Raw genomic sequence first — 71547 nt, 5'->3', positions numbered from 1 at the left:
CGTATCAGAATGCGATGCATGCGCTGAACTATCGAGAGCTTGTTTCTGCGTAATCATAGAGCGCTGCTACGTACGTGGACGAATGTTACATCGCTGGGAGAGCGGTTATGCTTCAAAGAACAGTCTTGCCGCATGATATTCGGAAAAACGGGAAGAATATATTTTGCGCCGTCGCCGCTTCATAACCCGAGCCAAGCTGCAGCATCGCCGGGCATGCACGGTTTATAGGAAGCTCTCCATTGCGCTTGCGTCTACATAAACGTTACGGCTGCTGGCTGATTAAGTCTAGCGAGATCAAAATATGCGCCATGCTGAGGGAAATAAACTCAAATTTTCTCAAATTACCACAATAGCTGTTTGAGCGTAAACAAAAAGTACTATAAGGTCGGACGAACCAATCACAATATTCTATTCAAGTGACGTGTTTGGCCCGACACTGCTGGCGGCGTCCGGCTCCCGAATGCAAAAGAAAACGGCCGCCCGACACAGACTCGCGTGTCGGACCGACAAGTCGGACCCGACATGTTGGATCCGACTTGTCGGACTCAAAAGAAAACGGGCTTAAGGGTTTTATAGTGTGGAGTTTGTTGTCCCCTTGAGTATCCCACTGCTTCTGCCAGTGTTTTCGAAGTGCCTTTTGAATGAGCAGCTTCCAGTCAAGATAGGGCAGATGTGCAACATCGATGCCACCGTGGAGTGCTGCCATCGTATGTGCATGCCTGTACACAACAGGCTATTTCTTGAACAACGTAATAGAAGTTAGGATCTCTTCCACCAATAAACCTAAATGCTATCAATTTTATACTTTGTGGGGTTCATTAACGTGCACCAAAAATGTTTAATCTCGAGCTCTAGTAATTAGGCAGAAAGGTTAATGCATTGAACTTATCAAGGCTTATTATTGTAGCTGTTTAAATTTATTTTTGCGTTCTCTAAAAAGAAAAAAAAATTTTGGGCAAATTCGCAGGCCCATTTTAATGATGGAAATGAAATGTTTTCTCATTTTTTCAGGTGAACGATATATTGTTTCACCCCCTCCCTCTGCCACCTGTGTCACAAGGCCAGCCACAAAAAAACCGGCTTGAGTGAGAGATCCACAAGGTTAGGTATCGTATAAGTGTTCCGACGCTAAAGAGGAGAGGACTGACGGAAATTGGTGCACACTGTACAAGATGAATATTAGTACTTTGCTGTCACGATTCCCACCAAATTACGCAGAAAAATACCGTCGTCTCCCGCTTGATTTCCAGCAAATTCAAGTCAGTGCTGTAAAGATTTTAAGGAGGATGAAAGTTTGAGTTTTGTGAGCAGACCTCACGTTGTACAATCATTTATTAAACAGCCCCATACTGCGTGCCACATGCCGGGCTTGTAGTGCAGACAAAGAAAGAGAAGGTACCCCCAAGAAGCCCAGCTCCCACATACCTTGGTGTCCACGTAGAAGCAGCCTGGCTGGTTCACCCGGCATTTCCGCGAGCAGCGACGTCATAATGCTCTGCCACCCACGGTCACTCCACTGCCTGCGCAAAGTGTGACGTCAACAAAACCCCGACAGGTTTGCGGAAGACTCTCTCAGGAGGTGAAACAAGGTTTCTTCGTCTCGTGTCTGTTGCACCTCTTTCAAGCATGTGCAGCCAGAGATAAGAGGACCGAACTGCATTCTATCCCACAAAGCCTCATTTCATCAGTGGAGAACATAGAAGGCGTATTTCGTAGGACACTGTCGTACGTGAACATTCGGAATCTGTAATACAGTCGAATCCCGCTACAACGAAATTGACGGGACGCGCGAAAAATTTCGTTGAAGCGAAAATTCGTTGAGGCGAAATCCGCTCCAACACACCACGAAAAGGCCCGAAAAATAGCCCCGTATGTTTCCGCATCATTGGCAGCAAAAAAACGATGTTTAGAAAAAGGAGTGACGCGCAATAACGTCATGTTTATTCGGATAGCACACATACCAATGGTTATCTGTGTTCACTGCACACAAAGAACGCGTTACGGAGGGGGGTGAAGAAATGCAGGCGCAAAACGTATTGCTGCACAACAAGGCGTGCCCACCGAGCTGATTACTTGCAGATAGCTGCTAGGCCGTTGGAAGCCCCCTCTCGCTTGTAGCAGGAGCAGTGCCGTTATCTTATCCTCTGACAGGGCTCGGCAGCTACTGACCTTGGCAGGCAAGACGCGCGCGCTTGCATTAAACATGACCGCGCGCTCGCGACTAAGATAGGATGACTTGGCTTCAAGACCAAACACGCAAACATGATTTTTGCTCTTGGCTATGAAGAATGGTAGAAGGAAAATGGCAAGGACAGCTGCTCACGAGTCACAACGCATACATGACGGCGCCGCGCCAGCAGCGGAGCACATTCGTGCGATTTCAATTGGATGCAGATTGGCTGCAGCTCCGGCGGCTCCGGCTTGGCGAACCGGGCCTGCACCTCATGTAAAGACGGCCAGCCACATCGTTATCACCATCAAACAATGGCGTCCGCCTATGAGTTTTTTTTTTTTGTTTGTTTAGTTTTGGGTGGCGGTGTGGGCGCACCGCGCATGTTTTCGGTGAAACTAAGCGTCCTGAATGTTTAAAAAGTTAGATAGCTGGCGCTATGCTTATTTGATTGTAAAATAATTGTTCAAACCCAGCCCAATTCATCGAAAATTTCGTTGAAGCGAAAGCAAGCCAGACAAATGGTTCGTTGTGGCGAGGACTTTGTTGCATTGACTTCTATGGCTAGCTGACGGGGAATTGGAAATATTTCGTTGAAGCAGAAATTTCGTTGAAGTGGACTTCGTTGTAGCGGGATTAGACTGTACCTCAAGTACGCTGCGTTTGCTGTTTCTTCAAGAGTGCGCTGCATTCTCGGCATTTGCAGCACTGTAGATCTTCAGACATTCGGAAGTTTTAAATGATGGTCACTCAAACTTAGCAATGCACACAAGCAAATACCTTGACATCTTCAAGGCCACATGTTCGCCTTCTCTTTGTCCACAACTAGCTGTCTAGTTACAATGCTAACGCTGACATGAAGAACCCTGCTTAGTACCAGTTATGTATTGATGTTTTGTCTCAAATATGCATAACACTTTCTTTTTACTCAACAATGTTGGATCTAGAAGTCCCCAACCCCCATGTATGTGCTCATGTTTGCCAGCATTTGTGGTCACTGAGGTTCTTGGAGACATCCCCAGAAAACCATGCAATTACTAAAAGGGGCATGCATTCTTCCCAAATTAGTCTTGCAAAAGTGCCAAGGGAAAAGAAATATGGCACTAGAATATTCAATGAACGCTGCAGCAATTTTTTTTCCAAACTCTCATTTCTGACTGCATCATCGTGTATATCAACAGACATAACCACCCCTTGCAGTCATCAGTGTGCAAAGAAGAAAAGGACATGTGCCATTTGCAGCTGTCACACAGACTGCCGCAGTGATGCCACACCAAATTCACTAATAGCACTTTGATGCCACCTCTGCATCCAAAATAGTCATGTTCCCTTAATTATTCCTTAATAACAGACCAAATTATTCACACAGCTTGCTCATACGAACAATGCTGGCACAATTAAAGGCCGACCTGCCACAACTACTACACGTGCATGCATACACAGAGCTCTACAACCAGAAATAGTTGATAGAATTATTGCTACGGTTGAGGCACGGTTTTTTACACTCGTCCTCCATTCATTCACCAAGTGGCGTTCGTGCTATTGGCATTTATTTAGAACTTCTGTCTGGCTTTCGTAACTGTTTTCCTTTTTCTTTGGTTTCCACAGTATCGTGCTTCCTACGGGAAAGTCGTACTACGCAGTTGGAAATTTTGTGCGCTGTTCACTTTATTATTCTTCTTCTTTTGTGACCTTTCTTCCCTTCTAGATGCCACATTTTGTTGCGGCATCTATTCACAAAAAGCAAACTTTGGTTACTGTGAGTGACAGTATTTGTTTTGAATTGTGTGCCATGCTTTCAATTGCTTTAAAGCCTGACAAGCAGCTTCTATCTGAGGAGTCATCCTGTTAAATTGAAACACTTGTTTAGTGCCCAAATTTCCATTCATTCGGCACCACATACAAACTTCATTCGCATGTCAAAAAATGATTTCATTTGCCCATGCACTGCAACTTTATATGCATTTCACTAAAGGTACTAAATCGTCGGCTAAGCTTACAAGGTCTTCAACCCGAGGCAAAGAAACCCCATTGGATGCACCTGAAATGTTTGCAGTTGGGAAGATGGGGAATGCCATGTGCCAAGCACAAAGCTAACGAAGCAGTCTTGACACAGACAGACAGGCTTGCACCATTCAGATACGTTTGCACAACATACGCCTCACAGAAAGCTGTGTGCTATGCCAGTAGCCATTCCCCAGGGCCCCTTTAATGAGTGAGGAACCATCGCAGGCTGTTCACGTACCCCACCAGGACGACAGCAGCAGACTGGAGCAGCAACATGGCCGCAGACCCCAGCATCGTCTTCGATGCCGGCTCACCAGGCTCCTCCAGAGCCTGAATGGCTGGCAGCTGTTGCAGGATGTGGGACAGCCTGGCCTGCCAGCCGTGCCCAGCCCTGCCCGCTCTGTCCCTCTGGGCTCCAGGAAGAGTGGTGCGACTGGAGCGGGAGCCACAGTGGTTCTTTTCTTCGCTGTCCTTGCGCTTCTGCAAAAGAGAGGTTTCCTCTTCATTTCAGGCCACTGAGGTTGTCCTCAGACGGGTCGCATTACACCAACCCTAACGAAGGAATTCCAACCCACAACCTGCAGCAGCCACCCGGGGAGTGCATTTCTACTTGAAGACTCCCAAGCTCTTTCTAGGCTGGTACAGGGTGGGAGAAGCCGTACATTTCGCCAACATATCAAGCAAACTAACAATCTTTTGCATCCGGCAACTACCAAGCCAGTGATTGGAGTTATTCTGAAGCCCTGGCTGTGCATTTTAGGGGACATCATGGCTTACCCGGCAGAAGGGGCCAGCTCGAAGGCCACTGTCAAGGGGTAGGGTCGGACGTGAAGGTGGAGCAGCGGTGTCAGAGGGGGAGTAGTAGTGGCACTCCCGGCCCGCATAGTAGAGGAAGGAGTGGCCCCACTCGGGCGCCTGGTGCCAGCCCAGCTGCTGCACAGGGCAGCAGGCCACCAGGTAGCTGCCCAGGGCACCAAAGCACCAGGCGGCCAGGACTGGGCCCCTCCCCGTCGTTCTCCTCCCCAGAGCGTGGGGCCCCCACCACTGTTCCACAAGCCAGACAGCACGCCTGTGGTGGCAGGGCATCGCGAGTGTTAGTTGTTGACTGTGCCTTGTGATGTGTTCCAAGGGAGAATTTAGAGCCCTGCTCCTGCTACGAAGGCGGAAGACCAATGAAGCTCTATTGGTGGACAACTACGTGAAATTTTGTACGGTGACCTGCCATATTCATTGAAAAAAGACACATCCTTACAATGAATTCTGAATTATATCTCACATAATTTCTTTTGGATAGTTCTGATAAAACAAGAACTACAGCCTTTTTTTCTGCAACATACTCCCCCTGTAGACGGTCAATGTATCGGCAGCACGTTTATAGCTACACTGTACACCAAGAGCACAAGTAAATGAAACTGTGCATAATTAGGGTTGTTCGTTTTTGGGTAAAACCCGATTTTACCTGATTTTCACGCCCTGAACATGATTGAGGATGATCGGTTTAAACCTGATTTCTCCCCTTCGAAGTAGCGATCTGCACAATTGTGGGCAGATGGTCCGCCATTCTCAACCAGTACTTACTGCAAGCAGGCCCCACAAACAGAGCTTTTGAATTCATTGAGCTCGCTACCACAGGCTGGCAAAGCAGCATTGACATTGTTGTGCTATAGGGACCGGGCGGCCGTTGTATGGCACCACCGTCACTTCAGCCCGTGGCGAACCGCTCGTCAGTGGCGGATTCCAGTCTGGAAGGTTGGCATCTGCTCACAAGGCCTAATTTGAGATAACCTGTGGCTGACAATGCGTGGCCAGATTAGTCTGCACTATCCTTTCTCACTTTCTTTGCAGAGCAAGGCATAGGCAAGCAAAATCCCGATTTTGTGGCTCGACATGCTGTGAAGCATTGCTTTACAACACTGAATGATTTACATCGTTCCTCACCACCAGTGGAGAGTCTGAAGCCGTGGTGGCAAGAAATGCGAGAAAGGACAGTGAAGATGAAGATGTGCATGTGCACACCATCTGAAACTGACCGTCATCAGCAGATGTGGCCCCTGCTATCTTAACCGCATCGTTCCAGGTCAAATCAACAAGCATCCCAGGTGAAAATGGACTGCATATTCATGCTGAAAATGAGGATTTCCAGCCGCATTTCCAGTGTAATTTTCCAGCGCCAGCTGTGAATATCAATTTCCCATTTGAAACATAACCTTCCCAGTGAGAAATATTGAATGAATTCGAGCCAGAACACATTTTTTTTCTCACGGGAAATTTGTGACCCGTCCAAAAAAGATTTCCAGCCGGAGATAGAATTCCTAATGCTGGATGGAAAAGATACTTCCAGCCACAGCCGGAGGTGCTCCTGGAAATAAACATTGTAGCACTTTGAGCTTTTAAAATGCATAACATAAAAAAGTGTGCTAATCACTTTACATCATAAATAAAACACTTCAACAATAAACGATCCCAAACTAGAAAGCAACAACCTCTTCAAAATTGTTTTAATTGTGCACAGACTACATTTTTGTGCGCCTGTGCCTGGTGCCATTTCACACATTTAAAACGTGTTCGAACGCTCTCGTTGGCATACGTGGCTGTAGCACTTTTTATGTCCTCTTTTGGACTAAACTTTTGACACTGTATTCAATTCTTTTCTCTACAGCAGTTCTGTGTGCTTGTGCTGTTTGTGGAGGACGTTGACAGGATTGCTTTCGCATTATTCGCGTCGCTTGTCGATAACAAAGTGAAATGCCCGGAAAAAGATGTGGTTGCAACAATGGACTGACTACTGTTCAAATGCACTGATACTACCAAATATAGGTCAAATCTATGAGCTTTGTAGCTTTCTTCAGTGTTGGGCATTTGGGGGAAGCGGAATCAAAATGCATGCACGCTTACAGCCCTAACGCAGTCTTGATCATTGCAGCAACTTAGCACCAGGTGTGGCATTCTCGTAAAAACAGTGCATTGTGCCTGGATAAAGTTCGACAGGGTCATTGGTTATTATATTCCGGTGGCCCGTGCACATATAGAGAGAGTGGCTGTTAAAGGTCTTAGTGCGGTCCAGAAATTGGCGTCTATTTTAATAAACACGACCTAATTAATGCATGAGCCGTGCGGCGCCGTCAACAATTGAAGTTCAGCAGGCACATGTGATATGTTACAAGGTGAACCAATTTATAATAAATTAATTCTCTTCTGTTTTTTTCCAGCCCCTGTGAGGCAACGCCTACATGGCAGAATGTGGTACAAGAGGCTTGCAACCCAGAAGACTGCCACTGGAAGGACCAAAAAGTGGCACTGAGAACTCTGGTAAGCACATAAAAAGATGGAAACGGTTTGATTTGCAGTTTTGCAAAGCTCACAAAATCACTTGACATCGTGGTTTTTCATCATGCCTTATTTTTCATAGGCTACCTGAATCACTGGGAGGACTATTATTCCAAAGAAGGTGGAGATTCCGGCCCCTGCGGATGTTCTAGGTACACAAGTGACAAGGCTGAAAATATGTAATATATGGCACGACAATATAGTTTTAAATTTTTAACCTGGCCTCTGTGTTGCTGCTTCAGGGCACAAAAACCCACACAGAAGAGTTTTTATTCACAAATGCTGATGGAGTTTTGGTGTCTGCTACGAATGACTTCAGGTCAGAATGTTGTACATAAAAATTAAATTTGGTAAAGTGCGCTACTGCAAAACTTAGCAAAATAAAATAGATTTCTGGCTGGGAATGGAGAATAATCCGCCATGAAAGAAGTGATTTCTCGCTTGAAAGTGAAGCAGAATCCAGCAAAAAAAATTAAAAAAATTCTGGCTGGGAAGTGGTGCACAATCCAGCAAGAAAATTTCCAGCCAGAAAGAGTTGTAGAACCAGCAAGTATAGTATAAAGCAATTTCCAGCTAGTAAGCTACACCATTCTGGTTGGAAATAATGGTATTTTCAGAAAGAAAACGGCGACTTCCAGTTAGAAGTGGGCATTTTCCCAGCTGGGAATGGTGCGATAGACGTGTCATTTCTCGCCGGAGACAAGCCTGAAAATTGAGATTTTCAGCCAGTGGTTCCGGCTGTTTCATAATACAGTCGGGACTGGAAATCATCTCCATCTGGGATCGTAGTCGGTGAAACAGCAAAATAGATGCGCGGTGACTAACATCAGCTAATGCAGAAGGCTTTGAAACCCAATACGATGGCAAGCAATCGGCAACAGGAGACTCTCGCAGAAAAATTGACGACTATATAAAGGGGCTGCCCGACACTTGCGCAGGTATTCCGCGATGTGACGTGCCCCGTACCTGTTTTAGTATTGTTTCCGCCGTTGAGACGTACTGTTCACTGGGCTTCAAATATTCCAAGCATACGATTCGCCGAGCAGATATGGCGAGCATTGTTGCGGTGAGAGCAAGCTGCCGCATACTCACGAAAGGGAGCTGTTACAGCCGCCGCTGGACGAGCCGAATGACAACTTAGGCGCGGGTCTGGTCTTCCCATGGGTCTTCCCGTCTCGCATGGCGACCACCGCTGACGTGGCAGCGTGCATCAGCGGGCTCGAGGGCTGCAAGACAATGCGGAACTATGCAAAAAAAGAAAGTACACACACAGAGGCTACCAGACGTTGTAAGCAAATGGCAACTGGGAAATACGCGCTAACGACCTTCTTGCTCAGATGGCCGGCATCTCAACAAGAAGACGGAAGACAAGTGCGTGCCAAGCCCAATTTTGACAGCAATCTGAAGTTTTCGTTGTTGAACGAAAAATAACCTCGACATATCAAGAAACGGGGCATCGGGCGCCGGGTGACTCACTCGAGTGGACAGAGTCTCCACAGCAAGAAACACGGGCGACGCAGACTGCAGACGCAAACGTGAGGCAACCGCGTTCAGGGTCGTAATGGGTGGCACTACCAACCTCCTGCTGGACAGAATCGATGGAACCTTCCCGCACGAGAAATTGTAGAACGCGACTACGACGAGACGTTCGTGCACTCCTCGTGCTCCTCAAAGCTGCCGGGCCGCTGCTGGGCCAGTGCTGCTGGCCAATCACAATGCGCCGTGTGCATGGCCGTGTGGTAGTGTTGATGCTTGGTAGCACCAATTTTTGGCAAGCTTTTGCAAACCGTTCTCGTTTTTATTAAAAAAAATCCATACATACGTTTCTACTGTTAAGAACTATCGTTATTGTTTGATAAGAGATAAAATTGGCAGTAAATACAATTAGCACGTAGTTTCGGTTTCGGTTTTAGTACTATAGTGATGCATTGTTACATATTTTATACATGCATTAACTTCAAAAAATTGTTTCCATTCGTATGTTGGATGATTCTCTCTCTGTTATACCTGATACACAATAGTCTAACGGTATAACCAAAGCGTTTTCTTGACGGTAACTGTCTCATTTTGATGTAACTGTCTCATAAAGCTTAGCATGTTTCGCGTGGCAGGTTTAATTTATTTCACATGTCTCTCTACATAAACCAAATAAAAACACAGCATGTATTGTCAGCTGTTATATTTTAGTGTTTTATAAAAAATAGGTTCATGATGTTACAAAATACAATGTGCAAGTAGTTTCGCTTTCGGTTTTTAAGAGACAAATGATGCACTGATGCACACTCTGTATTCGTCGACGATGCTTTTCTGTTACGCTTGGTCCACAGTAACATAAAGCGTATTGTCAACAGTAACTCTTAGGCAATTTTGATTATTCTGAAGCTCCTTTAACTTTGACAGCGCAGACTTATTAGCAGGTCCGTGTCGGCGATTGGGCTGCAGAGGTACGCAGTGCACGGTACGGCTGGATGCGTGGAGAATATCACTACATGTCCTCCGATCTAAAAGATACTCTTGCAAAAGGTACAAATAAATGAGTCTGTACTTTTAATCGGACCCTGCAATCGTCATTGAGCAGCGGATCAGTTTTGTCCCTTCTTTTACCCCATTTTTGAAAGATTTAATGATTTATTTTGAAGTTATAATTGGCTAAAGATGAGTTAAGTTGCTGTTTCTTGGGTCAGTATGTGTACAGTACACAACCAGTACACAGTACACACCACCTCCTGCGGGCTGCTGGTGGCCAACACGGGCAGCCCCGTCCTGGTCCCAGTGGCACCGCTCAGCTCACGCATATTTATGTGACCCAGTGCACCTACTCCTGGAAAACCGCTACCAACACCTGTGGGCCTGACCACTTTCTCATTCTGGTCACTCCCAGGAATGGCCAGAGGCGCGCTGACACCAGGACCTACGTGGTCACCAACTGGGCTGACTTCTAAAAGGAGATGGCGCAGTGTGCGGAGCAGGGCCGTAGCCAGAAATATTTTTCGGGGGGGGGGGGGGGGGGGGTTATGGATTTTGGGAAGGGGGTAGTTTTGCTGAAAGCAACAGTAAGTATTGCTTACGGGCTGCCTGGAAAAGGTTTCGGGAGGGGTTCGAACCCCCAAACCCCCCCTATGGGTACGGCCCTGGTGCGGAGGATCCATAGGACGACTTCCGGGAAGTGGTCGTAATCAGCGCTGCCAAGGCTACGGATCGGGGCGAAGCACCACTGGGCACGGCGCTGCCAGACCTGGAGCTGCTGCAACTGCGGGCCAGGAGGAACCAAGTGCAGCGGCGGGCCATATCCGAAGCAGGCGTCCGGAGGACTGGATGGCATACCGCCGGGCGGACAGAAAGTGCAGGAGGAGGGCCAGCACCATCGGAGGGAGAGCTAAGAGTCCCTCTGAGCCTCTTTGGACTCTCGCCGAGACCCAGTCAAGGTCTGGCGAGTCTTCCGTGCCCTTCTTCAACCCGCCACCACCACCCGAAGACCACTGCTAACAGCCGCCGTATCCCATGGTCATCTCTGAGGCCCGGCGGAGCTACTCACCGATCAATTTGCCCGGGGCCCGCCTGCAGTAGCCGCTGCAGCACTCCCAAACGTAATGCCGGCACCCACACATGACGAACGGGTCTTCGCCCTTTGCACAGCGTACATCATGCCACGGGATCTCCAGGCCGTGCTGGACCACTGCCCCAAGCGTCGGAGCGCTCCCGGCATCGACGGGATGACGTACCAGATGCTGCGAAACCTGGACGTCACCCAGCGGAAGCCACTCCTGCGCGTCTTCAACCGAGTATGGAGGATGGGTGTCCTGCCGGCATCCTGGCTGGTGGGGCTGGTATCAAACATCCTGAAGGTGGGTAGGAACGCATGGAGCCAGCATCCTACCGGCCAGTGTCTCTCACGTCGGCGGCTGGCAAGCTCAGTGAAAGCCCCGTCCTGGCCCGCATTCAGTGGCTAGCTGACCATTGACGTCTTCCCGGAGCAGCATAGTGGCTTCAGGCGGCATCGCTGCACTGCTCACTCACTGGGGGACGTCGTCTTCATACTGGAGCAGGCGCGCCACGACAAGGCGGTGGCCTACCTCGTCTTCCTTGACATCAGCTCGGCGTTCGACCGGCACCACCACCCTGGAATCCTTGGATGGCATGGGCGTTGTGGGGCACCTCAGAAGCTATGTACAGGCATTTCTGGCTGGCCGGACTCTTCGGGTAAAGGTCGGCCGGCCGACCAGTAGCCCACGAGACATCCGCTCTGGGGTGCCCCAGGGGAGCGTGCTGAGCCCGTTCCTGCTCGATGTGGTGCTCGCTCCCCTGCAAGACTGCATTCCCGCTGGGCTCCGGTATCCAGTGGGAATGGCGGTCTACGCGGACGACGTCGCATACGGGACACACGGGCCAACAAGACATGCTGTCCAAGGTGGAGGCGTGCCTCCAGGAGGTGCTGGGGGCGGTTGCAGACTTCCTGAGTAGCCGTGGCCCGCAGCTGTCCGAGGCCAAGACAAAGGCTATGATGTGGCTACCAGGCACGCAGGACAGCACCCGCCCACTCTGAGCGGTCAGCCGCTCCCGTTGTGCCGGCTGACCTGGATACCAGCGGGGAGGGCACTCCAGCAGCGCACGCTGCGAGTCCAGCGGGGCGTGCGGAGGCTGCTGGCACGAGGTCAGGGCTGCTCGCACTTTGTGCCCATGGCCTTGCGAGTGTTCCATGGAATGGCGTCCTCGGCCGTCCTGTATGCTCTGCCACTGGTACACCTGCAGCCACTGAGGTGGAGGAGGTGGAGATGGACCAGCGCCGGGCCATACGCTTCTGCCTGGGCCTCCCGAGCACGTCCGCGGCTGCGGCTACCTACACAGAGGCCGGCACGTGGACCATACAGATTCGGGCCCTGCAGACGAGGCTGCACTACATCCACCGGCTCCATAGCACACCAGATGGGGCAGCCCTTCTGCAACGCTACCGCAGCCGCCCCTACTCGCAGGTGGCCATGCTGGCGTCTATCTACGAGGGTCACATTGAGCTGCCGCAGCGTACCCCATCGAGACACCACCACCTGGCACTGGGCGGGCTCTTCGCATCAGCATCACGAAGCCGGGGATTCGCAGCAAACGGTCAACACCAACCCAGGCTATCCATCAGGACGTTGCTGCCCTGCTGCAGGACGAGGCAGCCGGCCTCCTGCAGCTCTACACAGACGGCTCTGTGCAACCATCTGTCCATGGGCAGAGCTGGAGCCGCCTGCACGGCAATGGAGCTTGGCACCAGTTGTGTACTGCCTGCCCTTCCCACCCTCCTCTACCCATGCAGAGCTGGCCGGGCTGCACCTTGCTGCAGATCTGCTCCTGGAGAAGGGCTACCGGATTCAGGGGCCGTCATCTTTACCGACTCCCGGCCCGCTCTCTTGCGACTGCGAGTGGCGGATCAGCCATCGAGCTCCAGCGGAAACGTGTAGCGGTCGCTGCTTCACCTGGTGGAGTCCCGTGGTTGTGACCTGCGGCTTCACTGGTTGCCATCTCATGTCGGAATCACCGGCAGTGAGGTGGCTGATGCCCTGGCCAGAGGTGCTGCTACCGCGACGTGAGGCCCATCGAAGCCGCACAACCCACCCTGGCGCGGGATATGGACCCCGCAGTCATCAGCGGCCAAGTTCCACAGGTCCTGCCTTGACGCATAAGCAGGGACGCCCGCTCCATACTCCTCCTCATGCGGTTCGATTGCTGCAACATGGCAGCCCGCTTGCACCGACAAGGCCGCCGGTCGTCGCCCACATGCGCTGACTGCCCAGAGCCCGAGAGCTGCTCTGCTCCTTCCGCCAGCACGATGCCCCGGGAGCAAAGCTTCGGTCCGCACTCCAGCGTCTCGGGCTGCCCAGCCACACCCTGATGGACCTCATTTTCCCGACGCGCCCCCAGCTCCATCCGGCGGAAATCATTCCGACTTGTCCCGGCCTTCTTCGAGGAGACCAACCTCATACAACGGCTGTAGCCCAACGCCTGCCGGCCAGCCATACGCATTACTTATCTCTTTCTTTCTCTCCCTCTTACTCTGTCCTCATTTGTTCTCACCTATCCCCTTTCATTCCCCCTCTTCCCTTCCCCCGGACTGGCTTGTATGATGGTGAACTCCCAAATGAGAAAAAATATCCCATGTTTAAGTCTTTTTCACTTTCTATATCAATAAAGCCCTCACTCACGGTCCACGTTTTATGTGCGCAGGTGGTTGCCCCTAGCAACGCGGTGCGAGTGACGTCAGGAGCAGACGACTGTCGTCTCGTCGGCGACGCTGTTTGCTCAAACCCTGACTGGCACGTGCGCTGAGTGAGAGATAAAACGTTTATTGAAATAACGTGGACGGGCTAGGGAAGAAAAAGAGTTAGGAGCTGTGGGTGGCCACCAGTCCGTTAGGCCGCGTGCCGCGGCTGCCATCCTCGCCCGAGAGATCAGGGCCTCCTGGTCTTCGAGCTGGCAGCTCTGCAACGCGCACTCCTACTGCTCAAGGGTAGGGGATCTGGGTGGTGGATGGTTGGTGGGGCACGTCCAGACGAGATGAACTGTGGTGTTAGGCTCATCGCATTGGGGGCAGTTGAGTGGGTAGTTAGTAGAAGATATGTGGTGGAGATTGAGGTGATTGTAATACGTGTTGGTTTGAAGTCGGTGCCAAATGCGGGCGTCTAGAAAAAGAAGGACGGGGAGGGGGATAGGTGCGTCGGGTTGCTCTTAATGGTGGAGGACATCACTGTAGGTTTTGAAGAGGGGCGTAGGGGAGATTGCAATACTGGCTGCTTTGTTGGGCTATTCTGGGAATGCCCCGTGAAGGAGAGCTCGGCCGGTGGCGTGTGCCACCTCGTTTCCAGGGAGGACAGTGTGGCTGGGTGTCCACTCAATGCGGGCATGAGGGAGGGTGGGGCATTGAGAAAGGATTTCCACGGTAAGAGCTGACTCGCTCGAGTGCAAAACGACGGCAGGCAGCTTGTGAGTCAAACAGAATTGTTATGCTGGGACCTGTGCCTTGGGTCATTGCGAGGGCAATGGCTGTTTATTAGGCCGTGGTATAGTAGAGGTTGGGCGCACAGTTGCCGAGGTGAGGAAGGCATTATCGAAGCGGGCAACAGTAGCGACGTGAGCGGGTCGTTGAGGGTACGGAGGCGTCCGTATAGAGGGTGTCGGGTCGCTGCCGTATTTTCTGATGAGGAGGCGTCTACGATGCCGACGACGGCCAGCGTTCCCAGATAATTAACGCAAAACAAACCTGGGTAAATCCTCAGGATGTCCGGCTCTGGACATTTCAGCATTCTCAGGTTGTCCATATCTTATCCTCAGCCAGTCCAATCGGGGTCCGTTTGTCCGTCCAGCGTACATCCTCAGAACGTCGTCAAAATGATGCTGCTGGACAATTTTCGTACACTTCCAGGATACAAACTAATGTTCTTTTTTCTCGGTCTTTTTTTCACAAGCTAATGCAACAGGCCTCACTACAGAAATCCGGCACGTCCTAAATGATTACACTAGAACCTGGGGAGGAGGAGGAGGAGGAGAAACACTTTATTTGCAAACTGGGTCTAGGGGAGAGGGGTGGCGGAGGATGCGATGTTCTCCGCGACCTGGGCGGCCCGGTCGGTTAGTGCCAACTGCACTTCCGGGTCGGAGCTCTCCAGGGCCTGCTCCCAGTGTAAGGGGGAAGGAAAAGGGGGAAATAGGTCGTGGGGACACTCGCTAAGGGAATGGTAGCGGGTATCCGGCTGGAGACATTGAGGGCAAAGAGGCGAAGGGTAGAGATTGGGGTTGATGCGGTGTAGGAGAGTTCGGCAGGGGGTTGTGTGGGTTTGTAGTAGCCGCCAGTGGCGAGCGGCTTCGTGGGTGAGGGAAGGGTGTGGGGGAGGATATATCCTGCGGAAGAGGCGGAAGTGCTGGGTAATGTCCCGGTACGAGACTAGAGCGTCCCGGAAGCTGGGGGTGCCGTGGGTAGAGCCAATAGAAGGGCCTGCTCGGGTGACAAGAGCTCGAGCTGTACGGTGGGCCGCTTCATTGGCGTCTGTTCCCGTGTGGGCCGGGGTCCACAGCAGAGCCACGGGGTGGGATGGTGTTCTGCGGGAGAGGATTAGACCCTATGCGAAATTGCTTGGTGATCTAGCAACACTGATGTAAACGAGACCGTCGGCCATATTGGTACGGGCGCCGATCGGGAAGTCTCGTATTGTTTACTGTGGAAGAGTAGGTGACGGTAACGCGGTATGGCTCAAACTGGACGGTGTTTTCCGGCTCTTGACCGCGGATTGTGGACGAAGGACTTGCCTGCGCTGCCGACTGTGTCTGAAGACTCATACCACTCGGGGTGCCGCGCCAAAGACCCATCCGAGTGGCAGCCTAGCCACCGAGGCAGGCATTGCTCGCCTTCATCGGTGCGGATAAACACGTGCGACTCGCAGTAAGTAAATCCTTCTTTGTTTTTATTTGACACGAGTTAACCGGTATGAGCATTTGTAGAGCACTTTGTTCACCGTTGTTTACCACGCAAATGCGTAGCGGCGACCCTGTTGCAGTAACCCTGACAGAGGAGAGCGACAATCGCCAGACCGTAGCGCTAGTGGGTGGATTAGGTATTTTCAAATGCTGCACATGGAATTTACGGGATGATTTTTGGCGAAGATGTTTACGGAAAGGTTGCGGCCGTTTTCCGTGACGGTCGTCCGCCCGCGCGTTTGCCGCAAAGCAATCGTGCTGTGCGGCGAAGTCAACTACTAAAGCGCACATACGCCTTGAATTTTATTTTTTTGTGTGTTTTCATTATTTATTGCGCATGTTCTGCGCAAAAATCTGTTTGTGTGTCTTTCTTCTCCTTTTTTGGCGGTGGGGTGGTTGTGATTGTTTCTAAAGCGCATGTTTTTGGTGTGCACGAATAGATAATACAGTAAAACCTCGTTAGCTCGAACTCACTGAACTAGATTTTTTTTTTAATTCGATGGGTCATCGGTATAACCCGAATGTTTATCTGTTTATCTCCAAAGATTCTGGAAGTGAGTTCCAGAGAATCATATTATTGTTTGCTTAAGTTATGACGAACACGATTATGCGGGTACTGGTATCATTACCCGCGCTGAGGTTTTTAAATGTTAAACTTCCTTCTCTTGAAAAATGCATTAACAAAGCATGCATAGATACTTGCACGCTCAAACTTGACAAACAAATTTGACATTGCTGTTTGAGGTGTAGATTATTGCCCTTGCAACAGTGTTAAGGAAGACACAAAATCTGGTCATTTTGAGTTTGTTCCTTGCGGCCACTTCTTCCTGCTCTGTCCCTTTACCATAAACTGTAGCGGACTAGTCCTGTTCTTCCCTGAGTGTTATTTACTGATACTCTCTCTGTTCTTGCAGGTTGGGCCTCATCCATGTGCTCAGCAGTTGCTTTCGCTCCCAGAAGAAAAGTGGCCGGCCCTATGTTGTGTGCCTCACCTTTGAGACGGACAGTGGGGCGATTGGGGAGGCATCGTGCGAGTGCCCGGCGGGTTGCAGTGGAGCATGGAGTCACATCCTGGCTGCTGTGCACCTACTCGCCCTCTTGCAAGCCGAAGGTTTTAAGAGGCGCCACCAAAGCTTGCGTGCACTGAGCTGCCACAACAGTGGGGACGTCCGAGACAGCAGGGCATCAAGCCAGCGAGTGTCCAAAACATTGACTGGAGAAGCCCGCGATAAAATGGCCCCTCCCTTCCCTTGCCAATGCGTCTGTTCGATGCACGTCGAGTACAGGAGCAATGTGAGCAGCAACAAAGTGCCGTGCAGGCGCTTGGGAGAAAACTTGGTAGCCTTGGGAATGAGTTTTTTTGCCCCAGTTGTGCTGGCCTCCCGCTCCTCCTCCTCCCTCCCCTCCCCCGCTAGTGACAGAAACAAGGACTGGCATGGCACCTGAAGGGTCACCTATGAGCTACCAGCAAGCATTCAGGAGCACGCAGAGCACGCAGAGGCTGGGCAACGTCGTGTTTACTATACCGCGACATGCAGGGGTGCGCGAATGCTTCTTTTTGTTCCATTTATATCCACAGTTTGCTATACTGCACGCGCTATAAATCAGCGAAGTAGTTTAATTTACTGGGATTTTCACTGTGGATACAAAAAACGCAAAAGCTCTCAAGCTGATGCGCGGCAGCCTGATGCAACTGTGGCCGTTTTCTTTTTGAATAAAACTTGAAAATTGTCTCAGCTACCTACATCAATGGCCACTATCATTACGTCGGAAGCATGCATGCAGCATGTGACAAACTAGAGGAGTGAGTGTGTATTTTAGTTGCAAAATATTCGACAGTAAATACATCGTTGCTGGAATGACAACGGGCACAAAGTTAACTTGACGTAACAACAAACCTTTCAGCCCGGAAAATCGGGAATCAAGTGCAAAAGCTCACATTTTCCACCGTTAGATCATCATAAAACAGCGTTCGCCACTTCTGCAACGACATGCGGCTAAATGCAACGTAAAGAAACCAACAACACACATATACCGTGCGTGCCCGCCACAGAGGAAATTTTCAACCGCGCCGTGACGGCGTAGTGCGGCAAGAAAAGTTTGTTTACAGCCCTAGGTAAGATAAAGGCTCGTGTAGGGGCTAAGCGGTACCATTTAACAATGAAATGAAGCGGGCGCAGAGCCACAGGGACGAGTAAAGAAACAGCCTAATTTTGGCAACGTGTGGTACTGTTTTCCCGGTCGAGCGCCGCTGTCAGTCGCGTGAATAGGCGGCGCACGCTCAGGCTTCATTTAGAGTACAAAGGCTGGACAAGAGAACTCCAACGCAGCTGTATTTTTCATACGGACAGCGACTACGGAACCCCGAGCTTAGCAAACTAACGACAAATTCGCTCCAAGCGCACCGCGCCCAGCGTGTCACAAAGGTTGCTCGCGCCGGCACAGTTCGCGTCACAAAGTTCGTTCAAAAGCGTGGAACTTCACGTACCTTTTCTCCATTTGAACCGGTATTTCCGCATTGCGTGCTCTGCGGCACGAAGCAATGCTCCGGCATTGTAGTCCATCACCAAGAGCGGTCAATGCCCGCCTTCTATGTTTTGCTAATTGGTTTCGGTTTCAAACGACCGTACCAAAATGGCGGACCTAGTTACCGGAGTCGACGTGAGATGGCAGGGCGCATTTTGCATAGGGTCTTTTGGAGGGCGAGTGGGGATATTAGCCCTGCAGAGAAGTTGCGAATTGCCGACTGAGAATCCGAAAGGACAACTCTGGGTGTGGGAGACTGTACTAGGGCGAGGGAGATAGCCGCCTCCTCCGCAGCGGTAGCTGATGTTGTATGTATCGTGACTCCGTGAGTGCGTCCAAGGGAGGGCTGTCGAGCGATGAAATGACGGTTGTGGCGAAAGCCGGCTTATCGTGGTAGCTAGCTGCGTCGACGTATAAACGGTATAAATGATACTGGGAGGGAGGGAATGTGCGCTGCAGATGTCTAGCCCTGGCCAGTCGGCGGTCGGCGTGGTGGTGGGGGTGCATATTGCGAGGCAGTGGGCGTACATGCAAGAGTTGGCGTAACGTAGTGGGAATAAGGGAGGCCATAGGTGAGGGGAAATGGGAAATCAGGTGGGCCGCTGCGAGAAGGGCGCGGCCGGGATGCGTGCGCGATAGTCTGGCTATCTGGGCTGTGCGGTGGGCTTCGATGATTTCATCGACGGTGTTGTGAATGCCCAGGGCTAATAGACGGCTGGTGGGGGCGCTGGGAGGTATTAGAAGAGCAACTCGGTATATGCGTTGTAGTAGGCAATCTAGTTTTGTTTTGTCAGAGGCATTGAGTTTGCAGTACGGGAGGTAAAACGTAAAGCGAGAGAGTACGAAGGAATGAAGAAGTTGCAAGCGTGCAGGTTCGGAAATGCCGTGACGCCGTGTGGTGATTCTTCTTAGGAGGTTGAGTGTTTGAAGTACGTGCGATCGGAGTTTAGTTAAGGTGGTCGCGTTGCCCCGGTTGGCCTGAATGGTGAGACCTAGCACGCGGAGGGAGGAGACATGAGTGACGATATGGTTGTCGACGTAAACTGTGATGGGGGGTTCCGTGGGGGGTTGCTTGCAAGGGGGGTGCAAAAGAAGTAGCTCGGATTTGTGCGAGGAGCACTGGAGGCCTAACTGAGACGCATTTGCTTGGACAATGTCTGCGCCTTGCTGGAGTGTGTGTTCGATTAGAGCATCGCTACCTGATTTAACCCATAACGTAATATCGTCTGCATAGATAGAGGTGTGGAGATTTGTGATGGAGGACAAGGCAGTGGCCATGGGGATCATCGCCAGATTGAATAGAAGAGGAGATATGACCGAACCCTGAGGTGTGCCTATTGCGGGGAATGGGAAGTTCGAGCTTTGGAGGGGTCCGAATCGTAGAGTGGCCGAGCAGTCCCGAAGAAAGGAGGAGATGTAAGAGTAGGTACACGCACCAAGTCCAAGCGAGTTTATAGAGTTAAGAATGGCAACGTGAGAGACGTTGTCGAATGCTTTGTGGAGATCAAGTGCCAGAATGGCCGAGGTGTCCGCCTTGGAAGGGTTAGCTATAATGTCATGATAGAGCCGGAGGTGCGCATCCTGTACAGACAGCCCTTGGCGAAAACCAGTGAGGGTGTGTGGGAGCAGGTGATGGATTTCGAGGTAGGTTGTGATCCGCGTGTTGATGATATGCTCGAGCAGTTTTCCAAGACAAGAGGTGAGTGATATCGGACGGAGGTGCTCCAATGTAATAGCTTTGTGTGCTTTAGGAATTAATGAGATGTCAGCATGCCGCCACGTTGATGGGAGCGTGCCTCGAGACCAGTGGTGATTGAAAAGGGCTGTGAGGGAATCTATCGCATGGTCGGTAAGTTGTCGCAAGATCTTATTGGTGACCTTGTCGGAGCCTGGAGCGGTTTGTCGACGTAGTTGGGATATAGCGTGCCTGACCTCAGCGACAGTGATGTCCTGATCGAGGGAAACATTCGGAGGTCCGGAGTAATGGGGAAGGGAAGGGTTCTGCGATGGGGAAGTAGGAATGTACATGGATCGAAGCTTGTCTAGAAGCTCAGCGGACGTGCCTGGGTAATTGTTTATGAGCGAGTGCAGGCGAGTACTTGTGATGGTTTTGGACGAAGTAGGGTCAAGGAGGTGGCGGAGGAGGGCCCAGGTCTTTTTCATGGAAAGGCCGCCGCGCATGTCGTTACAGATCTGATACCAGTGAGTCCGAGCGAGTGTGGTGGCATGAGCATGCATGGAGACTTGTAGGCGAGCAAGTTTGCGTTTGAGCGCCCTTGGGCGTTTGCGGGAGCGCCAGCGCTTTTCGATACTCCGGTAGGCTTCAAACAGATGGAGGAGGTGGGAATCCGCATAGGGGCTGGGAAGCTCTGGGTCAACTGGCTTGTCGTGACTGTGTTTTATTTCCATGATATCACGAATCCATGGCTCGAGCGCGCCTTAATCGAAGTGAGTGAGGGCAGGTAGCGTAGCACAGTCAGTACGGAACGCGTCCCAATCATTCATGTGTTGGGGTGGTGGGGTGTGGGTAAAATGATGGGAAAGATGGAGTGTGGTCTGAATGATGTAATTATCACTATCCAGGCCAGGGTGTCTGGAAGGGTTTGCCAGGACACTTTTGGCACTCGATACGAGAAGGTTAGGTTGGGGGGTGGTGTCCCGTTGAACACTGTTGCCTATGCGGGTAGGGGTTTGGGGGTCTGTTTCTAAGGTGAGGCGGAGGTTGTGTGAAACTTCCCAAAGTAGACGGCCCTTGCGCGTGGTACGAGTGTAACCCCACGCTAAGTGTGGAGCGCTAAAATCGCCAACAATAATTAAGGGGTTGCAGCCGGCAGTGCGAATAGCGTGCATGAGGAGGGTGTGGAAGTTGTGATGTTGTTTGGGTGTACTGTAAATATTTAGGATGTGTATTGAAGGTTGTTGGGTTTGCAGGGAAAGATGGTGACTGAGAGGTGCGGTATGGTGGTGACGGGGAGGGATGTGACGCCAGCCCGCAAGTTGCGTTGTACCAGGGTGGCTACAGTGGGAAAGCGGGGGTCTTGGAAGGACTGATACCCGCAGAGTTTGGTGGCGGGGCGTGTTTCCTGCAGTGCAATGACAGCTGGGAGTGTAGGAATAGTGGTGATGTATGCCTGGAGGGTAGCGCGTTTGGATTGGAAACCCCTGCAGTTCCATTGCCATAGTACGAAAGATTTAGAGGCCGGCATCAGGTTCGGGTTCCATAGGTAAGGGTACATTGGAGGGCGCAGAAGACGCGAGAAACGGGTAGTTGGATGGGAGCAGTTCCTTGATACAAGAGAGAAGCTCATTGTGTAGGCCTGTAATGGGGACCTGCATGGCTGTTTGTGAGGCCATGAGGGAGTTGTGAAGGTTTAGGTATTCTTACCTCTGCGCGTGGAGGGCTTCCGCTAGGACAGGGTGAAGGGGTGTCGGGGTAGTGGGACGGTCGTCTTGGGGGGCCTTGCGCTTGGTGGGAGGCGCATAGGCGTGCGCAGAGTTCTCAATTTGGGGGGGCAAAGTCTTACCGCTGCGCCCCCCCCCCCCCCCCCCCCAGAGCAACTCCCGACCTCTTCTCACTGAAGGCCTTGCGGTGCGAACGCAGTGCAAAGAGGGATGGTTATAAAATTTTTATTTCAATGTGATGGAATTGCAACACACACAAAATATTTCTGAGCAGAAATTTTACTTTCATGTGTTACATCGGCAAGGCAGGCATGGGGCAAATTTGGCGCCCCCTTCAGATGATTAGGGGGGGCGGCGGCCCCCCCTGCCCCCCCTGTGCGCACGCCTATGGGGAGGCGGTAGGTGCGCGTTGCTGTCCGTAGATGTCATGTGAGTGTCTGGGGAAGAAGGTTTTCCGAGGGTAAGCTCTTGATTTTGTCGCCGGAGAGTCTCATTTTCTTGGCGAAGCCTGAGTACTTCCGCGCGAAGATTGCGTATTTCAGCTAAAAGGGGTGCGTATGTAAGGGGGACGTTAGGCTGGGAGGGGGGTGTAGTAACGGGGGCAGTGGGCGCCTGTGGGAGCCGGCCCTGGGAGCTCACCTGTACATTGGATATCGATGATGTAGTGTCTCGAGGCTGTCGGGCGGCATGGCTGTAGGTCTTGCCGCCAGCAGAAGAAGCAGAGGAGGAAAGTGGCTCGCTGTCGGTAGTGCGAACAGGAGTTTTTGAAAGTTCAATTTGCGCGTCGTGAAGCAGGGTGGGTGGCTTCTGCTGGTGGCGCGGTTGAAATAGTTTGGTGCATCCAGCAGCTCCTGTGAGACATAGGTCGGCGTACTCACTCGTGAGTACACTCATTTGTACTCATTTGTACTCAAACTCACGAGTGAGTATGATGATGAGTGATCACACACCCAGAAAAAAACAGTGAGTACGATGACGAGTGAGTACAGGGTTAAGTCCACTACTCGTGAGTACAGTACTCATGAGTACACCACTCATGAGTATGAGTACTCTTGAGTACAGTATTCATGAGTATGAGTACTCATGAGTACACAGTACTCATGAGTACAATACTCATGAATATTGTTTTTGCGAGTGCTCTTGAGTATAGTAGTGCTAACAGTAGTGCAAACAAGAAAACGGACGGCAAAAGCTGCCACCCGAAGACACGCAGAAAAACGCAGTTTACGGCCACGGCTGCACCGTTAAGCCCCGAGCTCCCCTGAGCCCGACCCGGCCTGAGAACAAGAGGAGACGCCAGACGCAACGCGAGTGCTTACGTTCCGTTTCGCTTTCTCACATGTACTTGCCTTCGTGCAGTAAGTTCCCCAACGACAGTGCACCGCGTCAGACGTTTTCTTCCTCTGTCCTGATTTTATGTAACCTGTGGTTTTCTAATCAATTAAACAATATATTTTTCTACTTAGTTTTTCATTCGAGCTACGACCTAGCTAACAGTGCAGATAAGTTGATTATTCGTAATACAAATTGAGTACTCATGAGTACAGATTGAGTACTCATGAGTGCAGAATGAGTAGTACTCATGAGTACAGATTGAGTACTCATGAGTACAGATTCAGTACTCATGAGTACAGATTGAGTACGAATACTCGTGAGGACAAATGAGTTTGAGTACAAGTGAGTACGATTACAAATGAGTATTTGATGAGTGAGTACGAGTGATTTTGTGAACAGACGAACTTTTTGAGTCTGAGTTTGATTGAGTACAGCGTGAATGAAAAAAATTGTGATTGAGTTTGAGTGAGTTCTTTCTGTTTTGCCGACCTATGCTGTGAGATGATTCTCGACGCATAAGACGCACGTGGGGGTGCATGGGTGCTGGTCCGTAGGGGGGACGGTGCCGCAGGTGGTGCAGCGGGGCGTTGGCGGAAGGTGTGGACATACATCCTTGCGATGGCCGGGTGTCCAGCAGTTGAAGCAGGCTTCTGTCTTGCGCTTGAACGGGTAGCAGCGAAGAAGGGCGGCCCGGTATCGAACCCAAAAGGGGACGACGGTGCCGCTGAACAGGACTTGTACTAAGGTGGAGTTGGGGCGACGCTTAGCGTCGAGGATTTGGAGAGCTGGGTTGTATTCGATGAGGCTGCGCAGGATGTTGTCGGCGGAGTCCATGGGAGGGATGTCGAAGATTACCCCAGTGCTGCTGCTCGATGGAGGCGGAATGTGGTTGGCTAGCGGGAATACGGTGCCATTGAACGCAAGAGACGTCAGCGAGAGGTATTGTTGAGCACGGTTTTCGGAGGGAGTGCTGACGATAACGAAGTTGGAGCGGTAGTGGATGCGAATTTGATCCTCGACGGTGGTTGGGATATTGGCCTGAGACTCAATCGCATCGGCGAGCTGGGCAGTTGACACGCTGTAGAGCGCTAGGCCACCTTGCGGGCGCAGAATTACCTTGATGTCATCGTCGGGCAGGGGGTCTCCAATGGGGTGAGCTTTGCGGTTAGGACGCTTGGGCCTATTGCGCTTCTTGGTCGGTGGCCGTCGCGGGGTGTTCGCCGGAGGGGGCGGCGTGGTTGACGCGTTGGTGGACTGCTGGCGATGCTTGCGGCGTACGCAGAGCCAGCCGGGTTCGTCGAGTTCTTCGGGAGTGGCGGCGCGGCCTTCTACGGCGCACTCCATGTTGGCGAATGAACGTCGGTGCACGTGCCGTTAAGGCGCGTGGCCAGGCGACGCTGTTGGGGCGCGTGGCGAAGTGAGGGGGACGCGGCGTAGCTTGCGAGGAATGCCGCACAGCTAGTGATGGGCCGGCGTTAGGGTTAGCGTGGAGCGGTAGCGTGGTCTTCGAAGAATGGGTTGTCGCTCAGGGAAATCTTGATTCCAGCTCACCTTGGGTGGTATCCGAAGAAAGCGGGTGACGAGCTGAATCGATAGGCGGTAATTCTTGGTGGCTGCAGCGTCGCAGAAAGCTCATCAGGCTACAAAAAGCCGGAACGAAGCGGGGAGCGACCGATCTGCTCGGCCACCTGGTGGCGAGTCCGAACCTGGGGAAGCCGTGCCTGGCAAGGAGGCAAAAACACTGCATTCGAAAAGACGGCACGGGTAACCCAAGAAAACTAAAGAGGATGCGGAGGGTCTTGACGGTGGGGATTGCTTGCCCGTTGAGAGTGAGTGAGCGGTCGGGGGTAGGGTTTGCTGGGCGGCCCCAGATTCGTGCTCGGAGGACGAGTAAGGCTGATTTTGATGGGGCGCAGCATAGACCACATGTTTGGAGATATTGGAGCGTAGTGTCGATTGCCTGTTGAAGACTATATTGCTGTTGTCCGGGAGATCATCTGTTGAATTATATGGTGAGGTCGTCTGCATATAAGGCGTGCGACACGTGGTGGATTTGGCCATGTACTGACGGGAGTCCCATGAGCGCTATATCGAAAAGTATTTTTTAGACAACCGAGCCTTGGGGAGTACCCGTTGCCGGGTGTGAAAGGTCTCTGTTTGGTGTGGGACAGTGGGGAGAGTGGCACTTCGATTTGTCAAAAAGGCTCTCACATAGTTATATGTAGCAGATCCGCAGCCCATGGTTGGAAGTTTGATAGCTATGTGAGTAACGTTATCAAAGGCGCCTTGTATATCGAGAGCAAGGACGGAACTGGGTGTACTTTGCTGAGGCAGTCGAGAACCCGTTTTTTGAGTTGGAGACCCTCTGCCTCAATTAAATTTTTCTCTTAGTATTACCCGCTTCCGTTTCCCTTAATATTCCCATCCCCTCCCCCTTGGGCGTGATAAGGTGGCGGCACCCCACGCCAGACAGTTTCGGGCCCTTCTCCTTCCCTCTTCTCCTGCCCCCTCAAAACCTCATCGCATCGCATCGTGGACGTCTTGCGCCGAGAGGTGAGTACGGAACCCAAACATGGTGTGAAATAACCGGTTGGTGTCTTCAAGGAAGTCCGTTAGACGGCGAGTGACCAGATGTTCAAAAAGTTTGCGCACACCGGATGTGAGGGAGATCGGTCGTAAGTTGTCAAAAGTGATGGGTTTGTGAGGCTTGGGAAGTAAAGTGACATCTGCGTGGCCAGCGTGGCCCCACTGGGTCGGTACTGTGCCGTTATTCCAGTGTAGGTTGTATTAGGCAAGGAGATATTCTAAGTGGTCGTCGTTAAGGTTATGAAGTAGCTTGTAATAGCGCTTTCCATTGGGTGAACAGGAGCACTTCTAACTGCACCCAAAGTGCTCTCGCGAGTTCTGGCGTCTTCCAGTGGTAGGGCAGGAGCAGGGGCGTTGTGTTTCATTGGTCGAGGAGGAGCACTTCCGAGAGCAGTCGAGAGCAGTTCTCGGTGCTCCGTAGCCAGCGGCGGAGTAACAGTTCCGAGGAGGTCACACGACCTCTTTTACGTCATTTCTGGTTTTATTCCCGGGTGGCTGAGGAAAAATGGTGGAATAGCCGCGATAGTCGCTCAGTGCGTACGGCAGCAGCTAAGCGCGGCCGTCTGGACGATGCTGCTACTTTTAGATGATGAAAGCACCACAGATTCAAGCGCAAACTCATCATCGGACAGCAGCAGCAGCAGCGACAACGACGACGATTTGACATTGCATGAGTTTATGTTCGAGCACCTGTTCACCCCGCCGTAGCAGCGACCGAAGGTAGAGTCGTATCTGGAAAAGACGGCAGATGGTGTTATCGTTCGCAGCTAATTTTAGGGAGATACGATGGTGACCCTATCATGGACATGAACATCCACTCGGCTTCTTCATTCGTCGCCATGCGGAAGGCAGACACAAAACCACCGGCACGTATCTGGCAAAACTGGCGAGGAACAGCGTGCGGACAACACGAGCGCGCGAAATGCTCCGGGAAGCGAGAGCGGGAAAAGTTTGGTCACATGACTCTTGACATCACGCCCTACCCCTCTTTTCACTGCTCCAGGAGCAGCGCGAATGTTCCATTCGCGGAACGAAAGCACACGTCCCCGTTACTCCCGCGTGCTGCTCTGGCTGCTCGCTCCACTTACTCCTGTTCTCCCAATGGAATATTAAATCGTACCCGGGTGCTGTTGTGTGGGTTAGCCGGATGAGTGCTTGCGTGAGATCCTCCTTAGTAAAAGGGCCGTCGAGCTGAGGCTTGGGGGTGCCGGCGTAGTCCGGGTGCGAGGGAGTTGTCAGAGATGATGCGGGTCCGAATAACTTGTGACGGATCTGGGAGAGCAGTTGATCAGGCGGTTGAGAGTGGTTGTGGATAAGTCGGGCTTTGTTTCGCTAAGTGGCAATTTTGGTAGGAGTGTTTCATAGTAGGTGGCGTAGGATGTGCCAAGCTTTCTTGGTTGTGAGAGTGCCATTCATTTGTTCACAGAAGCCGCGCCAGTTTTGGGCTTGCAGTTGTTTGGCGTATTTGAGAGCCTCTTCTTTTATCGGCGCAATACGACGTTTAGGCTTGCGATTGTGTTTATTTCGGCGCCATCGGTTGAGTAGGCAACGCCGTGCCGTCCATAGATGGTCGAGATGGTTGTCTAGTGCCGGTAGATCCTGTGTGAGCGTGATTTTCTTAGTGTGAGAATTTTGTAGATCAATGAGTTGTTGCGTCCACTGTTCTAGGTTATCGGTCGGCAGTATGGTTGGAAGTGGAGCTTCGCGGAAGGCTTGCCAGTCAGTGAGCTGCGCTGTGCCCGTCTTGCGACGGATATTCGTGAGTGGAACGGTGAGCGCAATGATATAGTTGTCACTGCCTAAAGTATCTGGTCGCAGATCCCGTATACAAGGTCGGTAGTGTTGTGGCTAAATGTCAAATCCGTTGTGGTGTCTCGGGTCACGCTTCTGCCTAGACGTATTGACTGGGTCAAATCGTTCTGCAGGGTGAAGTGGTGGGGCGGTGTTGCTTTTAGATGCAGAGCATCTGATTCACTCGCCTTGTCCCTCCGGCGTCGTCGTCGTCGTCGTCGTCGTCGTCGGCGTTGTCCACCCCTCCCCCATTCTCCTCGCCGCGCCAGCTGCGCTCTCCGCCGCTCACCCCCTCTCCTCTCCGATAGCGAACACTCTCTCGCGAGGGGCATTGGATTGAATTCGATTGGATTGCCTTGGATTGGATTGGACTGGCTTGGATTGGATTGGATTAAAGTGGATTGTGTTGCGTCATAGCCGCGGCAGACGCGCTGGGGCCGGCGCATGTGCAGTACTCTCTCTTCCGTGGTTTCCTCTTCTTCGGGCGCGCTGCGCATATAATCGGTGTGCCGTTCTCCGGCGAAGCAACATCCACGCTTGGCTCAAACACCTAGAGTTCACGCCGCTTTACAAGTACGCCAACGTCGTCATCGGCTGGGACCGGCTTACGCAGTCCCCTCAACGTTATGCGCGCTATAAAACGCGGTCCCTTCGCCGCTCCGCCTATGCGTCGCATCTACACAGGGGTTCCCACGAGGGGAGGTGGGAGTGAATTTTTAGCAGAGCCGTGCCTTTTATGGAGGTGTGGGGATAGCCCCATGTAACGTGAGGTGCGTTGAAATTGCCCAGGAGTAAGCATGGGTTGTTGCGAATGTGCCGCACCGCCGCGCTAAGGAGGGCTTCGATTGCGGGTAGGCGTTATGTGGGAGGGCTATAGACTTTCAGTGTGTAGAGGCTTGGTGCTTGCGGCTTATGAGGAAGGATTTCAACGAGGATGTGGTCGATGCGCGACGTAATTGGTATTACCAGAGTCCTTCATTGAAGGACTCTGGCTGTCCTTCAGTCGATTGGTATTACCTTGGCTGTCAACGACAAGGCGATGACGATGGCCGTGCGCTGGTGAGGGCGAGTGCTGTAAGTATCATAACCGCAAAGGCTGGGGCCTGGGGTGTCAGTTTCTTGCAATAGAATGACATCCGGCAGGTTTGGGGAAATGTATGGTTCGAGGGCTGCTTTTTTGCTTTTAAGCGATCGACAATTCCATTGGTAGATGGTCAGCGGCACTTGCGTTGCGGGTCTATTGGTCATCAGGTTTAGTCCTCTTGGCTTGAGGTGGGTGTTTCGGGAGTAGGGCGTGTTCAAGCAAGGAAATGCATTCTGAAAGGAGATCGAAGATACATTTAACGTAGTCGGTTATCATTTTGCTTAGGTATTCTGTAGACTTACCTGCTGCTGAACTTGTGGGATGCGCTGCTGGCCGTAAATTGGACGTCGATGATTTCCTCTACATCGGATTGTGTGAGGGGAGGGGTAACCACGGGGACGGGCGGGGGTGGTTGAGACTGGGGTGCTCGCTCTGCTTCAAGGGCTTCTACCCGGCGTAGAAGGTCGGAATTTCGTTGCGGGTTTTTGATCAGGCCGAGGAGTGCCGGGGGGATGGTGGTGGGGACTGGCGTGAGTGGAGATAGCGGGGGATAATTTCGTGTGTCGCGTTGGGAAGGGAGTTGAGCAGTGGGAGCTCGAGAGTCAAGAGCAGACCAGCTTAGCTTGACGGAGGCATGTGTGGACGTATTGCTGGTGGGAATGAATGAATGAATTTGAATTTTATTGGTGCAGCAGCCAAGTTCGGCTATAATGCGCCAGACACAAGGTAATATATTAAATTTGAACTCACTACGGTAGGCTATTTGGGGATGAAGCGGCGTGGGCAATCTTCAACCGCCGTGGTATGTATGGGCTTGGGAGCACAATCGACATTTATGGGTCCACACAAGGTCTCTTGGCGTATTTAAAAAAAGTCTTGTCCGAGAAATTAGAGGGCATTAAATGTGATGTAATAGGGCTTAGCGAGGTTAGGAGGACAGGTGAAGCCTTTACAGTGCTGAAAAAGGGACACGTCCTGTGTTACTGTGGTCTAGTCTACAAAAGAGAGTTTGGAGTGGGATTTCTAGTCAATAAAAGCGTAGCTGGCAACATAGACGAATACTGTAGCATTAACGAAAGGGCAGCCGGGCTTGTAATTAGGCTTAATATGAGATACAAGCTGAAGGTGGTACAGGGCTACGCGCCCACATCCAGCCCCGATGACCAGCTAGTTGAAAGCTTCTATGAAGAAATCAGCAATGGCTAAAGTAAAAAACATACCGTAGTTATATAAAAACATACCGTAGTAAAGTATGCCGTAGTTATGGGAGACTTCAACGCTAAAGCAGGCAAGAAACAGGCTGGAGACAAGGCAGTTGGGAGCTATGCATGGTCTGGGTTGTAGAAATAACAGAGGGGACTTCCTAGTCGAGTTTGCAGAGCGGAATAATCTACGCATAATTAATACCTTCTTCTGCAAACGGGAGCGCCGGAAGTGGACGAGGAGGAGCCCGACTGGGGAGCGTAAAAACGAAATAGACCACGTACTGTGCGATAACCCTGGCGTCGTGCAGGATGTGGAAGTGCTCGGAAGGGTGAGGTGTAGTGAACACCGTATGGTAAGATCTCGAATTAGGCTAGATTTAAGGAGGAACCGTAACAAAAAAGAAGCCGATCAATGAGCTAACCGTAAGACGGCAAGTTGAAGAATTCGGGATCGCGGCGCAGAACCGACATTTAGCTGTAATCGAGAAAGCAGAGTTTACGACACAGGAAGCCAGAAATAATCTTACACGCATTATCACGGAGTGTGCAGTAGAAGTAGGAGGTACGATAGCCAGACAAGATACCGGTAAACTTTCCCAGGAGACGACAGATCTAATCAAGAAACGGCAAGCATGACAATCTCCACCCCAGCTAACAGAACAGAACAGAACAGGTGTAGTGACCACCGTATGGTAATATCTCGAATTAGGCTAGATTTAAGGAGGAACCGTAACAATTAAGCTAGTATGAAAGAAGCCGATCAATGAGCTAACCGTGAGACGGAAAGTTGAAGAATTCAGGATCGCGGTGCAGAACCGACATTCAGCTGTAACCGAGGAGCAGAGTTTACGACACAGGAAGCCAGAAATAATCTAACACGCATTATCACAGAGTGTGCAGTAGAAGTAGGAGGTAAGATAGCCAGACAAGATACTGATAAACTTTCCCAGGAGACGACAGATCTAATCAAGAAACGGCAAAGCATGACAATCTCCACCCCAGCTAACAGAACAGAACAAGCGGAGCTTTCGAAGTTAATCAATAAGCGTAAGACAGCTGACATACGGAAGTATAATATGGAGTGGAACGGAAGTAGCCTGAAAGCAGCCAAGAGGCGTCTAGGCGTGGGGAAAAATCAGATGTATGCACTTAAAGACAAGCAAGGAAATGTCATCACAAATACGTATAAAATAGTCATAGTAGCCGAGCAGTTCTAAAGAGATCTGTACAGTAGCTGGGACATCCAGGATAATGCCGAACGAGAAAGCAGTTCAGAAAAGATAGACATCCCACCAGTAACGACCGAAGAAGTAAGAAAAGCTTCGAAAGAAATGAAAGGGGGCAAAGTACCTGGTGAGGATCAGATAACAGCAGACCTCTTGAAGGATGGCGGAAAAATCGTGTTTGAAAAAAAAACTGGCAAACCTGTATGCGCAATGCCTAATGACCGCAAGTGTACCGGAATCTTGGAAGAACGCCAACATCATCCTAATCCATAAGAAATGTGACATGAAGGACTTGAAAAATTACAGGCCGATCAGTTTACTGTCAGTCGTCTACATGGTGCTTACCAAGGTAATCGCTAACAGAATTTCTGAAACCTTAGATTTCAGTCAACCTAATGAACAAGCCGGGTTTCGTAAAGGCTATTCAACAATGGAACATATTCACACGATCAGTCAGGTTATACAGAAATGCGCGGAGTATACTCAACACTTATACATAGCCTTCATTGATTATATAAAAGCATTTGACTCGGTCGAAACCTCAGCAGTCGATCAGGTATTGCGGCATCAGGGGTTAGACCAGCATTACGTTAGAGTGCTAGATGATATCTACAATGGGTTCGCCGCTACCATCGTCCTCCATAAGGAGAGCAGTAAAATACCTGGGCGTCAGACAAGGAGACACAATTGCTCCAATGTTATTCACAGCATGTTTACAAGAAGTATTCAGAACGTTGGATTGGGAACAGGTGGGAGTAAGGGTTAATGGAGAATACCTTAGTAACCTCAGATTTGCGGATGACGGCGCCTTGCGTAGTAACTCTAGGGACGAATTGCAAAGCATGCTTTCCGCACTGGGCGAACAGAGTAGAACCGTGGGCCTGAAAATTAATTTTCAGAAAATATAGTAATGCTCAATAACCTCGGGAGAGCACAGCGGTTTGAGATAGGTGGCGAGGCACTGGAAGTGGTAAGCGAATATGCCTACTTAGGCGAAGTTGTGATCCCGGATCCCAGACATGAGACAGAAATTATAAGGATAAGAATGGGGTGAAGTGCATTCCGCAGGCATTCTCATATAATGAATGGCAGCCTACCAATTGTCCCTGAAGAAGAAAGTGTATGACAGCTTCATCTTACGGGTACTCACTTACGGGGCAGACTCTAGGAGGCTCACTAAAAGGGCTCAACTTAAATTGAGGACGACTCAGCGAGCAATGGAACGGAAGAAAATAGGTGTAACATTAAAGGGAAGCGGAAGCGCTTTCCAAAAAAATTGAGTTAGATTAACAGTTATATAGTTTCTTGCGCGCTGATTCCGAATATCACATTGAAAGTTATCGTACATGAGTCCAAGTGGCATTTATCTTGCAAAAAGCGCGGCCCCGTTTGAAAGACGCGCGCTTTTCGTCTTTTGACGCCCCTGATTGGTTGCGCCCGTCATGACGTCAAAGGAGGACACCCTTCAGGCCCGCGGGTTGTCGGAAGCATTGCGAACGATCGCACGGTTGCCTTTGCGGCAATTTAGCTTGCAGTTTAATTTTCGCACATGACTGGAAGTTTGTTTTATAATTTCCCGTGCTTTTGGTTCAATTATCTTGGAGCTTAAATTTGCTTTACACGACAGAGAACCCCAAAGCAGTGACTGTGACGTCGACTAGTGGGTTCCATCAAAATATTTTTCAATTAGGCAACCAGCATAGGGGGATTTTATACCTTGTGTTAATATTAGGTACTGCCTTAACTGTCTCTTATTATACACAAAACCATTTATGCCGAAGATTAATGGGCGTTTTATAAACAATCTACCAGCGAAAAGCACGTACGTGCACTGGGCGAAAAAATAGCGTTCATGCGCTGTAAATGTATATGCGAGACACATCTTGCCGGTACACGCATAAACCAACAAGCAGACTCTGCTTCCGCATTTTCTTTGTTCGTTGTCGCCCACCCCAGCCCAGTTACTCATCCCCGTACACAGACCCACACGCGCGCGCCATTTCGGCAGCGGCGCTACGGCGCCTCCCCGATTGCTAGCTGCACTTCGATGAGTGGCGTCTTACTGCTTCACATGCATTTATTCTGAAAACACTGCAGCATACTAGTGCCTGCTCAGCATTATTGGCTGTAGTAGGGCTTGATTTTCGCTTGCGCGTTGCCAATTCTGCTACAATATTACGGCCACCTCGTTATAATTAACAGACCAGTCGGACAAGGCAGTTACGTTGTAGTTACGTTACTTTAGGTAACAATCACCAAACGTTTGTGATAATGAATCGTTGGCCTGTTTCAGCATTTCTAGATTGAATCATTTACCGCGCTAGTCGGACAGAGGCCGTATATTTACTCTTCGCTCCTAATTTTTTTAGTATCATTATATATATCACCGACTACCACTGGAGCACACTTGTAGTAGTAGTAGTGCCACTTTATTTTACACTGGGTTCAGGGTAGGGGGGTGGCGGAGGCCCAAAGGGCCCCCGCGACGTCCAGGGCTCTGTCCGTGACGGCTTCTTGCGTTGCGAGGTCAGAGCTCCCCAGAGCCTGCTCCCAGTGAGAAGGGGAAGGGAAAGGGGGGAAGGGGTCGCGCGGACACTCACAGAGCGAGTGAAAGAGAGTGTCCAGTGCGCCACATGAGGGGCAGTGAGGGGAGGTGAATTGGTGTGGGTGAGTGTGCACAAGGAGAGTGCGGTGTGGGAAAGTGTGGGTTTGTAAGAGCCGCCACATGTGCGCTGCCGGCGGAGTAAGTGAAGGGTGCGGGGGAGGTAGGTTCCTGCGGAGGAGGCGGTAATGTTGAGTTATGTCCCTGTACGTAAGTAGGTACGCGTGGGACATTTCGGGGATGCCGTGTGTAGGCGTAAAAGAAACGGGAGCCCGGGATATCAAAGCTCGGGCGTGTTGGTGTGCCGTCTCATTACAACCTACGCCGGTGTGGGCCGGAGTCCACAGCAGCATCACGGGGTGGGCAGGGGGATTCTGAAGAAGAATTTTGAGGGCAGCTGTGGAAATGACGCCCTTTGTGTAATTTCGTATGCCGTATGGCAGTTTGGGAGTCAGATAAAATGATCTTGAGGTTCAGTGACAGCAAGTGCTTGCCAGGTTATAATATGCAGCCACACGGAATCTTGGGCAAAAAATTAGGTCCCCGCAGTCGACACAAATTATGGCACGGTGGTGGTTCGGAGTGGTGTTTTTTTTTAAATTCCAGACAAACATTACCGTATCGTGACATGTATACTTGCAAAATAAGTAATCTGGTTGTCTTGGTTTTTTTCTTTGTAGGACTACTGTTTACCTCTTAGCCGGGAGAGAACTTCTATCAGGATTGGCCCCTTGTTTTAGTTTCGCCAAAAAATTGTTTTTTTGAACACTGTCCTGAGACCATAGGGAAAGAAAACCGACGCGTTTAACGAAACAAGTATTTCCTGAACAAATGTGACTTGGTTTCTGGAATGGAACGAAACATCCCCGGCCAGTACAGCAGTATTCCCCATCCTTCCTAAATCTAGAATCTAATGTGAACATTCACGTCCGTCGCATTAAAAAAAAACCGCATTGGAGCAGTTTACAAAGTATTTAACGTAGTGTAGTATATTCTCTGCCGTCAAGCACAGCCACCTCGGCTGTCACTTCCGTATGTTATCAAGGAATACGTTATCAAGGAACTCTGCTTAGGAATACGGCATAACGTATGCCTCGTTTGGCGTTCGTGCACACTTTTTGAACACGAAAATTGTACAAATGAGTGCTATCAACCACAACAACAAGTATCATTCACAAGGAAACATGGCGAAAAGAGCATGGCCGAGGCGGCCGATCCGGCCGGAAGTCCAGGTATGACGTTTTTCAGCCGGTTTTCGCCCGCGCTCTTCGGTCTTCCGGCATCGCGCGGCGAGATGGGGGCGGGGCATCGGGCCACTTTTGTTTGCGCATTGCGCCGCTTCTATTGCATATATTGCGAAAATATTTCGTACACATGAACTATTCAATGTGTACTTGGTGCTAGTCAACTTTTCTTTTAATTCTAAAACCGCTTCACCTTCCCTTTAAGGGACAAGAAGAGAGCGGAGTGGGTCAGGGAACAAACGTGTGTTAAGAACATATTAGTAAAATTAAGAAAAAGAAATGGACGTGGGCAGGGCATGTAATGCGAAGGCAAGATAACCGTTGGTCATTAAGGGTAACAGAGTGGATCCCTAGAGCAGGAAAGCGTGTCAAGGGGCGGCAGAAAGTTAGATCGGCAGATGAGGTCAAGAAGTTTGCGGAAATAAATTGGCCACAGTTAGCACAGGACCGGGATAATTGGATATAAATGGGAGAGGCCTTTGCCCTGCAGTGGGCGTAGATATGATGATAATAATAATAATGATGATGATGACGTGATCTGTTAACGGAGTCGGTTGTCCACAGTGGAGGCATTTTAAGCTGTGAGGGTTGGGGCACACATCCATGCGGCGCCCAAATTCACCGCACGCGCGACAAACTTGCACGGAGCGGCGAAAAGGTTGGCAGCGGAGAAGCATACTGCCCCCGTTCACGTAGAACGGCACGCGAGTCCTTTGGAATGTGAGAAGCGCGGAGCGGGTGTTGTCCATGATGCGCACGTGGAGGAGGATCGAGTAGTTGCCGTGGAGTAGTTGCACCTAAGTTGTCCTTGTTTATGAGAGAGTCAGGGCCATGGATGACCCCGCGACAGGTTCCCGGTGGTGCCTTCATATACGTAGAAAACTCGTAGGTCGAAGTTTAAACTTGTAGTTTGTTGTATCTCGCTAAGCCGCCTTAGGCCAGCCCGGGATCCGCGGTGATTGCGGCGAGTACGTTGGGAGTAAGTTGTAGCAACCGAGTGACGGCTCGGTAGAAAGTCTGAAGCGGATGCTCACACTTGGTTGACAGAGCTTCGGTCAGTGCAGTGGTGGTCAGGGTAGCAACGCTGAGACCGGCGGAAGACCTCCGTGTAGTTGGTAGGCGGTAGACGTGGCGGTGGCTCCCGGTTTCGAGGGCTTGGCAGTCGGCGCTTCGTGTGCCTGGGCTTGGCAGGTGGCTTGGCTTGACGCCGTGGTGGTAGCAGTGGTCTTCTTGGCGCATTTCTTAAGAACCGCATTGTCTGGCGGGAGGGCTCGCCGGCTGCCAGGGTCAGTACCCATGTCGGTGCTTGGTGATGCGTGTGGAAAAAGCCCGTCGTCCATCTCAGGCCCGAGGCACCGGCGCTGGCTCGAAACGATGTGGCTAGACCTACAATGTACGCCTAGCGGAGTCGGCGTGGTCGCAAATCTTGGTCGGTGATAATTTGGGCAGCAGGGATCAAATGCGGCTTACCGAAGTGTCGAGTGGTTCTTTTCGTCGTGGTACAGACGCTGGAGACAGTGTTTGGGCCGTAGTGTTGTTGATCCGCAGTTTGGTAGCATAAATTCGGAGCCGAAGCAAGGCGCGGGCGTCTGCGTCCGACCCCTGGTGGCGGATCTCCTGCGCTGAGTATTTTTTCTTTTCTTTTTGCGAGCTTCTCACACGGTGCAAACGCACGAGCAAGCCTGGACGACGCCGCGCGCTCCTCACGAGACGCATGCTCACGTGTGCTCGGTATTTTCTGGGTACATCTTTCTGTTTCTGGACGGCGCAACCAAGAGCTTAAACAGCTTTGGTGTAAAAACGACTTTTGAGGGCGGCCTCCCCATTTTAAAAGCTAGTGGCTAAGTTTTCAAATAAGGCAATTTAGTCCACCTCGATCCCCCCCCCCTCCCCCCCCTCTGCACCAAAGCATTCCGCATCGTTTCAGGCCACGCGCTTTGTAGAATGGGAGAAATGTAAATGTTGCAGAATAGTGCGTGCCTCGTGCTAGAAGAGGAAGAAACGGAAACGAAAGAAGAGGCAGAACATCGTGTAGCAAAAAAAGAGAAGCTAGTCGAAGTAATTCGCACAAAAAAAAGAAAGAAAACGAAAGCGAAGAAATAGATACAAATACAATGTAGCAGTGAAGAAGTTAATAAATATAGCTTGGCTTCCGCTTTCAAAGCCCGTAAGTGGACATAAGCGCCCTGAGGAATTTTTACTGCGCACCGCTTAAGACGTTGCGTACACTTCGTGTAAGGTGTAGCAAAGCTAAAGCACCGATTGTATTCATACGGGTGGACGTCTTGCGGAGGTGAACCTTGCCTGAATGGCTTTCGCGGTCATACGTTTCCCATTAGAGGCGCCTTGGCGGCGCCATTCGGGCTATCCCCATTTGACAAGAGTAGTCGCTTGGGAGCGTTTCTTTTTTATATTTCCTTCTTCCGCCACGCGTCGGGGTTGGCGTCATTGAGCGTCTACGTCCTTCCATTTGGCGGACGCCGACGAGACGGTAGAAGCAGGGATGCCGCCTTGTTTCTCGTGACTTCAGTGTCAGCCGCACTCATCTCGTAATATGGAAGCGACGAAGTGGCATACATCGCTGCGATGCGCCCTCCTAGCCGGTAAGAGCAGCATCGATCGCTTCAAGAGGTCGAATTTTGTTAACTGTACCATCTTGTACGGAAAGCGTAGCTTGTGGCACTCAATGACGGCGAAGTCGAGCCGGGCCAAGCAGAAGGCTGGCTCACGCGGGCACCATTTTTTAGGGGGGCGAAGTTCCTTAGAGGCTAGGGCTGTTGGCGTCTCCTGTCGTCGTCGACGTAATCGTCGTCTCATGTAGTCACGGTACAAAAACCCGGGACGCTCGTTTACGCTTCACGCTAGAGAGTTTCGGGCTTCAAATTCAAGCGACTTCTCCAACAGCTGTATACCTCTACCCCCCAACGGTTTCACCTCCGTTGGCCAAAACACAAAGGCGTCAAGAATAGACTTATACACGGCAAGTTCCGCCCATCCCCAGGTTTCACGTTAGTGGAGATTTTGCCTAGGATTTTTTTCCCTAATTTTTGTCCTTGTTTCAATGTCATCAACGCATCATGCCGTTTTTTTGTTGTAATTGCGTCAAATAGTGCTTCGCAATGTTTGTGCTGCACACCGATCTCTTCGTTCCGTGGTCTAGCTGAACGGCTGTGATTCTCGTTTTTGTGCTTTCACGCTGGATGTTTGTCAAGCCACATACAGGCACGTAGAAACGGCAGTATTGGTATGAAAGATTTCAACTTCATATATGTAGATGAGCCAAGCGGGGAAGTACAGTAATATATATGAAGTTGGTACATTCGTATTGCGGGACTACGTTATTAACTTTGATTATTTGTTTTTACAACCTCTAGTTTTGGACATCCATCTTTCTATTTTGTTCTGTTTATGCATGCACCCCGCAGTAGTTTAGGAAGTGCACATACGTTTCCAGGGTTACTGGGGCCAAGAAACAACTGGCCGCGCACGGACGGGTGCTTTGTGTACTTGTTCAATTGTGAACTGTGATTATTGTGCATCAGTGAATGATGTATTAGTTATTTTTTAGCGTTGCTCGTGGGTCTAGTCTAAATCTTGATACAATGACAGGTACTTCCAGATTTCTTCTCTTTTCTTTAAGCCACAAAGCATCTTCCTCTATTTAGACTTCTGGCGCTTTCGTAGGGACGCCTCGTGTCTCACAATCCCAGCCCCCCATCTCGCACTCGTCGTGGTACAGCGTTTGTCATTTTAATGATTTGGCATTTAAGGACTGAAAAACGCTTCATCCTAATTTTCCTTATGCACGCGTTTCGCTCTTCGAAACGTGATTTTATAACCTCGCGGAGTCAACAAGCATTCTTACTTCTCAAAGAATATTGCGCTGAAATTGCACTATTGTATTCCTGCGGTTCTAATGAAGGCATAACGTTTTTCGCTATACCGGTGCGAATAATTAAAGCTGTCTTTTTTTCTTCAGCATTAACTATATTGCTGGGGTATGGTTCTGGGTAGCCTTCGCATAGGGACTTAGCGAGTAACAAATTCGTTTATCCCGAAATACAAAGGGGCGGAGGGAAGATAAAGGGAGGCGGGGCATGTCTCGAGCCGCTACTCTCTCGGCCTAGTTTATGATCTTGTACTAGAGGTCAGGCAGCCTCCCAGTGCTACTTGCAATTCGTACTGAGGGATTTGGGCGGGATATGTCAAACACAGCCCCACATAATAAGGGCGAAGTCAACTCTAGACAGGCAGAAATTACAAGCTTCGCTTTAAAATCTAGAGCTATTATACTCTGAGCAGGTGGGTGACCAGTGCAACTTTCTAGCACAACACATATAGGTGACAGATATTTAAGTTGAAAGGTATGAGCATATTTTAGGTATCTCAAGCGTTGACGGTGGTCGTCACTAAGGAATACACGCACACACACACACAACTTTATTAAGACGGTACTTATCTTGAAAATTGGTCCCGTTTATAACTAATCTCTCTCAAAATGCATATAACGGTAGGTATGAGCTTGAGGTACAATTCATGTTTTGATCTTGCAGATGGTGCCTGTTATTAGCAAATCTATTCAAGGTGCATATCCAAGTGATGAAGCGCACAAGCTTGAGGTCCAAATTATCTTTGAACGATGCCGAAAGATTCTGGCGGTGACCGTGTGTTCATAGCACACCCCTAGACGTTCATTTTCTGACGTCTTGCGCAACGAAACGCTTTACACTTCAAAGACAAGTGGCGCCTTGGGAGTTCTTGCTCTCGAACCTGAAAATTGCGTGAAACTCTAGCTACGCTTAAAAGAAATATTCTAAGGCGAAAGTCTCACGTGTCTCATCAAATACGAACGCTGACCGCATTCGTGGTCTTCGCCAGTGTCAACACAAGTGGTACCACAATGGCCGCCGCTGTAAAGAGAAAATAACTTAGGTTCGGGTGGGATTTGTACCCGGGTCGCCAGAGCGACCGCCATTGGGTAGTAGTGACAGCGCTAACCAGGCAACCTAACAAAACGAAACCAGAACTATACTCGGGTACCGCAACGCAAGTTGCCGCTGTGCCTCATCACTGCAGCCGGATGTTACTCCGCGCGGAGCAAGTGGTGCGTTATTGGGAACATTTTAAACATGGAAAGAGCCATTTTCGCGATTTTTTGGTATTAATATGCTTACAAACTACTGCAGCGACGACAAAAAAAAATTTCTCCCACCTCCCCTCGCGGGAACCCCTGTGTAGATGCGACGCATAGGGGGTTCCGTTGTTGTTTCCGTTAGATTGATTCTCCCATCGCGTGAAACGTGCCGTTAACCCCTGCCGCGGCTATGACGCAACGTGGCGAGGCTATGACGCAACACAATCCACTTTAATCCAATCCAAATCCAATCCAATCCAAATCCAATCAAATCCAATCCAATCCAATCCAATCCAATCCAATCCAATCCAAGCCAAGCCAATCGAATCCAATCCAATGCCCCTCGCGAGAGAGTGTTCGCTATCTGAGAGGAGAGGGGGTGAGCGGCGGAGAGCGCAGCTCGCGCGGCGAGGAGAATGGGGGAGGGGTGTGGAGGGACAACGACAACGCCGTATAGGGACCGGGCAGCTGGACGGGTGGCGCCACCACTCGGCGCTCCCCTCGTCAGTGGAATGAGCCGGTGCATTGGACTACACAGCCTCCCGTTGTTTTTGTCGTGTTTGCTTCGGTGCTTTGTATGTTTTGGTGGCGTTGTGAGCAGACATGTGAGATGAAACGAAGTCTAGACAGATGTGTTGGGTTCTTAGATGCAGTAATGACTACGTAAACTTGTCGACGGACGCGTCTAAATTTGGGTATCGGCTGCAATGGCATGAGCGCTTTTTGCAGCGATCTGCGCTTGGCTTCACCCGTTCTGAGTACGAATAAAACTACTATTATTAGTATTATTTTCTCCTTAAATGCACTAACAGCTACGCAAACTTATTGGGTGCTTGTAAGGTTGGGGAAGGGCTACATTGACACGAGCGCTTTTTGCAGCGCTCTGCGCCTGGCTCCGCGCGATCGGAGTAGGAATAAAACTATTAGCAATATTATAATTCATTTTTACCACTTTAAATTATCTTCACTGGTTTCAATGACTACGGTTTCCACGCCAGCCTTAGCACTGGGATACCTCGATACGTGTGCTTTAAATAAAAAGGCACCTGCATACGAGATGGTTTACCGATTACCGTGTAACCGTAGAAATGTTGCGGTAGTTTACACTTTCTGTAACCGTGAGCTTTGTACCTTCGGTTTTGGTGAGCGACACTGTAACAGCATGGGAGCCTAAAAGCCGAAGTGGAAATCCCACGTTTGTGGTGGTCATTTTATCAAGAGCCAAAGTTATTCACCAACTCAACAGCCCAAGCTACAAACCATCCCTCCTCCCCTTCCCGTTTTACCCCCTGCGTAGAATAAAGGCTGGCACCGATAGTTAAAAAATGTGGCAGTGTTAACGTCAGCCGGAGTTTTTTAATGCTTAACCCTTTCAGTCACGAATTATTATATTCACCGCAGAAAAATTCCACACTTGGAGGTTTAGCAGTGCCATGTATCTAGAGGAAAGAAAAAAAAAGTTGTCTCTCCAGAATACTTATTACGCAAATGGCGTCGTGTCCTAATACGGAGACACCATTACTCAATCCTGCTTTTCCCTATAAAAATAATAAATATCCTGATGCAGTTTACAAACAAGGAGGTGAAATAATAATTTCTGCACATGAAAGAGGTGTTTTTAACCTTTATAAATGATTTACGCTGCAGTAAAAGAGAACTCAGGACGGCAACACACCGGAGCTCCCACAAAACTTGGTGGCGTCCATTTTGAAACGATGTTTATGGGCGCGGTTCCGCCATTCCACATCACATGATGCTGCTACCTTTCACTTCCGTAGGTTTCGAACATCAGCCGCACCGCTCTGCAGCATGAACACTATTCGTTTTCACGAGGAAAACGACGAAGAAAGTCGCGTCTCCATATGGAGACACGGTGACTGAAAGGGTTAAGTATTCTTTACAGAGTACCTGAAAATATCGTGTAATGCCTGGTGAAGACACCAAAAACACGCGATTAGTTGCCTCAGATATGAGTGCATGAGCCCGAGTCCTCCACCACAGGCACATTTCCGACTCGCTGGAAGAAGTTTAGATTTGGAGAGGGGGTATCGAAGTTCAAAATTAAACAGCAAAATCATCTAGCCCTCCGTCTAATGATTATGATGATTGAACACAAAGCTTAAATTTCTTCGTGCGAAATCGAATGGGCAATGGTCAAAGTCAAAGACACTGCGATCAAAAGACCAAACTGCGTGCTGGGCAAATTCGACGCTTAACTAGTCAAAGTTTAAATCCAGAAGGCAACCAAGGAAACCCATACGATAGAGCTTTGCGATAAACCATCATCGTCGTTAGACGGAGGTGTGCATCATTTTTCAAGCGTAGGTGGCAGCTTGTAAACCGACCGCAGCATTCAGTTGTGAAGCTGAGTACAGGTTTCGGGCACCCTCTTGTCTTTCGTCCTTCAGCCACGCAGGAATTGGTTTTTGAAAAACCATTTACCAACTAGCCAGCAACCATTACAATTCTTGTAAAGCAATGCTTCTGCACGACAAGCAATAACGTTCTACTATCATGCGGTATTTATTCTATCAACGATTCCCGATGACTGTAGTAGGAGCATTTCTGTGAAATTAAGCACGTTTCAGCCGTAGGTAATGAAGTTACGGAAGCGTCGTCCGTCACAATTTCTGTTTAGAGGTAAATCTTCGAAGACACAGCCCAACTTTGTCTTTCGCTTGTGCACGACGTCGACGCCGTATCGTCATCAACTGCCAAAGGCCAGCGCCGCAGCATTCCTAGATCGGTTGCACACACCGGCTTTGTGGGAACATTTAGCGGCAATATACTCCTCGATTCGCGAAACTGCATGCAGGCATGAAAAAATTGCACGAAGCAACGAACTTTCACTTCCAGCTTGACTTCCCGTTTGGCGCATTGAGCGTCGTCTGCTATTTGTAAATACCGAGTATGGGCGTAAATAACAAACATGGCATGCCTCGTAAACGTCACATCCGCGCTTAAGATTTACTGATCTGAAAAATACACGTGGAGTTACGTACGTATTGCAAGCTGCACCGCAGAAAAACGACAGAAAGCCATGCACAGCTACGCTGCGCTGACCGCCACCGGCATTCCACTGACGAGCGGTTCGCCACGGGCGGCGCTGTTCGCTGAAACGACGGTGGTGCCATACAACGGCCGCCCGGTCCCTATGGAGGGACAAGGCGAGTGAATGAGATGCCGTCGCATCTAAAAACTGCGTGTGAAAAGCAGACGATATCACGCATTCATAGCATCTTTCAAAACGCGCTCGCCCGTTTACATCCGGGTCCGTCACTTAGGCGGAGTGATACCGTACATCAGCTAGTGCCATCCTTAATTTGTTTAGCCTGATGCGTGTGTCGTGACAGGTGCACGTGGCGGCACGTACGTAGAACGGGTACACGCGGAGGATAGCTCTGACTGGGCGAAGCTTCAGCCTTAAGTGCGGCCAGTCTGCATTTCGCAGTAGTTTGCGGAAAAAGACGAAAACAACAACAACAAGAATTAGAATTAGAATCTAAGAATTAGAATTAGAATTAGAATCTAAGTGCAATTAGAAAAAGTCCCACACTACAAATATCTAGGCGTCTACTTTACCAGTAATTTGTCATGGTCCAAACATATCGATTTCATCACTACCAAAGCACAAAGAAAACTTGACTACCTGAAACGTACACTGCCTCAGGTCCCTCAAGACACAAAATTATTAATGTATAACACAATAATACGTCCGATATTGGAATATGCCTCCATCGTATGGAATCCACACAAACAATGGGACATCAACCGCATTGAGGCAGTGCAAAAGAACGCCGTCCGGTTTATCTGTCGCAGATACCATCGCAACTTTTCCCCAACCGCTGCCCTACCGTCGCTTAGCCTAAAAACGCTGTCTGCGCGCCGAAAAATTGATTCACTAAATTTTTTTTCACCACGTCGTTCATTGTACGCATCGTTTATCCACTTACGAGTATATCACCCTGACCAAGCCTTCGACAACAAGAAGCAGTAACCCCCTGAACATTTCCCCTTATCACCCACGCATCAACACGTTTAAGTTTAGTTTCTTTCACGGCACCATAGAAGCATGGAATTCATTGCCTGGCAGCGTCCGTTCCCTTCAATCACAGAAATTTTTGGAAGCACTTGAAAATGACTAATCTATGCCTTGTTGATAATTTTTTTTTTGTGTGTTTTGTTTCGTTTGCAAACTTTTTGTATTAGTGCATAGGTATAACACGTGTTATCCGTAGGGAATGTTGATGTGCCCACAGTATACTTGTGTTTCGTATGTTATGCATACTCTCTCAATATGTACACATGTGACCTTACCATTATAAGTTTTCTTTACTGTCGCGTTCATTCCGCATCCTGAACTGCCAGTGTGGCAAATAGTCTGTATACATTTTATTCATGTATGGCTGTATCCTGGTTTTCCTATAATTCAATATTTTGTACCTACCCCCACTCCGGCAATAGCCCCAGAAGGGCTGCACTATGGTTAAATAAATAAATAAATAAATAAATAAATAAATAAATAAATAAATAAATAAATAAATAAATAAATAAATAAATAAATAAATAAATAAATAAATAAAAATAAATAAATAAATAAACGAACAAATAAATAAATAAATAAATACATAAATAAATAAAGAGCCGCAACTACGATACAGTAGTAAAGAAGTGCTTGGTAATTGCTAGGCTTTCGCCATGAAGCCGCGTAAGCAGAATTGAGCACCTCAGGGATTCTTTATGCAGGCGATCGCTCTCTAGTGAGAGCTCCTTCAGATTTTCAATGTGGTTTGACGCAGGACTGCTGATGGCTTTCACATCAGGATCTTGTGGCGTGTCCGTCCTAAAGTGGACGAGATGGAGCTATGTTTGGTAAAGCAAGGCACGAAGCAGGACTCACAGGGAATCCCAAACGAAAAGTATAACCCTATTTCACAAATTACCTCGCTTAAATGGGAGTTTCGACAGGTCCACCTTGCTAAGCTATCCGCACAGTAGTCAAGGGGGTGGGGGGTTGGGGAATGTGGTTCGAGAAGTCCAACAAGCCATGACACACCCCGCCGCAGTTCATCCTCCTGGCCCTATCGTAAATCCCTGACAGGAAGCCCCCCCATCGCACGGCGCTCTGTGAAGGCCACCTTAGCACCTACATATCAGCACCTCTTCTCGAGAAATACCTACTTCTGAAGATCTCCCGGTCGCCTCCAGCTCTGCTACCACTGCGCATGGTTTCTCTACGGGTGCAAAACATCCGCTGCCTGGCCCGCGACATAACTTCGTCGATGAGTGCCCATTCTGACCAAGCGAAGTACAGCTCGATTCCCCGTTTTCCATCACCCCACCCCACTTGTACCACTGAACAGACCCAAAAATGTTGGCAGCCCAACCCACGTAGAGTAGACTAAAAACAGCAGCTTCTGGAAGTAAGGTTAATTTTTCGCCGCGAAATAACGCTAACTCCATATGGCCAACGACAACCCCACCCCCCTATGCACCACCAGCGCTACGTCCAAGGGTAGGGCTGGCGGTATATGCGCAAGCGCGATCAATGACGGTACAACACTCCGACGCAAATATCTCACCAGGCGTACCCCAGAATTCACAGCCCAAAGACGCTGAGCACTAGAGCACGCATACCTGAAGCATCGGTCTTACGACACCCAGACGCACCCGGAACAAGAACACTACCGCCGTGCAACGGCCAATAACCATCAGGAGCCGCGACATTGTGGGACGAATACAGAACCTCATTATGCAGTTATGAGTGTGACATTAGTGTCGAAGGTGAAAAAAGTTACAGTTTACGACGCCGTGCGCGCGCGTACAACTCAAGGGCCTACCGACCTACCTTCACTCCAAGTGGGAGGAGCCTGTCGCGTGTTAGTATTACTGCAACACGCACCGCGCTTTTTTATCCCGCACAACTGCTACTGCTACATAATTTCTTGAATGAACTTTTCAAAGTTTCAAAGTTTATTTCAAAAAAATGCAATAATGTGCGATTACATAATGTAAGTATACAAGGGGAGGTCCCAAGGTAAGAAGCCGTGGGCGGGACTTTTGTGCGGAAACTGCGCAATAACTGATTTACCAAGGCCAAGTCTTTCGGCTTCTCTGTTGTCCCCACCTTTACGCAGAAACAAGGCCCCGAACGATCTGCGCTGTAACGATCCGCGGTACTCTCAAGGTCGAAGGTGGCGTAAAGGCGTTCGCCTGAGTACGTTGCCCTAACGCTATCTGCGACCTCGAGAGCGTCGTGCAGGGCAATCACAGGCTGCTACTGACCGTGAAGTCTTACAGGAAGAGTTATTGAATGTTTACCGCAAAGGGAAACGGAAATTCCTGTCAGAAATGTCTCTGGGAAATAGCAGCACCTTTTAACAGGGCCACGTCCACAGTGGCGCACCGTCGCCTCCGAGGTCCGTCGGCCCAAACCTCCTCCTCAGGCCTATTCCACCGAACCGAAACCGAAGTTCACCGTGCGAAGTGTGTTGTCTCGGAAGCTTTTATTATTGGACATCCGTAGCTAAATCTCGAAGAAGACGATTGTTTGACCGGTATTAAAAAACCAAAGAAGAAAACAAGAGCACGAGCTGCACTTTTAAGACTGTGCGGACAAATCTGCGTCTAACTTGAAGCAGGTTAAGAAAATGAAAGAAAAAATTTTGGTGACTCAAAATGGGTCCGTGGGTAGGAAATTTATGGATGCTTAAGAATCCCTGGGGGGTCTAAATTATTCTGTATCCCCATCCCTATGGCACGCCACCCGCAATTATTAGCACAATTTCTGGAGGGCTACATTAACCACTTTCTGAACTTTTGTGCGCAACTTCTGTCATGAGATTTGAATCATTCGTCGTCTTCTAGAAAAAAAAAAAGGACGCTGAAATTACCCATAAGTTGGGACTCCGTATCATCGAGCTTGCCTTCTGGCCTCAATTCAAGTCTAATAGATCGAATTTATTTTCTTTCATTTGTTTTTTCTTCAATATTAAGCACAGTACGAGCTTACAGCCCTCCCCCTCCCGTTGAATAATATTAAAAAAAAAAAAAACGTTCGGTTTTTTTTTATTTATACGTACCGTCTGAGTTTCTAAAATTATACTGAGGAAAGTGGCAATGTTTCGTGCGCAGTTAGGAAAACCAGTGAACACGGATAACGATGATGTAGTGTTGAATACTCTTTCAGAAATACGGTTTAATTTGACTGCTCAGCACAAATTGCGCCAAGGCACACGAACAGATCTCGTTCACTTGCAGATAGATCAAACGTGAGTAAACATCGCATTCAGACGTATTTCAAGTTTGGGCTCCACCATTGTTCCTCGAAACTGGCTTCGCCGTGCAAACCATGTTTTGCCGTTGGTAGACAGGTGAACAGCCTTTTTTGTATCTGACATAGCAACTAATAATCGTTGCGAAGCCCGCGTTGCGTTCGCTGTCTTTCCCTGTTGTTGAGAACTGCTTCGGCAGTCAAGGTGACCGTCTTACTAAGAAACGCGTGTAGCCTGTGTTTGCTCGCCGACCGGCCGGAAGACGCGGCTATTACGGGGTGAGGAGACCGTCCTGGCCGGGTGTCGTAAGGGCTCAGGTTTCCGCGTTGTAGAAGATTCCGCAGCCCCTGTGGTGTTCGCTCCAGGCTCTGAGCCCTCTCTACTTCCAGCGGCCGTTCCTGTTTTTTCACTCTTTATAGCACTGTTTTGTCTCAACTATTTCATCTCCGTCAATAATTCTTTCGCCGAAGCGCGCGTTTTAGGGTTCAAACTTTGTGTCTGTTAGTTTTTGGTTCCTTTCTTTTTGGCGGGGACGCGGCTCTGATTGATGTTAAGAAGCGTCTCCCACATTGGTTGCGGAAAATAGGTCCAGAATGCGCTTTTCTTATCAATGGCCGGTCGAAAAAAACCAAAGTCCTGCCCGCAGGGTTCACGGGGAGCAGCAGCCAGCGCCAGGCTCTGACTTCAGAAACTCTGCCGCCCGTCGTTGGTCCCTTAAATGAGCCATGAGGACAAAACACAAGTTCGGTGCATTCGAAAGATTGCTTCGATAAAATCATACTGACACCACCGTTGACGCACACTTCGCTCAAATAAGCTGCATAACTAGGAAAAAACGGAATGATCATGCGACCCACTAGCTCACTTCCCGCAACAGAACCTATGATGTCACATGAGCTCAGCTGTGCGATTGACTAAGGACGGAAAAAGTAAACGCACATTAGGCACGGCTTTCCGAACGAACTATTTGCGCTTAAGTGTAATGCATATTCATTTTACAGCAGTAAGAATGGTGCGGTAAACAATGAAAGTTACAAAAACGCACGTAAGCATAAAAGTACCGATGCGCACTGCTGTTGGTACTGGGCGCACTATGCTCGTTTTAGCTGCACAGCACTCCACCGCATTTAAGTTGATTTACAGGACACTGGCCGATTGGCGTAAGCGGCGTTGTCTAACGTGACCCTGTTTGTCGAGGATACCCCAAGTTTCATGAGACGATCACTTTTTACAGTAACAAAAACAAGCCAGGTGCAAATACGCTCAAAATCAAAGCAACGGCGGACAATGGTTCGTGGATGACGCAGCGCCATCTGGGAGGTCTGACGGACAGCAAGGCCGCAAACCCGAATGACGCAGTGGAATTTCGCTTGAATACACGCGCTTCTGAGGTCATTTGTGACTAAGAAAACCTACGATTTGGCGGGAAAATCAAAATTTTAACCTAAATTGATCAATTTCTCAGTGAATGCGGCATCATTTGCTGCCGGACAAGCGCTGGGGGCGCTATAAAACGCGAAATCTTTCGAATAAAACAAACTTGTACTCTGTCTTCATGGCTCCTTTAATTCTCCGGGACACCTTCACCATCAGCTATGTTCCGTTTAGTACTCTTGCTCTTTTGACTATTTTCTTATTTCATGCAACAAGTGAGTTGTTTGGAATTTATATGTGATAAAGGTCTGCCAATGTTATTAGTAAATTAGACCAGTTAACCTTACAAATACTGAAACTTTTCGACTGCTTCACTGCCGACCACCACACTATTGTAGCGGTAGAGAAGGGACAGTTTTCGTTTTTACTAACAGTCAACTGTACCACAAGGTTGTTCTCTCTGCATTTTTCCAAAAATAAAGGTCACGAGGAGACTGCACGTCCTTTACGCTTTGCTTGACTTCATCAGTGAAGAAGGCATTCAGGAATGCTTTAGTTGTATTTCCTCCCCACCCTAATCTCCCATCATCCATTCCTTCCCACTGTACTTACAAACTAGGGTCCGAGGCTTCGGGCAATAGCAAAAGGCTTCGCGTGTCCTTTTGTTGTTATTTAAAGGTGTACCCATTATTACATTCCCCCTGCAGGCCAATTGTGTAGGATACGGGGGCTGATTTGACGCTTAATTTTTACGCGTGAAAAATAAGAAAAATTCGACAACTACTCTTATATAGTTTTATAAACTTTGTTCTTTATGTTTATTTATTTATATTCATTTGTATTATTTACATTTGTCTTTATATTCGTTATTTTATATTTTTGTATTTATATATTATTATATTTTACATTTTCGTCAACATTTCAACACCCCCCCCCCCCCCCCTCCCCGACAAAAATCCTGGGTGCGCTACTGCACGTCCATCACATTCGCTGGTGCGATCAACGCGGCACGTGATGCTGTCCTCGTCTACTAACAAACCGAACTGCACGACGTTACCGAAATCACCCATTCAGTTGACGTCAACCGGTTGCTTTCACATCAAAAACAGGATAAATGTCGGGCTTTTATTCCTCGTAACCGTGTTTACTTGTGGTCGACGCCACCACGATGCTCCAGAAGATGGAACGTGACTTCGCCGGCTATCATCATATCGGATGTCTCCAAGCGAGCGGGAAGCTATTTGGAACAAAGTGAAAGACACGGCCAACGATGGCTTGACACACCCATTGAAGAGCGTCTGGGCTTCCCTTGATGGTTCGTTAAGAAGAAGTGCGCGGCAGCAATGTTCTGCATGTAGTGGCGACGAGGAAACAAAAAATACAGCAAAGGAGCACCGCCATCAAGAATTGACGTCTCTCTTCACCGCCTCTGCCATGCGAAGCGCTCTTTTTCGATGAACGTGAAAACCGGATACTGTCCAATTAGAGCGGAAAAAAGTGATTAGGAAAAGACCGCGTTTACACACCACACGGTCCAAACAAGCTTAGGTCATGATTTTTAGTCTATGCACGGTACCATCAACGTTATAATGGGGTGTGGATACGCCTAGCCGGTCCCAAAGTGTAACTATTATTGGTTTTTCTTTTGGATGCCGTGAGATTTGTGAAATGTTATGAAAACCATCCTACTAGACTACATTTTGTATGCATTGAAGCGATTCAGACGCTCTGCAACAATGCTGACGGCTGAAAAAGAGCCACGTCGAAACCTTCAAAAAGCGCAACACTGAAAAACGGGACACAGACGAAAGGAGCACCGGACGAGCGCTCGCCATGTGCTCCTTTCGTTTGTGTCCATTTTTGAGTGTTGCGCTTTTTGAAGGTTTCGACGTGCAATTTCGCCAACCAGCCCAACTCGTCATTCTGCTGCAGCATTTAAAAAGAGCCGCTCGGCATACGACGAACAAGTGCTTTCATCTCCCTTCCCCTATGCCACAGTCGTCCTTCCCAAGCAGAGCTTGACGTCAGCTATAGCAAGCTTCTCTAAGGAGAATGGAGTACGAAGATTCGTTCGATTGTACGCCTACTGCAGCCACCGAAACAGTCACACGCATAGCAGTGCCAATTAAGAGCTAGTCCAAAGTCTATATATGTATACCCTTCTTGCTTCTGAGAGGTAGCTAAGTATGAATCGTTCTGCGAGCTTCAACACCACGTACAGTGGCTGCTGGTTCCCCAGAATGTCGGTAACGACTCCGATAGAAATTAACTGCTACCTTGATTAACATAGTGTACGCAACAGTATGCCCCCACTATAGTGTGCAAGCGACTAAGTTACCACAAAGCGGAGTTGGTGAGGAACTCAGTGGAGCGTCATTGGACTGGCGAGGTTACGAATTGACTGCGGTGTGTGTGTGTGTGCGTGCGTGCGTGCGTGCGTGTGCGTGTGTGTGTGTGTGTGTGTGTGTGTGTGTGTGTGTGTGTGTGTGTGTGTGTGTGTGTGTGTGTGTGTGCTGACGTGGACTGTAGGCTTCAACAGCGCACCATCATCAAATCAAATCAACTCATATTTATTCAACCTCTTTCTCCGAGATATTGGGAGCACGGACAAAAAGCTTTCACATTATCGGTTTGAGTGGGTCCGTGCCTCCTCAGAAAACTGACAATCCTATAAAGTCAACCAATGTTGACTCTGCAGCATCGGGAACATTGGTAAATCGTTATACAGTTGTAGTAATAGACGGAAAAAAATAACACGAAAGAAAGAAAAAAAGAGCACGAAATTCATGCACTCCTCCGCCTAATGACGACGATGGTTGAATGTGATGCTTTCTCGTGGCGGATTGTTTGGTTGTCGTCTGAGGTTGGACTGAGTTTCGACCATGTTTGAAATGGAGCAATCGGATAGGCACCGGCTTCATAACGCGAGGGACCTAGGTTAGATTCCGGCCACTGAAGCGTTTTTTTTTCGTTCACTTCACCCACGATAATTCATCGTCATCGCCAGAGTAAGATGGCTTTTGTGAGGACGTTTACGCGTTAGAGATGCCATCAGTGAAACACCAAAGCTTCACTTTTACAGCAGCGAGAACAGCAGCAACAAATGCAATCCATAACTTATACAATAAATAAGCAATGCACAACACTCATTGCCTTTGTATTTTGCTGCGGAGCTTCATAGGTCGGTTACGAAGCGAGATAACCGTGCAAGTCAGTACCTATGGTCAGTACTTGCCGCGGCGCGCAGGCAATTTCGAGATTATGGCGTGGCCAAAACCCTCCTGCGCTTGCGCGGGCCTGCCGCGGCGGCTGTTTGCGAACTCATGGCCTCTGCGACTCTGCGGTAGTGCTTTTTCTTGTGTGTGTTGGACTCTGCTGTGAAACATCTCGATGCTTGGTTTTACCGTTGCCGTTCAGACTGTATAAGACATGGTGTGGCCAGTTCCGCTTATCATACGCAGTTTTGGGCTTCTTTTCACCGAGTCGCTAGCAGATTCTTTCAGCCGTCTTGCACTTTTGTTGGCTTATTCGCGTTTTTCCTGAGAATATAATTACGGTAGTGCTCTTGAGGTTCACTAATACGTTCCTCGTCAAAAACTCGGAAAACATTCTGCATACGAGTGTTAGATTCTTGATCGACTTTATATATATAAAGCCGGTTGTGGTAAGATTTCACGAATGCAACTGGTGAAAGTGTTGTCACGGAAATAGCAGAATTCGTTATGCCGTTGTTGGCCCTGCCTTGAGCAATTGTCCGATGTCGAACGATAAAAATAAATAAATAAATAAATAAATAAATAAATAAATAAATAAATAAATAAATAAAAAAAAATAACTAATCGTCGCGATGTGCTATCGAAACACTGTAGCGGCATTCTGCACATGTCGTATGGCCTCAATTTTCGATGTGTCGCTGCCGAGACTCAATTGACAGCAAATATGGTGCGCCTTCTGAATTGGAAAGGCGTGCACGATTCAGTCGAAATGGAATGTGAGGATTTTCCAGATGAGTCAAGTACATGCGACAATGACTGTGTTTTGTTGAAGTATGAAACAAAAGTTACGTTCCGAAATCAACAAGTAAGGAAATCACGCACTGGCATGATTACATCACTGGCAAACGCGCATCGAACTGAGAGAGAGAGAGAGAGAGAGAGAGAGAGAGAGAGAGACGGAGAGAGAGAGAGAGAGAGAGAGAGAGAGAGAGAGAGAGAGAGAGAGAGAGAGAGAGAGAGAGAAGCTCTTTTTAAAGAAGGAAATGCAGAGAGATTTGCCAACATGCGTACGTGGACATTCTACTCTGCAGGAAGGGGAATGGGGAAAGGATGGATGAGTAGTAAACAGAGGAGTAGTAGAGGAAAGGAGAAAAAAAAACAGTCATATACAGGGACATGGGATGTAGCGAAGGCTGTCCGTATAAGGGGGGCTATAAAGTAAGTCTCAGCGACGCCAATATTGTCAAGATAGCCAAAACGCATCCAGGACTGTCCGCTGAGATGATGGAGAATGCCATGGTCCAAGTATCAGGCTCATTGTAGTTGGTCCAAGGTGTGCAAATGAAGACTACCATATAAATTGAATAAGTGATAAATATTTCGTTGAGTTTTGAATACTTTTATGATACAAAAAAATTCATGTTTAATATTTACTTTCCAATACTACTTAGGGCATTTTTGTGATGTTACTATTAATAAACCTTTCTCATGAGTCTCTGTTGTTTTAGGCTTCCACACATGAGTCGCGCGGTGCTATTTGGGCTCGTTTTGAAGCGATTAATTCGCTCGTTTGCTCTGACGCATCTGGCCACCCTGATGTAAGAGGCTAGCTCCTTGACGAGCCAGCCAGTGTGACTTTTGGCTCAGCGGAGAACGTTCCTCAGCCCGTTCGAGTGGTCATGTAGTAAGCGTTGTAAGCACGCCAGCGTGCGCAGTTACTTGTACCATCGCTTTTCTCTACTCGACATGTACCAAACAAGTTCAATTCGGCCTTTGGCTCTTCGTCGTCCGAATGGAGGCAACTGTTTAGCAGCCGCTTGCCAACCACGCTACCGCGACGGAACGGGGGCGTACCCGTATGCCTTTGTAGATGTAACAGCCGCTGGCGAGACTACCAACAGTGCATCAAGGTAGGGCTGATAGAGCCAGGTCCTACGCTGAAGTTTGCAGCCCGTGCAGGAGTGTCAATTCACTCAGTAACATTGCAAACTAATCCGGGGAAGTCTTAGTATTTCAAGAGCGGGCAAGACACGAGTTCAGGCTTGGTACAGCTTTCTAGCACAATGGGGGGAGTTTTCTGCCCCACCTCCCAATCCAAGCTCCTTTCTTTAGATCATCTGCATTGGAGGTGTAATTTTTGAACGAGAGATTACGTGCTGGCCAAGGTAGCTTTCGAGGCATTCCATGAACCCGAGAATGGGAACAGCTCTCTTGAGGTACGAACAGCCACAGTTATCAAATGCTTGGCAACCATCATCGCCGAGAGAAAAAAGTGTGCGATTCCAGCGCTGCGGCAGGGCAGCACTGCCCTTGTCCACCTATTTAAATCTTCCCGAAACTATATGGGCAACAGGTGCGCTGCACCTACGGAGCATGCTGGTTGCATTAGAGTCTACAGCCTGTTTTTTTTTTGATGCGACGGCATCTCATTCACTCGCCTTGTACCTCCATACGGCGTTGTCGTTGTCCGTCCACACCCCTCCCCCATTCTCCTCGCCGCGCGAGCTGCGCACTCCGCCGCTCACCCCCTCTCCTCTCCGATAGCGAACACTCTCTCGCGAGGGGCATTGGATTGGATTCGATTGGATTTTTGGCTTGTATTGGATTTGGATTGGATTGGATTAAAGTGGATTGTGTTGGATTGTGTTGCGTCATAGCCGCGCCGCGTTGCGTCATAGCCGCGGCAGGGGGTTCACGGTACGTTTCACGCGATGGGAGAATCAACCTAACGGAAACAACAACGGAACCCCCTATGCGTCGCATCTACACAGGGGTTCCCGCGAGGGGAGGTGGGAGTTTTTTTCAACGAACATTGCGTTTCTTTGCGGTGTTTCGTAGCGAATCTTTTCTATTCTACGTACACCACTGCGAATTCTCGAGAAATACTACAAACCTCCGGCACGCAGACACGCCGGCCAGTCAGCCCGTTGTTAAGCAAGCTCGCAGACATTTAAATAAAAATAGACTGCGCTTTCAAGATCCTCATGCTTACCTGCAAAGTAGAGCATGCGATATAAAATAATTCAGCCGCTGACACCCACGGCAAGTTTAAGTCCGCACGTCTTCTTGAAGTTCGCGCGATTTCCTTTACACGGGGGCGTTCGATCTTGGTCTTTAAAATCACAAAAATGCTCGCCACACCTAGGCTTAGAACTAACGGATTGGTGCAGTGATAGGTCCTTGCCACTGAGGCCTCAGAATTGGTTGCTCTGAGCTACCGCTCTTCCTTGTGCATGTTTTCCTTAGAGAGCACGTCAAATACAAGATAACCCGCCTGTAATTGTTTTAGGTTAAAACAGTTGAATGTTTGGTATTTTTATGCTATCACGCAAGCTTCAAAAGCTTCCATACCTGGCATTAAATAGTTGTGCCTTTACTGCTCTTTTTCTTGTGGGCTCTGGTAACGAACCTAGGAAACATATTTCTTCTAGTTAGGCTTTATTATTACTGATAATTTGAAACAACCATGCAATTCACCTTACGTACTTCCTCTATTCGTGTTGCACGTGTAATGTTTGTAAACAGGCTTTGCCGTGGTGGCCAGATATGCAGAGCAACAATGTGAGAACAAGTGTGGACGCTTGGACTGTTTGATCGAGTACGCGGCAAAGAAAGCCGACAACCAACCCAGAAGGGACACTAAATAAATGGGGGCGCTGTCTTCCCGTTCACTCCTCCGCCGTATTTTATTGTTCCGTCCACACTCAGCGAAATGCGATCGGAAGGCACATTTTAGTTTGTAGTGTTCGAAAAAGATGGCACGTGGTGCACACAAAGAGCTTGAAGGAATTGACCAATACCTAATCCACTCTCTCCCTCGCAGTGATGACAGCATGGAGCCCGATCGTGGCCGCATCAGCTACGTACGACCAGGCCTGTAGCGGCACGCCATTGAATACTTTTTACCTAGAGCAGGTGGGTTGACGCACTCGTTTGTTGTTTCCTACAGTTCTTTCAACTTCTGTTAGCATCAGCACCTGCATTAAAAAGGCCATAATGAGTACAAACCACTTTGTTTATCTAAAGTTCTAGCCTTTGATAACTCGTCCAACCCTGTTTAGGCCCAGAAGGACATCGACTCACCAAAAGAATTGCACCAAAATAATTGCGCTTTAAAATATCCCGCTATGCAATGTCATTAGAAAAGTATCGAAAACCGAGTAATCAATATGTTGACTCCTTGCCAGGCCTACAGCGGACAATCAAATAGCGGCAGAGCTACCAAAGCGATTGCAGAGTCATGTTTATTTTGTTTGAAGCCCTGTGTTGAATTTGGAATGATTATAATTCTGTAGCGGTAACATTTCAAATTAATCAAAATGTATTTTGCCACCATGTTTCCGTTAAAGCAATGGTGAAAGTTATCAGTTGCCCAAGGCGGCAGATGGCTGTCGCCTTGTAAAAGTTGCTACCTGTAAAAGTGCTACCTGTAAAAGTTGCGCTAAAAAACGGACAATGATAGCGCCGAGTAACGCAGATACTGTTACACCATTTGTTTGGCAGCAAATTTTTATTCTAGGAGCGGAGCTGTTAAAGGAACCCTGCAACACTCTTTTCAACTTGTTTCGAAATGTGAAGTGCTTTCAGAAAGTAGCCAACAAGCGCATCCAGCACTTGGAGTAAAGGGTAACAAAGTACATTCACTAAACGGCACTGCTCTCGTTTACTATCTCTCTGGGCGTTTTTTGGGTGAATGACGGCATTCGAGTGATGTTGTGGCTATTGGCCGGCTTTATTAGGTGGCAGAAATAAACGCAGTCGATAGCAACTTTACAGAAAATCGCAAAAAAGCAAAGCAGAAACTGGAACTGGAAGTCGCGGCTGCTGCGACGAGAAGATCACGCAGTGCCGCTCAGTGCTGTCGATAACTACCTTTCTCTGGTCTTCCAGACACGGAGGAAAGAGTGAAAGCGTTTATCGGAAGTGTTTATCGGCAGTGTTTATCGGCTTTCGTCTCAAAGACGTATTGCTAAGATTGCCTGACGGAAATAAGTTGCTGTATTTTTGCCTTGTGCACGCCTAAATTATTTTCAGGCGTAGTTCGGGTGAGTTTTAACTGTCTATGGCGGGTAATGGCGCAGACCCTTGGCTGCGGCTACAACGCCGATTCTTGGTCTATCTGGATTCCGCCTACTGGTCCGCCTTACTGCCTTCGCGACAGCCTCGACAAGTCGGACAAGGGCGACTTCGTCTGCTACGCGGTCAACCCGGGCAACTGCCACGCCTCAACGTGAGTGCCGTACTTTGCCGTATGAACATACCGCCCACTTGCTCAGGTATCGAAATCGCGATAGCGCGAGATAAGGGGATATTAACGCATGGTTTACGGAGTTTTTTGTTTCTGTTACATTACGCTCGAGTTTTTTTGCAGGTACATCTACGCTCCTGTGTATAATCAGGTCTACCTAGAGAGACATCTGCATGACGGAGGTGAGGATGCACTTATTTGTCCTTTTTCTGCATCGTATATTATTCTTTTCCTACGCAGTATATGTTCTTTTTCTACATGCTATATATACTTTACATGGTCTTAACAAACTAAGTATACTTAATACTGACCCTAATGTTTTTAAGTGGGTTGAACATTTTTAACTAGCCCATCTGAATTCCTTTATGTTAATGTATTGAACTCTCAAACCCATCTGGTGAATTCAGGCGTCCCACAATGCTCAGTACTTGGCCCCTTGCTTTTTCTTAAATATAAGAATGCCCTATAGTTACCGAACAATTCTACTTTTTTAGTGAAGCTTTAGCAGACGACTGTGTCATTTTCCCCAGAATCAAAAACATACAAATGTTCTTTAATTGCTTCAACAGTATCTTTAAGCCATCGATAATTAATGCTGGATTTGGTATATGACATTCAATATTATTAAATGCAAAGTAATGTGGTTCTGATGCCACCGTAACTTGATACTTTCTCCTTTCACTGTTAACAGCTTGGCATTGCTACCAGTGTCGTCTTCTAAATACCTCGGCGTTATTCTAATAGTACACCTTAGTTAGAATATGCACATACCTTCTATTACTTGTTCGAATGCTTGGATACATTAAGCGCAAATTTTCCTTCGCCCACACTTTTGTTAAACTGGTAATATATAAATTACTCGCTCATTCATCACTCGAATACGCGACTTCAGTTCTGAATCCATGCAGTAAATTCCTAATAAACGAAATTTTAGCAAGTCAAAGCCCAGCAACACGCTTTACCCTTCCGAATTACGCCCATTTGTCAAGCGTAGCACTGATAAAACGGTCTTTGTCACTAGCACCACTCTCATTGCTCAGAATGATAATCGCGCGCGTGTCTTTTCTTTAAACTCTATAAATTTAGAACACTCACAGAAATGTCCTTATTTCGCCCCCCCCCCTATGTACCATTGCGAGTAGACCCTTACTGAAAAGTTGCTATCCCCAATGGCCACACACACACCCGTTCAAATTCGTTTATTCCTAAGCTTCATCAGTGTGCAATCTCCTACCGCCAGTTCTGGTGCTTGTTAGTAACATTGACGAGTTTAATGTCAAGGTGCCGGATTACTGTAGCCATCAATGAAGATTTTATGACCCCATTTTCTCCACAGAATTCATTTTTCCTATAATACGTTTCATTTCCTTTTAATATACAATTTTCAGTGTTTAGTGTCCGCGCTGCCGGCAATAGGCACATGCATAGATTTTTATTAAGCCTTTGTATATATTTGCGTACTGTCGTATATTTATTGTTTTATTGTTTATAAATAGTTTTTATATCCCATGTTTGTAACCAGTGGGTCTTCCTGATGTACCACTCCAATCAATAACGCCCGTTGGGCCATGACGGTATCGGAAATAAATAGACCAATAAATAAATATTGAGTATGAATCGATAGCACTCAATCACTCAACATTAAAATTGTAATAATATAAACCCTAGGCTAACCACAGACATTTTGTGCTTTGAAAAAAGCAAGGGCCAATCTCTCCATTACCGTTAGTGTTTTACGAGTTACATGACATGAGCACCTACGTGTACACGGCCAAATATGTACATACGCCTTATACGAATCCCTTCATGCGTGCCGTGTTTATCACCCGTACTTTCTGCGCAGGCAGGAGCCGATGCCTCGTTCTAGACACCGACAACTGCAAATACATGGCGTACATCGAGTGCTTTCCAGACGGAACAGGTATGTATTGGCAGGAAGACTCGATGAGTATTTAAAGCAAAACTCTTGCGTATGGTCAATTCACATTCTTACCCAACACAGAAAAGGTAATTCCCAACCAGTACTCGTTTATAAGTAGATAGACCCTCTCACGACAAAAATCAGAATATTAAACCCGTAAAATTAGGGCTAACCCATCAAGTCCCCAATTTTCCGGGCTTTTGTTGAAATTTATTGCAATTTTATTTTTCTGGCTTCCATTGTGTAAGCTCTGAGTAAATATAAAGTGGTGACAGGATAAGAAAGAAATATTTTATGTCCCGCGATATTTCACACATGTTCCACCCCGTCATTCTCAAAGGGAAACGCGGTTTTGCAGCCGTAGGCCTTTATGGCATACCAGGGTCATCTGTAAGGCTTCCTGGCTTCCAGAGGCGCTGACGTTGTATTGCATTGCATATTTGTGTTTATTGGCGCGAGGGTATCTAAGACCAAAGAGCTCCAACCCTATGTTACGTGGTCCTTCAGTAGTCAGTAGTAGTAGTATGTTTGTGCTTAATGGCGCAAGGGTGTCTGCGACCAAAGAGCGCCAAGACTCATTAGGTGGTTCTTCAATGTCAGGTTTGTGCTTAAAATGTGTGTGAGATGAGGATGGTTCTGCCTGAAAAGTTTTAGATATGTGTGTAGACGGCCCGTACATTAAAACTCATGTTCATAATGCCAGATGAAGGGGACTATGGTTGACACGTGACAGCGCCCGGAGCATCAGGGTCTGCTGTGCTGGGCACAGAAGAATCACCAGCCATAAGCTTCCTCAAGGATAAGGGGTTCTGAGGTCACGCCCTGTACCATATGAGTTTTAAAATATTGATATCTGTAAGATATGTTAAAGGGACACTGAAGTAACTTTGTCAAGCTCCCGTTTGTGCTTGCACTGTGGAGACTGGCTTAAACTAACACAATTTTTATAGTTTATCCGGTTGATAAGTCGGTAATTATTTTATAAAGCCCGAAAGAAGAAAAACCATCAAGCGCGATCTGCGGTGGTCGCACCAACTAAAGGCTGTGACGTCGGGTGGAGGTGCATTGTGATTGGACGATGTCGAAAATTAGCATTCGGATTAGCATTTCGGTTCGGTAAAACAATATGTTTGACATCCCACGTTACCCATGGATGGGCATTCTCGATATCTCAGTAATTGCCTTATCGCGCTTCTGCCATGTTGTCGGCTGTAAAATGCCTAAAATGAGCCTCCAAGGATGACCTGGAATCGTAGCGATCACTAGCCGAGGCCTACGCAGTGAATAAACGCCTTCTGCGTCACCGCAGACGCTGAAAAGGCATGCGCTTTTCCCCCTTATTTGGAGCTTTTCTCACTCAAGCCTGTATAGTAAAAAGCGTATTCGCACCAAGCCAAGGGTCTGCTGATTCTGGCCTGTGCCCACTGCCCGCAAGCTGTCGGCACCAGCACGCCAACGAGAACTCGCTAGCGCGTCAGTGTCAGTCTGCGCGCGTTCTGCGAACTTCGCTCGTGGAGCAGTGAACGTCACCGTCCATAAATGGTCAACTCAGTATTGAAAACATCGGCAAAAAATAAGAAAACCAACTTACAAAAAAAAAAGAATGTACCCTCGGGGATTCGAACTTGCAACTTGCAAAAATATCATGGAGAGCGCTCCAAACCACTCGGCCGCGGACCAGTTTTTTTTTCTTTACTGCATGAAAAACTGCACTTATTACAGCCTACAAAAGTTATGAGTCACTGCAGCTAAAATAAGCCGTCCGTCAAAACTCCGGCAAGCAGACGCACGCGTCCAACAGATGCAGCCATTATGATGGGTCACTTTGCGCCGCATAAATGCTCCGCACCAACGCAGCTCGCTCCGAAAAATGGACTTCGTTGGGCGAGGGGGTTCCGCGTGCCTGTCCGTCATGCGGCACTTCCACAAGCTATACAATCCAATCACAACAAATATATCATAGGGCACTCCAGTAACATCTCGAAAAAGCAAGAACCGAATTGTATAAGGGGCAATGTCCATGTCCTTTTTAAGAGTTCTTTACAACACATCCCAGAAAAACACCGCATCCCGGCACAAAACAAAACAATGATCAATGGTTTCAGGTTGATTGCATAAACGGCAATTGTCACACCAAGGAATAGACATTCCTTTCTCGCGCAACCATGTTTTCACTGGGAGTGTTGATGTATGCAACCTAAAGAAAAACGTTTTTGCATTTGGAGGAAGACACATTCATGTGACACGCTTCAAACACTGTCCTTATGGTGGCCAATGTAAGGCTGGCGATAAACTGGCACTGGGAACAGACTATCTAATAAAGTGTTCGTCAAAGACTTCCTGGAAAGGGTAAACAGATATTCCAGGGAAAACCTCGCAGTAAGGAAATGGAAGGTATTGACCACCTCCTTTAAAAAGCCCCATGGTGGCTTCGTACTAACTTCACCAGTGGAGACAAGCAAAAACGGTAAATGAAAACTTATGCGCTGTTGAATAACGTTGAGCTGAAGTGGATGATTCGTCACCTTCTAGAAGAAAAACCGATATACAAGCTGGTGTACAAACAAATGTATCAGCCCAGCACCGCCCGACACTAATGGAAGAAACAAATTGTCTGTACGCATAGGTTCTCATTGTGACCCCCACACAAATGTTGCAAAAACTCTATGTAGCGCTTGTACTTTAGAACGCGCACAATGAAGTACTTGCAGCATGTAAACAAGCTTTGCGACGAGGAAGACATTACAAACCTGCGCACGAGCAAACACAGAAAGTTCTCGTCCCATCCATGCCTGAGAGGCTCGCTTGACGTTTTGGAGTGCCAATGACCAATGCGGCCCGGTGTTTCGTATTTGGTGCAAAGGTACACCTAGGTATTGAAGTGCGTCCTTATTCCAAGTAATGCCACCAAAAAAGGAAGGTTTCGCACCCTATTCACCAAACCAAAATCTCTTTGTTTTTTCAATATTCACTGTCGCTCCAGACGCGTCTCAATACTGCCTGGTCAGATTAAGGGCTTCTTGAACGCTTTTTTATCAGCACAGAAATAGGCAATGTCAACCGCGTAAGCAAGGACCTTAACCTCACAGGATAGTGATGAAAAACCCCGTACTCTTTGACTCGGCTGAATACTAAGGCACAGAGGTTCGAGGTATAAGGCAAACAACAAGGGTGAAAGGGGGCAGCTCTGTGTTACAGACCACTTAATCGAAACTGGCTTAGACAGAACGTGGTTGACGACCAGTTGTGTGGTGCACTGTTTGTAACAAAGCTGAATGCCTTTTAACAACATATCCCCTAAATTTACCGCTGCCAATAGTGCGAATAGAAAATCATGAGAAACGCGATCAAATGCCTTTGAAAGGTCAATTTGGATAAGGGCCCCCTGCTCTGCCGAATCAGACACACATTCCAATATTGAACGGGCAACATGTATGTTTGTTTGAATGCTCCTACCTCGAATACCGCAAGTTTGGTGAGGTCCTGCTAAACTAGTGATGACAAGTTGAAGGCGTCTAGATAAAGTTTTAGAAAAGTTTATAATCTACATTGCAGAGAGATATTGGCCGATAGCCGTGAATTGATTTCAGCTTTTGTTCATCTTGCGTTTTAGGAATTAAAACTGTGTGTCCTAAATAAAAGGTTGGCGGAAAAACATCATGGTCGTATGCTGCTGTGAATATGTCTAACAGAATCGGAGCAAGGATAGCAGAGAACTTTTGATAAAACTCTCCGCTCAAACCATCTGGCCCAGGGGTCTTGTTTGTCTTAAGGTCAGACATGGCAGCCTTAACATCTTCGAGTGTAATAGGTCCAGAACTCAGAGAGCGCTCATCGTCTGTCAGCTTAGGCAGTAAATCAATGAGGGAACTCAATTCTTGCCCTCGAGCTAATAGACTTGACCCCGCAAATAGCGCGCTGTAATGGTCATGGAAAGCACTAGCAATTTCAGCTGCTTCGGTGTGCCTAAAACCGTTATCTTGAATTTCGATTAGTTCCTTTGCAAGTGCTGACTCCCGCTCATCACTTAGTGAACGACGAGTGGGGTAGCCATCAAGGAATTTTTCAGTTCTCGACCGAATTAGAGCGCCATGGTATTTTTTGGTAACATATTGCTGAAGTTGTGCTTTAACAATGCCAATTTCCTCTGCACCCGATCCCGGACTGACCGCCTCGAGTTCATGAAGCCCAACCAATGTACGAGTTAGTTCCCGTACATAAAAACGTTTTAAAAACGAAAGGCGAGCGGAATCTTCTATTGCGCAATTCCTTACCTCCTGTTCCCATTTCTGATCCCATTTCCGATAGATCCTATTTCCGATATAGATCCCATTTCTGATGTAAAGAAAGACTGTGTGTTTCAAGAATACTAGTCAAGCAATCCGATATAAGGTTACAAAATATTCCACCAGCCAATAAAGAAGTATTAAGCTTCCAAAGATCCCATTGAGGCAGCACACTACGCTGTCTTGATCTTCCTAAGCAAACAGATACGATGCAGTGGTCCGTGAAGAAGATCGGGCGTACAATATAGTCAGAAATTCTAGGCATCTCTTCTGCTGAACCGTATATGCGGTCATTGCCCTGAAAGTGAGTAAAGTGCATGGTACTCCCTTTTACATGACCAACATCGACAAGACCAGTACTGCCGGCCTTTGAAATATAAGGTATATGTATAACCAGTTTACACTTCTATTTAGTTTTAGCATCTGAAGCAGCTTAGATGGATAATTGTTGTATAGCGGTCGTGCAGTAAGCGTCCCCCAAATTTCCACAATAGCTCACGTCTAGCAACTGGATTTCTTAGACGGAAAAACGTTCGCAGATGTGTGGCCGTGCTGCTGACAGCTGTGCTTGTTCACCCAGCGCAAAAAAGTGCTTCGTGCTCACTAGATTTACGCTGTACGGTAAAAGTTTCAGTTGATTTTATTTCTTTAGTACCTATATTAACTTCGCTGACTCTTCTCCCTCCTCCAATTGGCCTTCGATTTTCCTACTAGCGTACCAGTCAGCGAAGCGTGCATATGCGCTTGTTCAGCACTTGTGTGGAGCGACCTGGACTTGGAGCTTGATACAGTGTACAAACTAACAAAGTAAAGGAAAGCACATTCTTCCTTTCACAAACATGTCGTGGCTTAGTATTAACTAAACGAATGAATTGCGACGACCCGTCGGCGGCCCGCAGACTAAACACTGGGCCGACTGACTCTGTCGGTAGGTCGGCGAGCCGTGCAGTAGCGCAGTCAAGCCATTTCCTCCTGACGTCACAAAAAAAAACGCCACAGAAAATGGGTGAGGATGCAGAGAGGAAGACAGCATTTTTGAATTGATTTTTCTACTAAATAAATTCGCGTAAACGCGCTCGGAGTGGTCGAAACATGGCCTATTGACTCCGGAATACAATATGTGTTAGTAATTCCGCAATGTTTACAAATCACTTCAGTGTCCCTTTAAGACACATTTGTAAATGAACATTTGTCCATCTCCCAAGAATAGTGAAGGGTACAGTGGAATGTTGTATTTGTGGCTACGGGGCTACTGGTATGTGTGGCTACTGGGTTACGCTACTGTGGATTCTGGGCTACCAGAAATACAAGAGATCGGAGAATAGTTATTGCCTTCCAAAGTAAACCACAGTGTACAGTTGATACGAACACATGTTCAGAAATTTTATGGAATGTTTCGGCAACTCATGGGGACTGTAATGTTTATGCTAGATTTATAGTTTTGTTATGCGAAAGAGTGTCTTGCGATGCTGCTGAGTACCTGAATTAGGTTACAATCTGTTGTGAAGACATGCTGAACCTTAGCGAAATCGAACGAACCTTATTGTTTTGGTTTCGATTGCACGACATTGGTCACTTTTTGAGCTCCCGCTGTTGCTGAGTTAGAAAACGCGGTAAAAACTAACGACATACAAAGTTCATCTTCCGTAAGGAGAGGGTTTGGAAGGCCGGGGGGAATGGGGGAGTTATTGCTTTCACTAAAAACAGTGACAGACGGGACGAAGAAAAACTTAGATCACCCGCAACACTGCCTTGCACCTCCCTGCCGTATTGCTTAGGTTTAAAGAACTGGACCATAATGGATTTTTAGGAAAACATCCTGCAAAAATAATATCGCCGAAGATGAATCGTGCGACTAATTTTGGTTTTTATCAATGCTGCCACTAAGAAAGTGTAACAAAGTGTAAGTCTTAAAAACATCATGAGTCATTCCACTCTGTAAAAATGGATAACCAATAAAGCTGAGGTTACAGAATTTTGAACGCAGGTACAAACCTTTGATAGAAATTATGCCGCGACTAGCCACTCTTTCCGTCATTCAATATCGGCAGATTGTATGGAATCGGGGACGTAGAGGTATCCGTTCGTGGGGGAGAATCGGGTCATGGCACCTTTATGAAAAGAGCCTTTACGGGCTCACGTACTTGTAAACTTTTGACGTCCACAGCTTCTGGAAGTGGGGACTATATGCGTCAAGTCATGTCAAGTTAAGTCAAGTCAAGTCAAGTCAAGTCAAGTCAAGTCGATGATTGTATTGTATACATAAGGTTCAGTACATGGGTACCATATCCTTTCCGTTACGACTACACAGGAAAAGTGAAATTCGAAATGCACAACGGCAGCCCGTCGTGTAAGAGCCAGGGCAGGGCCAAATAAACGCAAGCAAGCAAGGAAGCAGTCAGTCAGACAGACAGACAGACAGAGAAAAAAGAAAGAAACACATGCACACACACGAACGTCTCGAGCTCTGGAATGGCTCGCGCTTTTTCACCAAATTCGGTAGCGGAGTTTTTTCAGCCGAGAATCGTTGACCGGAATGACAAATCTGCGCAACCCTAGCCATAAAAAGGTTCACTGTAAAAAATCATTGAAAGTCCCCTTTTTTAGGGGACTCCGTCATGCACACAACTGTGCCTAATAACGAACCTCAGAGAGCCTGCAGTATGGGTTGGGATGCCTGAGAGGTAAAATGAAAAACCAGCAAGTGGTAGCTGATGTGACTTCTGGTTATCTTACCTTTCTCCTTTCGTTGCATTTGAGCTACTGTAACAAATGATTTGTTGGGATTTATGTGCTTTGCTTGCTCTATTTTGCGGTTCACGCGAAAAAGAGAATTCGTGCTTTAACCAGAAAATCGACAAGCGCTCATGATGCTTCAAACTACACACAGAAGCCGCAAAAACATGCATGAACGTGTGCATATCATAATAAGCCCCCATCCCCTTACGTATGCATTTTATTGGTTTTACGTAGGCATAAAACACAATCTGGGTACGAGGAAAGCTGCCACACCATCGTCTGACTATAAATGACCTGAACTGGTGGCCTGTGCACGGCGCATGCTAGAACCTAGACAAATCCGCATTCACCCGTCTGCAGCGTAGAACAATAGCTTTATCTGGGACAGTTAATGTGTTGACAGACGCAAACCAAACCCATGACAGAAACGGACACCCCAAAAAAGACAAACAGACCCTACCCCCCAGTGTTTAAAGTGGCTCTATTCTCCCATTGTGTTTTAAAATATTTCATTATTCAAAGAAGGTTCACTTTAATTATTTATTTATATAATTAATTATTTATTTTGATCATACATTCATTCAGTCATTCATGTATGCATTGGCCCCCTAAAATTACCTAACGCTCCAATTATGGGCTGTAGGAAAGCAAACGCGCTAACATTGAACATCGTGACGTTTTCGATACACTGTCTTGTAAATAATAAAAAACATAGAAAGAGAGAGAGAGAGAATGCGCTTTATGGCAACGGCGACGTGAGCCGAGCCACTGGGCCTAGCTTGGAACGCCGTATGAGATAAAAGAAAGATGGAAGTGTGTGTATTAAAAAATAAAAAAAATGGAAATGTGACGCGATGCGCACGAATTTCCGAACATATTCACAGAATGAATGAATGAGTGAATGAATGAATGAATGAATGAATGAATGAATGAACAAACGAACTAATGAATGAATGAATGAATGAATGAATGAATGAATGAATGAATGAAATCTTTATTGAGCACAACAGGCGCTGGTGTCCCCTGGCTGCTGTTGGCTGCGCGGGCCCTTTTTAGCGGGTCAGAGTTTGGCACTAAAGTTAGTCACAACACCTCGTCACAACACCTGTGCCGCGTAAGAAGTCTAAAAGAGCTTTGGCAGCTCCCACGTTCTGGCGTGGACCTGACAAAGGACCCAGAACTTCCCCCAGTTCAAGACCAACGTTATATCAAAAGGCCCTGCCTTACCACTGTCAATTTTGAGGTTATGCAGAAGGACATGCTCAAAATCTTGAACTGTGTTGAAACGGTGGTTTGGGCTAGTTGTTTCATACTAACTGAAATTCAAAACAGCGTAAAGAGACCGGACAAGAAACGACGACACACGGCGCCGGGTGTGGTCGTTTCTTGTCTCGTCTTTTTTGCTCTGTTTCGAATTTCAAAATCTTACCTTACGTCACATGTCGAACAAAGTGGTAACCAAGCCTGCAAAAATTTTTAAGGGGGAATGCCTTTTGCAGTATAATTAACACAATATCTTTTCTCCTTTTTACTTTTCTCCGTCTTTTCAGTGTGGCGCTATTTCACCTACAAAAGCTCTTGGACTGAGTCTGAGGTCAAGGCGTTCAAGAGGAGAATTGAAAAGGAGCCGTCCCTGAGTTTTTTGAGCCCCTACACTTTCAACTGTTCTTTTGGCGAGCTCTGAAGTGGCCACCTACGCACTTCAGTTTTTGTACCTCCGTAAGGCGAAAAACTGAGTCAAGTGTACATAATTTTTACGCTCTAACCAGCTCCCTTGGAATTATTAAAAATTTAAGAAAAAAAATCTTCATTCAGAAGCAACAAAACCCCCTGCGACGAATGAAAGATAATCCCTGGATACCCAGCGCTCTAACCCAGCTCCAGAGAATGGAATGGAAAGGATGACTTTATTATAGAAGGAGGCCAATAGGCCCTGTTGTGGGACACGGGGAAAAGGGGAGGGGAAGATTGTTCATATAAAGTCTTCACTGCACTGTGAGGGCTCACTTAGCACGGTATGCACAGTTGAAGTTGTGGCGAGGACACTCTAATACGACCATGATCAAAAAGAGAGGAAAGCATTTATTTCCACAGTATTTTTGTGCTCAATGATTGCGTGCAAATTCAGGCTCTGATGCAGTAATGTCACTTTTAGGACCGCGTTAACTACGATTTAGTTTTTACATCTCAATGTACACCTGTGTAGGTTTACAATAGCGGGTGCATGGTGACCAGGGCCCTCCAAGATGTTTAAACAGCTTTATTCCTGGTCTTCCTGCAACATGGTTGTAAAAAAATCAATTGAATTCAATTCAAATAAAAAATATTGAGTCGAGCAAGTTGAGAGTGACAGAATTCCAGCACATGGACGTGGCGCTGTTTTTGTAAAAGAACAGAAATATTGAGTAGGCCATGCATTTTCACCTGGAACAGTTTCACAGACATCTCAATGAGCCTCGTAGTCAGTTTGCGCTTCAGGAATAGTTGCTAGTTCGAAAAGAATCATTTCGAAGAAAATCACCATTGGTAGATGTAAGCCGCAACGAGGCATTTAGTTCGAGGCACAGACTGGGACGAAATCGTGAGCAGTGAGCGTTTGGTGTTTGCAGTATTTGTACAAAACAAATGAGGCGCAGGATTATAGCCTTACATGGACAAAACATTTTGGTTCCTTTCGGGGTAGAAGAGGAAAAAAGAGGACGGAAAGGCCGAGAGGTTAGCCAGGTGTACAGCCCGGTTTGCTACTCGGCACTGGGGGAAAGATGTTCAGGGGATGACGAAGAGCGCAGGCGAAAATGAAAGGACAAGAGCGGGCACGCGCTCGCACTCTAGTCTCTTTTTGGGCAATATAGTCGACCGTCTAAGCTTGTGTCGTTCAGCAAACATAGACGGGCTTTTGTCACCTTGTTGATAGTAGGGATCGATGTCCTGAGATCGTCTCGAATGTGAACGTGGTTTATTGTCACGGCTGAGGTCGGTGGAGAGCATACGTCCGTTCTATAAATATGGGAGGGAACGCAAAGAACATGCTGTGTTGTCTCTTCAGCCCTACAGGCGTCGCAATGGGCGCTACTGGCCATCCCGATGAGAAAGTGGCCTTCGTCAAGGCCACTTCAAACCACAGTCTACAAAGTAGACTGTTCGAGACAGCCTACACGAAAGACGGCACTGGAGCAGAAGATTCTGCTTGTAAATGCGCGGAATCACAGATTCCGGTGTATACAATTAACTAATGTTAGTACTACGTCCTAAATGGTGAAACATCTTCGACGTCCCGGTCTTTCACATTGAAGCAAGATGGTGCTTTCACTGCCATGTGCCGTCCGGGCAGCTGCATCATCCAAAATGTTGCCGCTGATTCTATAGTGACTTTCTACCTGTTGGAACAAAATATCACGACCCTTTACGATGACACAATGAAATACTTGAATTTCTGTCACCAGTTTGTGGAAAGGATTGTCGCGCAGAGCTGGTCGTGTGCTTCTGGGGGAACCTTCAAAATAAAGAAAACAGCCCATTTCGAAAAGCAGCTTTGTTAATGTATCGAATGGTTGCCAGGTCAGTAGCCATCCAGCTCCTGGCACGGGAAACACGCACTAAACTGAATTGTGGTTAATTCTGATGGTATGACTGCGACACCCGCCAAACTGGACGACGTTACAAAACCATCTGCAACCATATGTATCTGGTTATTGTGCTGCTCATGCAGTAACATCATAGAAAGCTGTTTAAGGGACAGTGGCGGCAATTCGGCCTTCTTCCCAGTGCCCGGAACACGGAGGCGAATTTCGGGGGCCGTCAAGGCGTGTACCTTGATGGTAATTCGTCCCTGTGCGCTGCGACGATCGCTGAAAATAATCTGCGTAATCGACTTTGAGGGAGCTGCGCAAGTTGGTGACGCGGTATTCTTGGGAGGAGCCTGATGGGCAGGTGTAACGCCTCAGTGGCCACATAGTTTCTATTGGATGGTCTTGGGCAGTAGTTTCTATTGGATGGTCTTGGGCAGTGTAAGCCGTTCCAGCTGTTGCCGGACATCGCGGTAAACCACGACATGTGCGTAGGGCCTGCGATTGGATGCTCAGGACTGCTGGAAGGTTTTTGGAGCATGTACTGGATATCGTTGGCAAGCTGTAACGCAAACATCCCAGTAAAAGTGCCTGGTAAAGCTGCCGCCTTCCTCTGACCGATGTGCCCCACGTCTGTCCGGTATGAAATCAGAAAATGTGGCCTCGGCGGTGAGTTTCTTTTCTAAAAAAGTCACATGTGTGCTCCATGACATTTCCCTGTCGATGACAATTACAAGGAATTTGTGATGTCTGGGGTAAGGTATCTAGTTCCAATTGATCATTATGGGATATCGGGACTTGGGTGGCTGGGTAAATTCAACCACCGCTGACAGGTCGCTAGATATTCTCAGTCCTTACTTTCATAGGTGTTACCTTGTCACATAGGCCCCTTTTTGGAGCTGAGCCGCGCGTAGCTGCTTGTAGCTACGTAACTACGCTCGTAGCTGAGGCTCTTGCTGAGGTAAATCGTAGCTGAGGTCGATTGACATCTGAGATACAGAGGCAAATGTCGTCGTCATAAATTGAGACGCAGGCACTTTTGGGAAGAGCTTTCACAAGTTCAATGATCGCTAGATTGGAAAGTTTTGGGCTTAGCACACCACTTTCAGGAACACCACGTTGAATGAAGCGCTGTGATGTTGGGCTGTCCTCTGTCATAACAAAGAAAAACCTTTGGCCAGAAGCTTTTTACCCGTAGATAAACTTGTCCACCGACACCAAAGGGCTACAGGGCGTATAGAATAGCCTCAAAAACCACAATGTCATAGGCACCCTTTACGTCCAGGAATAGGGCAGTGGAAAGGCGTTTGCGGCTTTTTTCTTTCTGCGCAAATGTTACTAAGTACACAATGCTTTCAACGGGGGAACGCCCACATCGAAAACCAGCCATGACTTCAGGGTCTATATATTGGGGTATTCGAGGTACCACGGAAGCCGCGTGAGGATAATCTTTTCTGTGACCTTGCCAAGGCAGTTAGCTTGCCAGGCCAGTTGGGCGGTATGATGCAAAGTCAAGGGGAGATTCCTAGTCTTTAGCAATAGAACGAGGCGGCTTGTTTTTCACTCGGGGGCTACGACGTTATCCACTTATGTCAGATTAAAATCGTAAAAAATGTTTTGTCGAGTTCTAGGACCAAGGTGGCATAAGTTGGAGTACGTTACTCCGCCATGACCCGGTGAAAAGCTTCGCCTGCAGAATGCCAGGGCTTCCTCTAACCCTCCCATTGAAAAGAGGATGTCCATACGCTCATCGGGGTGAGGAGCAGCCTGGCTTTTCCACGCGGATTCAACGGGGTCGGTCTCAGTTTCAACCATCTCGCAGAAATCCTCCGCAACT

At 48.2% G+C, this 71547-nt stretch overlaps 2 protein-coding genes across 2 annotated transcripts in view; one reads left to right on the top strand and one right to left on the bottom strand.

Moving 5' to 3' along the window:
* LOC144144120 (uncharacterized) overlaps nucleotides 1-9166 on the bottom strand; it is a 28124-nt gene extending 18958 nt beyond the window's left edge. The window contains exons 1-5 of the mRNA XM_077675509.1: nucleotides 8981-9166; nucleotides 8597-8730; nucleotides 4955-5246; nucleotides 4416-4657; nucleotides 1426-1520 (exon numbers count right to left, since the gene is read on the bottom strand). Coding sequence (XP_077531635.1) covers nucleotides 1426-1520; nucleotides 4416-4657; nucleotides 4955-5246; nucleotides 8597-8715 — 748 coding nt within the window. The 5' untranslated portion in view covers nucleotides 8716-8730; nucleotides 8981-9166. The remainder of the gene's footprint in view (nucleotides 1-1425; nucleotides 1521-4415; nucleotides 4658-4954; nucleotides 5247-8596; nucleotides 8731-8980) is intronic.
* A 28247-nt stretch (nucleotides 9167-37413) lies between these two features.
* On the top strand, nucleotides 37414-69702 carry LOC144144112 (uncharacterized). Its single transcript, XM_077675502.1, has 6 exons — nucleotides 37414-37556; nucleotides 55774-55865; nucleotides 57032-57180; nucleotides 57322-57380; nucleotides 59042-59119; nucleotides 67695-69702. Exons 1-6 carry the CDS (start codon nucleotides 37508-37510, stop codon nucleotides 67826-67828), a joined length of 561 nt encoding a protein of 186 aa, XP_077531628.1. The 5' UTR covers nucleotides 37414-37507; the 3' UTR covers nucleotides 67829-69702.
* Nucleotides 69703-71547: the final 1845 nt, after the last annotated feature.

The sequence above is a fragment of the Haemaphysalis longicornis genome, unplaced genomic scaffold, assembly GCF_048455015.1.
Source record: "Haemaphysalis longicornis isolate Haplotype H1 unplaced genomic scaffold, Haemaphysalis longicornis Haplotype H1 scaffold_62, whole genome shotgun sequence".
Lineage (NCBI taxonomy): Eukaryota > Metazoa > Arthropoda > Arachnida > Ixodida > Ixodidae > Haemaphysalis > Haemaphysalis longicornis.
This window is presented reverse-complemented; position numbering and strand designations above follow the sequence as displayed.

Excerpts from the sequence above, each read along its gene's own strand:
- LOC144144112 (XM_077675502.1), top strand. The coding sequence starts at position 37,508 with ATGGAAGCGACGAAGTGGCATACATCGCTGCGATGCGCCCTCCTAGCC. Across the intron at positions 57,181-57,321 it reads GGCAACTGCCACGCCTCAAC|GTACATCTACGCTCCTGTGT; the intron begins GTGAGTGCCGTA and ends GTTTTTTTGCAG. Across the intron at positions 59,120-67,694 it reads GTGCTTTCCAGACGGAACAG|TGTGGCGCTATTTCACCTAC; the intron begins GTATGTATTGGC and ends CCGTCTTTTCAG.